At 39.9% G+C, this 72,089-nt stretch overlaps 2 protein-coding genes across 3 annotated transcripts; one reads left to right on the plus strand and one right to left on the minus strand.

Annotated features, from left to right (window-relative positions):
• Positions 1 to 29,164: 29,164 nt before the first annotated feature.
• LOC146641468 (uncharacterized) lies at positions 29,165 to 45,290 on the minus strand. 2 transcript variants are annotated; one of them, XM_085398933.1, is made up of 5 exons: positions 45,179 to 45,290; positions 38,562 to 38,689; positions 37,489 to 37,541; positions 37,292 to 37,369; positions 29,165 to 29,390 (listed from the first exon to the last, which is right to left on the minus strand). In XM_085398933.1, the coding sequence occupies exons 2-5, from the start codon at positions 38,687 to 38,689 to the stop codon at positions 29,335 to 29,337; spliced, it is 315 nt and encodes a 104-aa protein (XP_085255059.1). In that variant the 5' UTR covers positions 45,179 to 45,290; the 3' UTR covers positions 29,165 to 29,334. The 2 variants fall into 2 exon arrangements, with proteins under 2 accessions (XP_085255059.1, XP_085255058.1); XM_085398932.1 differs by lacking the exon at positions 45,179 to 45,290 and adding an exon at positions 42,554 to 43,597.
• On the plus strand, positions 44,201 to 47,973 carry sox14 (SRY-box transcription factor 14). The gene has a single exon (XM_085398931.1). It carries the CDS (start codon positions 44,885 to 44,887, stop codon positions 45,599 to 45,601), a length of 717 nt encoding a protein of 238 aa, XP_085255057.1. The 5' UTR covers positions 44,201 to 44,884; the 3' UTR covers positions 45,602 to 47,973.
• Positions 47,974 to 72,089: the final 24,116 nt, after the last annotated feature.

Consider the following 72,089-nt stretch of genomic DNA (forward strand, 5'->3'; position numbering starts at 1 on the left):
AAAGACTTAAATAGGAGCTACGTGCTACTTTTTGTGTGCAGAGTATGAACTCTTCTTTCATTGATGATGATGCAGGGAGCTGGAGGTCAGTGGCACTGCTTACCAATGTTTTCGTATGAGATCACAACCTGGGTCATTCAACTCAATACAATATTGTAAACCGTTAATAATGAAATTAGCTTACTTGATGATATGTATGTTGGATAGAGTTGATATATTCTAACGAGGTTTGCCTGAGTCCGCTAAGTGTAACTCAGAATAAGTACTTCAGATGAAGCACACTTGAACTGCACATTTTTCCAGTGACAGTGTAGTAGCCCTTAGAAAAATTCTACATTCTGTATTACACTTTGTATTTTTCAGAAAAAAAAATGCAAAACTAGCAGACTCTTTGGAGAAAGTGACAAATTAGGAAGATGGCTAAATCTATAAGAGTTTGTAATTGATGGGTTCAAAGTTGTAAGGAATAAAATCATCAATTAGTTTGTATGTTTTGTGAAAAGAGAAGCAGCCACATTTTTTAATGGATTATTAGTTAATACTCCGTATTTTGTAAAGATAAATAGAGGATCAGTTGTCTTTCAACTGTGTGGACGCACTCCATCTGCACTGTCAAAGACAGCTGGTGATGTTTTTCTGCTGTGCAATGTCGATGAGTTCAGTAAAGCTACACTTAAACTAGTTCTCCACCTGCTGCGGGCTCTGGTTCACAATTGTGGAGCTGAAGTTTGTCCAAGTACAGGTGTCTTTCTGGAGAAGTGAATGGAACTCTACAGCGGTGAAAGTAGAGGGGAACATGACACAGAAAGGACCCAGGCTAGTGAGTTACAACTGACTAAGCTTTCAGAATAAAATGAAGGGGATTGTTCACTAGTAAACTGACTAATTGATGTTGATGTTCTCGGATGGATAAAACAATCAAGAATATGCTAAAATGAGTCACAAATGTACTTGATTTAGATGCTTGACTGCTATTATACTTGGGCTGCCTGCTCAAGTAAAGTGTGCTGTTAAGACACTTTCTAAGAGCTCATAAGTATATGGTGGATACTGTAGATAAACGTGTTTTGCAGTACATGGATGGATTCAGGATGAGTTTGTATTATTATGCTTCAGCATCACTGCTTCGATCTGAGTTTTATTTCTAAATTTCTTGCTCTTAGCCATGAGCCTGCAGCCATCTAAGTCTAAACGTCCCCCTGCAGAACCTCGTTACGGTTGACGGGCGCCTCTGTAAAGATGTAACGTCAGTACTGGCCTGGAAGTGCCTGAGCTGATTATTTCTTTTTTTTAAATTTTAAATTCGAGTCAGCTTTGAAGCATTTGAAAATTAGTCCTGTGTTTTTGTCTCTTTTTTTATTTGGGTATTCACTTGGGACATCAAATATGTATCTTTTAATTGCTTGCTTGCTGTGCTCTGTTGTGCTGTGTGACACAATACTTGGTCTGTTTGTGTTGCTTTTATTATTGTTGTGTTCATATTGTCATTTCAGTGTTCTTTGAATGCCTTTAACCAGGTTTCCTTTGAAAGACAAAAAAAAAGAAAGCCATGCACAAGTCCTCTCAGTGACTCGCAGCACTGTATGATCTCAAAGACTCTCAATGACTGTCAACATTCACTTTAGCATCTTAGTTTTGACTCTAACACTGGTCTTGCTTTTATACAAGTCATTTATGAGGAATACAAGTAAACTAGCTATTAATGTGCTTGTGTTTATCACATTGTGCAGGTTTGTTTTTTAATCATCTGTATTAGCATTTCAGACAGCTTTTTCCAAGCTTCATGCATGTTTTGAATATTGGTCAGAGATCCGGGTTTTAACATTGGGATGAGAGGTTTGAAATGACAGCACACAGATACTCCAATCAGTTAAAACTTAAACATGTAATTTGCCCACAGATACAAATGTGCATATGTATATTTTTAGCAGCATTTATAGGTTTTAGGACACTTCTTCAGAAGTCAAAAGTGTAAATTTGATCAGTTTGATGTCTAATAGCATGCAAACAATTGTATAATGAACAATGTTAATAATAGCTGTATTTCACTTTAGTGTATCATGGCTGGTTATTGCAAAGTCACATGAAGTCAGTGGATTTGCTGTCAGTGGTTATGTGTATTCACACAGGTTTCTTTGTGTTCAGTTCAACTCTGGTGAACTTCCAGAAATTCATTGCACTGACCCACAAAACACTCCTTTATATGATTACAAATGGTCTGCAGACAGTTATTAAACAACAGTCTGTGGTTGTATGACTTGTGTTGATCTGTCTGCAGCCAGCAGTTAGCTCGGAGAGCTTTTCATACCTTTTCAAAAGAAAATCAGAGTGAATTATTAGCTGCATGGATAAAATGAATTGATCCACGATCCAAACATGCCTTTTTTTGGCCCAGTGGGATTGTCAGCACGATTCAGTAGCAGCATCATAAGTGCGTCTCTTAACACATATATACATATAAAAAACATTGTTGGATTCAGATAACGTCATTGTTCAGAAAAAGGAAAATAATTGAGTTGTTTTTGTAGCGTTTTAGCATTTAACTTGTCCACTAGCCCTTCAGGGCTTGTAGAGCACAATTTTCTTTTAATAATTATTAACATTTCTTTCCCTAGAATGAGTTTGGATAAGAGCACAATCAGTACAACGAACCAGCAGAATGAATAAATACGAACAGCATGATAAGAGTGTAATAATGTTGTTAAAAATATGCACATCATCCCTTAATTTGTACTCTAAGTATCTGTATTTTTTATTTTTAATACTGAGCAGAAAAGCACTTTCTTTGCATGACACTGACTATAAGATATAAGCAGTACGAGTTGTTGTTTAAACAGAATAATGACAGACAGCCTCAGGTACACTTCTTAGTAATACCTGTGCTTCATAATGCAGGGCATACAGTATAACCTCTGCAGCGTTTATGGAGTAGTGATGGCATGATGGGACCTTAACTTTCAGCATTCTTATCCATCCAGAACTATTACCACACCAGTCCTCCGCCTCGCCTCTCCACACTAGAGAAAAAAAAATCAAAGAGGGTATTAGGCAGCGGGGTTATTCCCGACACTTTGCTGGAGGCTGGCGTTAATCTGTGCGTTTTGGAGAAACGAGGTTAGTTAAGCATTTTAATGGCCCTAGCCCTGTGATAATTAGGCCTGCCCTGGAGGGAGCTCCAGTTGAGCCACTTGGGCCTTGAAATGGAGCCAGGGAACTAAAGCTCTGCATGCACACAATGATCCTGAACTAATTCCCTGAGTAAATATTTTCTGCTGTTCACTCCACAGCCTCTTTCTCTTCAAAGTTGTAAAAGGCCTGTTTCCTTTTTCTTTCACACTTTCACTTTTTTTTAAATTCCCCCCTCCCTCTGTGGATATTTTTAGTATAGACACTTGGAGCAGTTTTATAGATATTTTAGTCTTTTCTTTCTTTCTTTCTCGCTTTAGTTCTTTCTTTCTTTCCTTCTTTCTTTCTTCATTATGTGGTAAGGCTTTTGCGACATGGTTTTGAACAGTTTTCTAGCGTACATTTTTACACAATCAATGAGCACTTAGAGACGGAGACATTCTGTTGTCTTGTCTGACTGGCATGGCCCTTGACCTCGGGGCCCGTGGAGGGGCCGTCTGACTGACTGATCCGATCGTCCTAAAGGGGATAGGAAGTCTCTGAACATTGTGTATCCTTCCCTTCCTGTGTGTGTCTGGGGCTCCCACAACACCGAGAAGCCCCTGAGCTACAGCTGTTATTGTTTCTCTGCACAAAAGACAGACATCACATTAAAAGTCCTCTGTATCATCTTGAACTCACATTAGTCTTTGTCAACAGAAGAATCAAAAGCATGCATCGGCCCTGACAATTGAGCATAAAAAATTATTCATGAATATCAGAGACGTGCAGTAATAAGTCTATTAACGTGGAATAAAATGCACAGTTCCTGATTTGTAGTTGAATGAAGGCATCAGTTTAGGCGGAACATATCCTGCCATTAAGTTGTCAATCTACAAGTTTGTGCCTGGGTGATAAAGTTGGTCAGCTTTCAGAGTGGCTGTTTGGAGGATGTTTTGAGTGACACGTGGCCCTGGAGCAACAGAAGTCAGCGTCCGGGTTTCCCGGGGACACTACTTGTTTGGCTCAGGGAACCTTTGTGAGAAGTATCTTCATCTCACTGCTGCTCATTCGGCCCATTTCTCCAGGCCACAGTGTCAGGCATCATTTATCTCTGACAGTGAAGCTGTCTAGAGTGTGTGAGCTCAGGCTTGTGTGTTTGTGCGAGCACGCGTCTGCCAGTGTTTCTGCACTGGCTGCGTGTCGCTGCGTGTCATATGGGTGTCCCAAGGACAATCCCCAGCACAGGCCACAGTGGAATGAGAGGGGAAGATGAATGTTTTGTGAACATTGGAAAATACCATTAAAGCTACCTGTGCTGTGCTTGATTGATTTACTGAACCACAGTGGCTGGATGTTAACATAAAACCAGCAAATGGCTTCAATTTAAATATGTTACTTATCAACACTCTACAGTCCATCAATGTAAAAAAAAATCTTTAATTTAGTAGGAAGTGTGTAATTTTTCATTATACAGTAATTAGATGATATTAATTACAAAACATTTGTTAAGTTGGCTGACATGTGATGGCTGCCAGGCTGACTAATGTACATGCTACTTCAACTCCACTAATGCAGAGGGGGAGCTGCAGGAACAGGTGACGGAGGCAAGTGTAACAGGAACTTTTAATTGTAGTTTAGCCCATTTAACCATCTTGTAGGCATAAATGAATGCTAGCAGGAGCAAAGGAAATAAAACCTGTGAAGTCTAAGTAAGGTCAGATACAATGACAAGGTGTGCCATACATGTGTGATTAATATACATATAGATTTTCTTTCTTTGGTATGAAGAGTAATACTCTGGTGTGGTAGTATATTTCTCAGTCATGTAAAGTCATGTATAGGAAAAACACACCTCCTTTAATCATTTTTTTTTTATTATCTTCGGCTTTGTAGTGGATCTATTCAGCTTTTGTTATTTTCTTTAATGTCTTTATGTTGAACATGACCAAAGTTTCTTATACTAAGGTCAGTCTATGCACAAATAACCCCAATCCAAAATCTTAAGTGCTCAATTTCATGCTGTTTTTTTTCTCCTCTTAATTCTGTATGATGTCACAGAGTTTTAAAGGACAGCCAATCAGAATAAAAGTTGGCACTATTTCTTAATACAAGATGAAAAAGAATTATTTTCAACTTTGAATCATGCAGAGCTACTCTAATGGAGTCCAGGCATTAAAATATGGAGCTGGAAATGAGCAGAATAGGTTTCATCTAAACAAATCCGATCGGTTTTATCCACATCTGTTTCAAACAGGAATTAATAGCTAATTCTGTGAGCATTTGATGATTGGCTTTAAAAAATGTAAGAACGTATTTCTTAAAAGCTATTTTTTCCTACGGTGTCAGTCTCTAAGAACCCGTCCTTTAAAACATTCAACACTTTCATAAACAACTTCAGATACTGAAGACAGCTTTTTATGAACATGAGGTACATCTTATCCCAGTGTATTAGCTGAACCCTTGCCATGCACATTCTCCTTTTGTCCTGCACTTCCTCTTCAATCCCTCCTCTTCTCTGGGAGTCCTCTGCACCCCGCCTCTTTGTCCCATCTCAAGGCCGTGGCCAGTCTGGTCTCAGGCCCATGCTCCTAGCAGCTACTGACCCTTTGTGCCACCTTTATCACAGACTTCTTCACCGTGGGCTACTTAACCACAGCGCTAACTGCAGGTCCTGCGGGTCTCTGTGATTGTGCTCTGCATTGAGCAGAGAGATGAGGATTAACACCGACACTCGATAAAGGGGTCAGAGGTGTGCAGTGATTATTTGTGTGTGTGTATTACGGGAACGAGAGAGAGAAAAAGAGAGACGGAGGGAAAGGGAGTGTGCGCAAAAAGGTAAGCCTGTGTGTGTCTGTTTGTGTATGTGTGCAGCTCTCACAGGATAGAGGATGAAGCAGGTGGAAGGGGGTTGGGGACATGGCTGCAAGGTTGAGGTGAAATAGATGGATAAGGTTAGCTGAGTTATCAGACAGGAGCATCACAATCAAGCTGTCAGCTCAATGCCTCCCTCTCTCTGCTCTCTCCCTCTTTTTGATAAACAGAGGAATAGGATTACAATTTGGACTGGTCCCGGGGCAGCGAGGAAGCCTGCCCTGCCTTTCAGCTGCATTCTCTGCTCTATGAAAGGAGCACAAGAAAGGCACAAATCTGCCAAGCAGGGCTTTCTGGGTGGGGAAGCCTAGTGGAAAAAGGAAGAAGGGCATTTTGCCAAAGAACAAGGTGTTAAGGTTAGATCATAATAGAAAAAATCTAAATCCCAAGCATTTCTTTAAAAGTCGTGTTCATTGACATTACACCATCATTTCTCACTCACCTGCAATGAAATGTAGCCACTCGTCCATGTGTCACTTTGATCATTTGAGTTTGTAATGCTTGCACCACTAAACACATAGAAATTTCACTTTTGTGCCAACCAGCGGGCAAACTTTAGACATTACAATTCATTTTAAATTAAATTATCTCCTCTTTTACTCGTTATTTAAATTGCTTAGATATACTGTACTTTAACCTGTTAATATGAAGTTTAATTATGTGATGTTTTATCTCCATTACTGGAGATTTTGAATTTTTTAAAGAAACCAGATGACACCAAGTACTTTATTCTTGCTTGTTTAAATATATTTCTTTAAAATAGAACATCGGATGTAAACACAGTATAAAAAACATGATTTTTTCTTATTATATTATATATAAAAAGAGAGAGAGACAGATAATATTCCATTTTGTAGTGTAAATATCTATTTAATTCTGTAATTGCTAGTGAATTTTTTATTTAACTCTTATTTGAATAGCTCAATCAGCAGTCGTTGCTCAATAATACACATGACATATGCATAGATGAATTACAGAATAAACTACAGGCACATCCCAAATTATTATAACATTAAAGACACATAGGGGTATGCTCACATGTGACTTGCCTGTCTTTTAAAATGACCCCGATTGAATGTAATGAGATGCGTAATGAGCTCCCTAAAATTCAATTGCTCTTTACAGCTGATTCCCAGCAAAGGGTTCAAACCTTATTTGAAGTTCATTTATAAAAATTTAACATGTGATGCCCCAAATAAGAAGAAATTGGTTATTTATTAGTGTTGATAATTCAATCTCAGTGCCCTGAGACGTAGTGAGAGGTAGAGAAAGATCAAAGCCTGAGAATAACATTAACTTACATGAATACTAAATATTGTCATTTCGAACAAGTTAAATATATTTCTATGGCATTTCCTGGTAACTACCGCTGAAACCATTCAACACATTAAATGCTGCAATACATTAATATTAATTGGATGACACTGTCCTTTCTTTTCTAAAAGTAATAAACATTATTCCTGTGATGACAGCACAAAAGCCCACGTTGTGGTTGTTTTGTCTACTTTGTTCGGGACACAAAAGGCTCACTGTTCCTGCGGTCCCATTGCTGACTGATCAGAGAGATTTTTTTAAGCGTTAACTCTGCAGAGAGTGGAGAAATAATGTTGGGACAGCGACCAGAGCAGCAAGGCAATTAAAACAAATTAATTATGGTTGGGGCGCACGAGCAAGACCCGCTAAAGCGTGAACTCGCAGAGGCATCGGAGCCTCGTATCAGAACCCTCCAAGAAAAAGGGCCGGGCATTTGCTATCTCATTATCTACAAGGGAAGAGGACTTCCACCCTGTGACCCAGATGTACAGAGACCCTCAGTCCCCGACTATAGACACAGCGAGAGTGGCCGTCTGCTGTTCTGGCTGGCGAATGCATGGCTGAGCAGGAATTAAACCTGTGCTCCTGCTCCCCCAGCCAGGGTCCATTGCAGTCACTGACCCGTTTTTCTTCTCCTCATCTGCATGTACATAAATTCACTTTTCAGCTAAGAATTACTCATTGAAATATCTATTATTCTTCCCTTGTTCCCTTGCCATTTTACTGGCAGGGGTTGTCCAGGGAGCCAAGTGACCTTCATGTTGTTGCACTCAGTCCTGTCTGCAGTGCAGCAGTAAAATCCCACCTTCTCTTTGTGGGACAATATAATCACTAAAACTTGGAGGTGGCCAAGTCTGGTTACTTCCATATTTACATTTCTTTCTCCCATGCACCGTATTTGTGTCACGCCCAGATTTTGTTGTTTTCAACCGTGGAATCAGATAAATGAATTAGCATTGTATCAGCAGCTGTAGATTTCCACATTTATGTTCCTTTTGTTTCATGGAAGTAAAAACTTGTTTGGCAGCTTTAACTCGGAGCAGCGACAATTGTTTTTGTTCAAATAGGATCAGTAGCAGCAGGAGAATCATGAACATCTCATCATAAGCTCAGGCAACAAGTGAATCGTCCCCCAAAACCTGAACGAGCAGAGACACTGACACAGATCCATGTGCTATTCTTTTGTAAAAACCAAATCCCTCTTTTCCTCCTTTCTCAGCCATAATATGGCTTCCAAGCAAGGTCCAGCCAGAAATCTTGCGGCATGGCCGTGAAATAAAGGAAGTGCTGCCATGCCTGACTATGCCAGTGAATAATGCCAAAGCAAATTGCTTAGGGAGAGTTTGGTCCAATTGGATGCCATCCCTTGGTATGTAATTCCCATGGCACGTCGTTGGCAATAGCGTTGCACGCCTCAATCAGGTGTGGGGGCCTGGAGGAGACCCTGCTCATTTGCATGTCCAAGTATGAGGGGAATTCCTCTTAGGAATGAGCCAGCCTTTGATGTGGGCATTCCCACTTGGATTACTGGACTAAAATAGACAGTAATGGATCAGTGAAGTCATTCATCACCAGTGTGTGGTTTGCCCAGTCCTCCTTCACCTCCTAAACCACACTTGGCTTCAAAGAGAGCCATCAATTGAGCTTCTTTTGCCAGGACACTTGCTGGAGAAGAGACTGATGTTAATGACAAGCGATGACTTTAATTTCAGATCAGTTTGGTGATCGATCGCTGTCATAAGGTGACTTCCAAATAATGTCTGCTTTAGATGCTTTTTTGTTATAAAAATGTTAGATTGTCTAGAATTTGTGTCTTTGTAAGGGTTTCTAACCACAACAGAAATGTACATACACAATACTGCGATAAATTGCTACGTTTTTCATACTTCAGAAGATACACTAGGCAATGCTAGCTTAACAGAGCGAGAGACCGAACTAAGCGGTAAGTTGTGGGTTCTTTTACAGAATTTATAAAATGGCCTTTAAGTCAAAATAGAAGTTGTATTATTTAATAGTATTTTGTTTTCTTTTAGTTTTTTTTCAGATATGTTTTGATATAATCAGGTGGGTGCTATGAATATAACCTGCCTTTAATACAGGGAACAGAGTGGTTGTACATGACATATTCAAACTGTCAAGATAATTTTAGAAAAGAGTGTGTGTGGAACACAGTGTACAAAAGATGGACGTAGCCTCAAGGTTATAAAATAGCATTGTTTCTAAAGACCAGCAGGGGGCGACTATTCCGATACAAAGAAGCTAGACTGTGTAACGTGCTACAGAACTACAGTTAGCATTTTTTTAGCTGCTTATTAACATTTGTTAGCACTCTAAGGAGCTTGGAAAGAAAAGTGTCTGGACTTCTTTAAGTTGCTTGAAGACGTTTCACCTCTCATCCGAGAAGCTTCTTCAGTTCTAGGGTCAAATGGTGGAGAGTCCCAGATTTAAACCCCGTGGGAGTATCCCCCCAAAGAGGGACAAAAGGACCCCCTGATCATCCTCTACTTTATCACATGAGCCAAGGTGTGAAAACGGGTGTGGGTCACAATCAGTCAGGGTTTCGGGTGAGCTCATTGTGAAACCTAGCCCCACCCTATCGTGTGATTTCCTGACGTCAGTGGGTGTTAAGGCGTCTGGGAAGGGATCTCAAAACTGGATTATAGATGGCAGACAGTTTATGTCGTAAACCACCGCCTCTGTTCAAAGATGGTCACTCACAGTGGACATAAATGGCTTCTTTCACTCCTCTTTCAAAGAGGAGTGAAAGAAGCCACTACAATGACCTGGATGACTGAGAACCTTCAGACAGTTGTTAGCACTGTTGCACTGTTTACCAGCTGTTAGCATTTAACAAATGTGACTGCTGAAGTTGATGCGGACATTCAATATCATCACTACAAGCACAGTTGTGTTGCCTGTGTAGATCATTTAAAACTATCGTGACAGCATTTAAAAAACCAGGCTAAAGTCGTAAATGTTCAAGTTTTCCTGTTTTGTTTCCTGACATTGCAAAGCTTCTAGATTAACATGTTCAAAAAAAAGTCTCCTTTTGTCCTTATGATCTCAATATAGAAATAGTCACTCATTGCACATTCATAAACGATTAAACTCTTGATAAAAACTCTACTAAGTTTATTCGAAACTGCTGATCAGTCAAAGCTTGCATAGATTTATCGCCACAGGCTATAGAGGGAGAAGCGCCAGCATCGCTAAGGGGGCGAATTTCTCTGGCTGCCCGGTCAGGTTGCACGGGTGGGTGTGCTGAGATGATTCAATGATTTTTGGTTAAATTGTGCATTGTTTACTTGCAGTTAATACACTTACGAAACTGTTCAATAAACAAATTTTTTAGGACATCGTTTTGAGAGATATTTGAGATATTGTGGAAGTTAAGATAAGAAACAGTCGAACTATTGGATACTTCAGTTGTTCCTGAATGCGTCATTGCTTTGCTGTTATTGTGTTTAGCTGGCATTTTCAGTAACAGGCTTTATACTAAGCACACTCTTACTTCCCTTTGCATTGTGTGCACAGTACAGAATATGTATGCAGGGTCACGAGTGCTGACAGGCGTTTGTTGAACAATGCTCACTCATCCACGGCAGAGCGAATGCCTCTCAGTGGAGCTATTCTCCATGCAATGCTCAGGACACAGAAGGGACAAGCACTCGGGGTGTGATATTTCACTCACTGTTGTTTCAGTGAATTAGGTGACTGACGCTTGAGGGCCCACTTATTTGATAACCTAACATATGCATTAGGATGTTATACTCACTATCAAAGCAGTGGAGTTGGCCTGATATGGATGGCGTGGAGCTTTTTGTTCATTTACTCTTGAATTTGACTGTCACTGCAACTTCCATCATCTGAAGAGTGAAAACTAATTATTTGCTCACCTTGGCTGTAATATATTGGAATAACCCTGCCGGTTTGATCTCTGACTGAATTTCTGTGGCCGTAAACCTGTCTGCTTTCCATACAGTAACAGCTACCAAAAGAGTTTTTTATTGCAGCTGTGTATCTTACCACAACAGGTAAACCGAGAGAGGACAGTTGGAGAAGAATGAAGGAGAGCGAGAGACATGGGAATAAAAAGATAAACAGTTCGACCTTCTGTTTCTGCCAATTTCCAGTGGTCGCCCCCCTCCTTAGCCTTCTCTTTCCCTTTTTCGCCCTCAGCCCTGTGTCGGACGAATCCTTTTTGGAGGGATAAATAGCACTGCTGCGCTTTGATAGCCCCAGTCCCAAACAGCAGCTACCGATAAATAAAAGGAACTTTCTCCATTTATCTCTGTGAGAAAGAAGTTCCTATTAGGGTCCCCATAGCCACAGGGCCTTTCCCTCCTTCACTGCACAGCTTTGTAGATTGCCTGCTTGGTTTAAGGTGCTATTGAGTGCTCACCAGGACAATTACATGCCAGGACCCCCCTCCGGAAATGTCCCTCCCCTCCACTTCCCTCACCCGTCCTGTACCTCTGTGCCAGTGTTGTGGGAGATGCTATCCGTGATAGCGTTGGATGGGAATGGTGTGCGCGGCGCGTTGTGTAATTGCGAGTACGTGTGTGTGTGTGAGTTCCCTGTTGGAAGAGGGGACAGAGGGGGGAGAGTGATAATGGCCTCTCTGAATGGTATGGAATAAAGTATCATTGCTTAGTGCCTGGAGTCAGACAGTGATGCTAATGCAAATGGTTTTTACCCCCACCTTTCTGTCTGGTATAATGATAGCCCCACAAACAGTATGTATGAAGAAACAGAGCAAAGGAGGTATATAAATAAAAATAGCACGCACCTCAGTGAAAATGACTTTTTGTTGCCTTCAGGGAACTTAAGACACACCTTTACACTTTCCCTCTGGGCCTCCTCTATTTCCTTCTCTTGATATTTTTTTTATCATTTGATAACATATAAAGTAGAGATTTCTGCAAGGAGCAATATAGCAGTTAAAAAAAAAATCGTGTTGGGTTTTAGAAAGGCTTGGCCCTAGAACCGGGCATGTCAATCTCATTTCCAACAGCCTCACAAAATCAACGTGTTTTCAACACATAAATTAGATGTGTGTATTGGTTATAGGGTGCACAAGTCCAAGGCTTCACCTTGAGAAGATACTGATATTTTCCAGCATATTGTTAAATCATAAACAGCCAATTGGTTGACACGGGTGTGCTTTTCAAACGGCGCATCTTGCCGGATGAATGTCTGCCGAAGAAAAAGCAAAGAGTCTAAAGCCATTGTCTGTCTTTCAGCCGGAGTCTCGGAGGAAAGTATCGTCACAATTGGAAGTGTGGGCAGTTTGAGCCGGAGCGTATGCAGAGAGCGAGGAAGACAGAGTGGGAAAGCGATGCCATAAATCTCTGACCACAGAGGGGAGAGAGGGAAGGCTGATCCAGGATCGAGCCGAGGATCTTAGATTCTAGAGTACCACAAAAGGCGTCTATCAGAGCAAGGACAGCCTCAGCGCTCATCTCTACAGATGCATCATTGGGATGCAGAGAGTGCCGGCGTGTCGACTGTATCAGCTTCCTACCCTGCAGCACCGCCAGAAGAGGAGTTCACGGACACGGGGAGGAGGGGGGGGCCTGCTGCCAAGAGGTTTCTGAAGACAGCCTGCAAACTGATAGAGAGGGCAGCGCTAATCAAGGAGCCTGCAGGCCCTTGTGCTCATGCTCGGGCCTGTTTCTATATCCCCACTCCTCCGTCTGCTGCGTTCACTCGCTTTTGCTCTCGGAGCCTAAGCTCCTTTTATTTCATGGTGTCAGTTTTCAAAGGCTCGTCTTTTGTCTCATGAAAAGCTGAGTGACTTAGCCATCCATTTGTGGAGTGGACTTATTGTTGAATTGTTGAAATTGTCTCTTGTACAGAAACACTGACTAAATATTGAGTGAAACAAAGCAAATAATGATATAATTCATTATTAGAAATGACTCTGTTCTCTTCTGTATTTATTACAGGCACAATCAAAATTCTCAGTTTTCCTTGGGCTGAAATGATAAAATGTTCACCTCGCTTTTTCTCCAAAATAGTAACTCTGCTTCTTCTGACAGCTGGGGCAGCCTTATATAAATACTATAAATGGTCACTGCCTTACACAATGCCTTTGTAATATATCTTTTGGCTCCACAGTGCCCTAATATCTGGGTAAAGTTTCATAAGGGTGCCTTTTGGCGGCCTGAGCTAAGTGGTCTTAGCTGCCTGTGATAGGCCTGTGTGCTGAGCAGGTTCTGGAGATAGCAGCTCTCTGGTGGCATGGCTTCTCTCACAGGTCCCTCCCTGGCAGAAAGCAAAAGAAAGGGAATAAAGAGGGGCTGGGAGAGAAAGGAAGGAGGCAGGAGGGAATTGACACAGAGCTTGGCGAGGAGCCAGAGCCGGCCTCCTCGCGTCTAATGTACGAACGGGGATTTATTTAAACAGTGAGAAGAGAGGACAGCTTCACAGTGCCAGATTAATTCCGCTTTTTATTCAGAAAATAAAAGAGACTTTGAATTATTAAGAGATAGCGGGATTAGAGGCCTCTCTTTCCAACCCCAATCTACGCTCCTTTTAATTTCCACTTTATTAGAATTCTTTTTGAAGTATTTTAATGTGGACAAAAGGAGAAGAAGAGAGAGAAAGCAGAAAATATTAAATATCAGTTAAACTGCATTAAACATAAGCCCAAGCCTCCATTTTTTTTTCACAGTCATATTGATCCTACTCTTTCACTTCTCAATTATCAACTTTTATTGTAGGTTCAGCCAAGTGCAGAGGCCGATTTTGAAATGAAACGGCTTCTATCTTCTATTCATCCTCGGGGCTGTGGTGGGGTTTCTCGCTCCCTCACACTCTCTCTTCACTTCACTTCCTTAAACCCCACTCAAAATGTGTCAGCGAGGGCGATTGTGTAGCACTCGGAGGAGGAGGAGGAGGAGGTGGAGGAGGCTGCCGGTTCTCACGTCTTTCTCGGCTCGGGTCAGCACAGATGGTCGGCGGTATCAACAGGGGAAGACAGGCCCAGGTCAGATTGTCCCGGTGAAGTGGACCGCAACTGCCATCTTACTTGGGGAAAATAAAAAATTCAAACACCGTTTTCCTGCCACCATTCCCAGCTATAATGCTATATTTTTAGCCACCCCCTGTTTACTTACTATGCACTTTATGCTATATTTGCTTCTTAGCTCTCCATCGAGGGAGAAGCTTGCCCTCACATTACCGGCGAGCCGAGCAGTACAGCATTGTGCCCTCTCCAAATCTCAGCAGCCATAGGAATTTGATTGTGCCGGAGGATTCTCTCTGTCAGACAACCGGTCCATAATCTCTGGCAATTCTTTGTGCAGGAGGATTACCACTGAAAGTGTTACCACATATTTACAACTACTCCACTAACTCTCAACAGGCTCTCCTGCATCCAGCCCAGCCACAGCTAAGCCACAGTTAACATAGGAAATCAAGCTGAGATTTAGGACATCGCCTTCTAAATCTAAGTGTGCGAGCTCTATCTGTACAAATAATAAAACACTGGTTCTTTTTCACTGTTGAGTTTAGCTCAGATTTAACCTCAAGGATTACCTGAGTGTAAAAAAAAAAAAAGGGGGAAAAAAGAAACGGGTTGTGGGAGTGAGGGGTACACATCTGTTTATGTGTAAAGCACTTGACATCGTCCTCCCCAGGGATAGATCAGTTGCCCCACAGTAAACACAGCCATTCATGTGAAAATGATTGCTCTGTAATTAACAATTCAGGTTTACACAAAGCTATATTGGTGGAGAGGATGTAGCTTAAAAATATTTTTAACTTGATATTAATACTATTTTCCTATGTTAATAGATTGAGCTTAAAGGATGAACCAGTTCATGAACCATGAACCAGTTCATTAAACTATATGCCATTTTTACCAGTATTTACCACGTTCATTTGCTCCATGAAAACAAGCAAGGCGAGGGTCAAGGGGCCGTTCCAGCAGTCCTCCTTTTTTAGCATCTGTGTCTTATCGCTCCATCGGAGCCCAAGTGTTTCATTCAAAGTCCAACTAGATAGGCCTTGTGTCTGGCTGTTGTTATTGAAATAAACTGGGCCTGCGCTGCCACCCCGGCCTGCCCCCCTCTTGCCCCCGTCTATTCTGAACAAGTGTATCTTCAGAAACACGCCAGCTTGTTATGGTAATGACCTGCATGCCCCCCCCCCCCCCCCCCCCCCCCCCCCCCCCACCATTCTGTGTGTGCCGTTGGGGGTGAGGCTTTGCTCTTTTTTAGGGGGGGTGTTTAGAGGGGACAACCCAAAAGGATGAACGAGGGCAGGGCTTGTTATGACAAGGTAAAGCTTGAGACATAATAATAAAAAAGAAAAGATGCCCCACTGTACATTATAATTTATGACATGTTTGGGAATTTTAGAAACAGTAATAATTATTATAGAGTTTATTTCATTGCAACACATAAATACATATCTTTTTGTTGTTGCAGTTCAAACATGCAGACATACACACACACTCACACAAGCCAAAACCAAACTATTATGTCAGCTCGACTCATGGCATATGTGAGATCTTATTTCCATCATTACAAAAATGCTGGGCACAAACTGACAAGCATAACCTAAGCACTAAATGGAAATCATCCAATATCTGATGCTAACAACAGCCAACAGTAGGGGGAAAAGTGTCGCTTCTCTGACAAGAGAAATCCCTGGCAAATAATCCGCTGGAATGTTGACTGGATGGGTTTAGGAAGAAGAACTACAACTGCAGTCGGGCAGGAAATATTCCTCACTCAGTCGGTCCTGCTGCACTGAGCGGCTATAATTAAAATAGCAATGAATTCAACCCCTGGACAGGAGCCTCTCTAAAAGCCAATTGTGTGGCTAGATAGCGCAAAAAGAATTGTGTGCAAAGAAAAATAAACAGAGAACAATGTCAAAACTCTGTGTTGAAAGAATGCCGATAAGGATCATCTATTTAAACAAACCTAATGCTTGACTGCTTGTTGTGAGCTACATTTCATACATAAAATATGTTCTGTCACTGATATTGGCCCTTATCTAAAGGGAGAGAGGCAGGCGAAATTTGCAGCCTGTGTGGAAGCAATGGGCTGTTTGTGGAGAGTGATAGAGGCCCAGAGCTGGAGATGCACGCCAGATAGCATCTGTCTGTCTGTCAGGCGTGCAGGCGGGCTGGAGCGGTGGGGAAACACAGGGAGACAGAGACAGAGGAGGGGGCAGGAAACACGCAGCGCGGACCAGCAGACCAAAAGGCCCTGCCTCCCGAGGAAATAGGTGACTCCCAGCGCACTGGGCTGCCGCCTCCCCCTCCTCCTCCCACATCATACAGACCCCCGTCAAATGCCAGTTCACTTGTAGGATGTTCCCCAATGGACCGTGACAACAAAGAGAGGAGAGTAAACAATACGCAGGCTGCCAGCGCTGCGGTGGGTGGTGCACTGTATGTGTAACAGCAACAGGGACATGTTAAGTTAAGTCGCAGAGGTTGAAGGGTAAATGTGAACCTGTAAGGTGGTCGTCTTTGGGCCCTTTGCTGCGATCCAATCAGAGCTTTACCTTTTATCACGCTGACCCGCCTCATTATGAGAGCGACCTTGGTGTTAGCGGCGTGCTCGTGATGAATTAGTCTGGCGAACTGAGAATAGACTAACACAGCAAAGTCAAGGCTGCAGCAGCCCAGGGGCAGATACTGTTAGCTTGTAGGACATTCCATATAACAGAAGCGCGGAGGTCAGGTGGAAGCCGAGCCCCAAATGGAACAGGAAATACAGCAAGCATCCTTTCTGTTTGTTTTCCTATAGGAACTGATCACAAACCAACGTAGATGTGCACTTTTGTTTGTGTTGCATTCATTATATGTAGGTATGTGACAGAAGAAGGTTAAACACGTGCATAAGTATGCATGTCCAAGTGTTTAAAAGCAATTTGCAGATCTTTCCCTACCTGGGCTGTGTAAACCAGGCTGGATATTTAAACAGGATTATCTGTTGGAATAAGGTTTGAGATGCGAGATGCTACCGTGCTGAAAAATTCCATTTGTCAGATCACTGGCTTTCATGAATACTTAAGAATGAAGGAGGGGAAAAAAATCTACTGCTGAGTATCCCAGACTAATTACACTTGTAGAACACAGTGAGGCATATGAACAAATTAATATATGCACTTAATTTAAAGAAAGAGAAGCGTTTTAAAGTCAAAAATCCCATAGATTTGGAGGATTGTCGCCGCTTGTGCTAACCGCAGAGGTGAATGACGGCACGGGAGGGATTACCAGGCAATGTCACGTTGCACATCAGTGACCTGAAGATGAACACTGCTTCAGTTCCTTCAGCCTATTTGCACACAACTATTAAGAGAACTCCACAGTTTACTGAGCCTGATGGTAAATCACAGTTTGATCTGTGAAAAAACAAGTGCAGACCAGTGTGGGGGCGCCTCTTTTGGCTAGTCCGGTTAATTTGAGACTGCTCAGGAAAAAGTCTGTATTGTTTATTTGCCGTATTGACCAAACTGATCAATACTTACCTGCTCTCTTGTATAAATAAGTTTCCCCTAGATGACACTGTTAATCTACAGCAATGTTATTCATGCGCAGTTCAAACATTAAAAGCATACGGCTGCTTATAGAAGTCACTATAGCTGCTGTTCAAGACATCAGTATGCATTGATTAGACCTTGCAATGACATTCATACATTATACACAACGTGACTAAGGACCTTAAACTTGAAGGGGAAAAAACTCCTTTAAGATTATTAGGATCAGATATGACAGTAATGCAAACGACTGCCTTAAAAATCAATAACATACTAAGCTCTGGTGAGTAATTATTTCTGTGATTAGTATTGATCAGCCGCTATGTCGAGTTTCCATTTTATTGGTAGAACATTGGTGAGACAACTGACACTGGAGATGTGTATGTGTGTGTGTGTGTGTGTGAGTCTGCAATAGAAATTCAATCATAAAGTGTCTGCATGCAGTGAATTAGAGGAGAATATTTAATCCACTCAAGTGAAGTTTTGCTTCTTTTCTTCTGCACACTTTTAAAGATACCATTTTTTCTGTTGCCCAAAAATTTTATCTGTATTCTAATTTGCTTGTCCTTTTTTAAGTGGACAAAGTTCTATATTTTCATATGACATGAATTATAGGGTGGAGGTCAGAGTAGATGGTGGGTGTATGAAGCACGACACTGGGAACTGCATCCTGACAGTGAAAGCAGGAAGTTGACAAAGTAGCAGAAGTTTCTGTTTTCTGTGTGTGGACTGAGTGATGATTTCATTTAACTTTATTTCATTTGAGTTTTTAAGTTTTGCATGAACTTCACTGCAGTTTTTATGCAGTTTTATGACCAAGTCGTGGTTTCCATTTGCATGGAAAAATGTTTTTTTGGAAGTTTAATCCATTCAGAGGAGACTGAGACAATCTTGTGTGCCCTATTATGTTTAGGTTGAATCTACAAGTTTTTGCATACTATGACCAAAAAGCCATGATCAACATAAGAGAATGTCACGCAACATCAACAACATGTGGCTGGTGGACCTAAGAGCAGACCACAGCGACCTCACAGAACAAAAACCAGTCAACATCCCAGGTCTCACGAATGAAGAGCTGCACATAACTGGGACCTGACATGATCGGCACTCTTCATGAACACCTGATAGCACAAATAAGGCGGCTGCTAACAGCCAGGCAGTCATCTGGACTGGCTAATACAGTCACGACCATCAAAATACCAGCCTCTCCACAACACGGGAGCTCCTCTCAGGCATCGTATCGACCGAGCTGAGTACGCACATATGTCAACAAATGACAGCAGCTCATAAGGGCATTGCATCTGTGCTGATACGTTGAACGCTTCTTATATAAAACATAATTCAGGCACATTTTCTTTCAGCATCTATAATGTGCATCTGCAAATTATTATAAAAACATTTATTTTTTTCGTATTAAAGTTCTAGTTTAATGGTTTAAGTGTTGCAGTGTTATTTTTTTTTAATTTTTATTTATTATTTGTACAGCTTTAGCATATTATTTCAGAGCTGAAACGCACATTTTTCTCCATCACGTTTCCGTGGTTATGCTAAAGGGAGAAGAGGCTGAGATCAGTAAGACAAGTGAGTGATCTATAGTTTTTTTCCTGAGACAGATTGTGCGGAAGGTTGCAGAGATTAGTCACATCTGGGGCTTTTAAGAATGCTGCAAATTGTGGCCTTTCTTTAACGCAGCCGATAAGGCATTAAATGAAGGGAGCTGCCTTATCAGCCCGCTGCTACCCATAAATCACAATTGCCTGCTCCCCTTCTGTACCCCTGGTGGTTTCTATCTGCATCCTGGGGCTGGCAAGATCCCACCATCACCGCCACTACCACTACCACATCACACAATAATCACACCATTTGCCTCCTAATTCACCCTCTACAGACAGTGCATTAGAAGCATTCTTCCATTATATTTCCCACTCATCTGTTCTCACTCAGTCTCTCTTTCTGTCTGTTCTCCTCTGCCTCTCACTGTCTGTCTTGCCTTGTGTGTATTCACAAGTCTTCAAACGGGGGGAATCATTCTTCCTGTGAGTGCTATCAGACTTTAATCCACAGAAAAACACTGACACTTCACTACCAATTCAAATGAATAGGATGTGGAAACAGCCTTTAATGGGATATTGTTCTCTCTTTGTCTCATTCAAACCAAAAGGAAAATAGAGTGGATACCATAAGCTTTAATGAGCTTGTGTAACTGACTCACATTTAATTATTTCTTTATTTTCTTCTCAATAATTATATGGCACTGACAGTGATTTTGTTGTGCTTGCCTGACACTTTAAATTGCCTGAGCTCAAGAGTGACTGAAACAGAAATATTACCGATCAAACACAGGAGGAATTCGAGTCCGGTGAAGAGTGTTTGGCTTTTTCTGGATATGAGAGATAAACCGACTAGAGGAACAACAGTTTTATTCAACATACAAAAAAATAGATTAGCATATTGTTTGTAAATGTATGGCTAACCTGATATTAGCAGGATAGAGAAACAGTAAACACAAGTCAGTAGTTGGAGATGCCGCTTGGCTCATTGTTAGTATGGAGTCAGGCTGTCTGTTTGTATGATAAGCTACCCTTGCCCAGCCTTTACACATAATACACAGACATGAAAGTGGTATGGAGCTCTGGGTAAAATATTTTAGTTAATTGATATAATTACTTGGTCACCGTGATTAGATAATTGACACATTTTAACCACAAATATACCACGGCACATTTTCTTTATCTTTCCCTCATAACATTAACTTATCTAAGAGTCAGGTTAAGGGGTTTACCTTAAGTTTTCCTTGTTGTAAGTTGATGTTAATGTTGAAAATTAAATACCAGTGAAAATAATTGCAAATATTTGTATAGATACTTTTATGTCATAATGTTTTTTTTAATATACTTGTTCTTGAAACTATCTTGTCACCTGACTCTCACTTTCTTTTCTTGGGCTGCAGGACTAATTAATCGTTTTTTGTTTGGTGGTATCGGGAGACATCCACGATTGTGTTATGCAGCTTTAATATGTACAATTTTGAATCTTTAAATCTTTATTAACATGTCTTTTACCCTTAACCCGTGGAATAATGTATAGGTTTTAGTGTACATGAAACGAAAACATCAAATCTGCACCACTGACAGACTGAAATGATGTTTGGCAATTTTTTAAATAACTATTTGATGAAGCTAAATCAACTAAGTGATTAGTGTTTTAACTCAGTGTTTGGATCAAATAATCTTAGTTTTATTCATCCAGATGATATTTCTAGAGAAAGAAACTCCAAAGCAAGTCTTCAGCAGTGCTAAAATAATGGCTTTTCACAAAAGCTGTCAAATTTAAAATTCATCCTAATTACTGGGAGAGATTTCTGTGGCTGTGTGCGCTTATCACCCGGTACCTGTGTGGCAGGTGATAGAGGTGAGAGTGGAGGCAGCCTACGTGGCAGCAGCAGGGATGATGGAGCAGCTAAGCCTGAGGAGGAGTGAAAGGCGTGGGCCTGGCCTGTGTTGTGTTGCTGAAGCCCTAACTGGAGACAGATTAAGGACTGTGCATTTATCTTTGCTTGTAAATGAGTGACTGGCCAGTGTTGTTACTGCCAGGCCAGGGTATTGGAACAAGAGGCTTAAGATGTTATCAGCGAATGCTGTGCCTGCAGGCACTCTGAAGATTATAAGGCATGGAAAAAGACAGTGGGAAAAGTGTTGACAAACAACCAGGGGTTATTAAGCATTAATTATATGCTAAGCTAACGCTCTCTCTGACCCATCAACACAAAGCTTATGAGACCTTAGGGGTTCAGCGTCCCTTTTATCAAGGTCAAAAGTCATCAGTTGAGTTTGATTGGCTCTGAGCGTCGTGTGTAAAACAGACAAAGAGTATCAAGGTCCTCCGCTTGTCTTCTTCTGTTTCCAACTGAGAAAAGTCAACAACCCCTTTTTTTGGATTTTGTCGATATGATCAAGATCTTGTCACATTGCGCTGTGACATTAAAAATAAGTACCACAAATATTTAACCAAGTAAGTACAGTTGTTGGCCTTGAATCATATTTCACAAACAACAAAAAAATTTATTCTGCAACTAGAAATGGTAGCCACATGTTGTTGTACAAGTTCTGTATTTTGTCATTATTTTTTTGTATTATGTAAGTAAATTGGCACCTGTTTTATCCTTCAAGTCATCTGACCTGAAAAGTCATATAGGTCACAGTCCCTATCGCCTGATAGGACCCATGGGAGCTCTTGCTGAATAAGCTTCCTGGTCTGGAAGATATACAGCACAGATATTATTCCTTGTCTGTTCACTTTAAAGGATTAAGTGGGTAAAAACTCAGTTTAAAGAAAGACTGGAGGTCTGGTTGAAAGCTCCATAGCTGAAGTCACCTGCCTGTCAGTGGCAGAGTATCCCTAGTAGTTGCTATTTTTTCCACAAATGTTAGATTAATGTTCAGTATGATTGCTTTGACCATGGATTACAGTGCTGGGTCATCCTGCAAATAAATCTTCTACATAGCATTAGCTAGCGGTATGTTATAAATTAACATTACATTAGGTAACCATGTCTGCAGCTATTAGGATGAAGTAACAAAAAGTAAATATAATGTCAATATGACTTTAATACAGTTCCTTATTAGTGAACATCGTAACAGCTTGAGTAATGCTAGATAATAGTATGTAATATCATGATCTCATCCTATTGTACCTCACGACAATCGTTGGTTACATTTTGATTGAGAGAACTGTACAGGCACTGAAATTTGTTGCTGTGGGTTTAGAGTTTTGTTTATTTTCTTGTAGAAAGATTGATTTTCACATTGGAGACAAACAAAAATACTTTGATGTCAAGGTTACAGCAATAGACGGTTAAGATTTTGGAGTGGTTAAGGTTGAAAGTAGCGTTAACTTTCTGTTTGAAACAAAAAACAAACAAACAAGCAAAACCATCTTTTGTAGAAGGCTGAAGCTTGTTCAATCCACACATCCACCCAGATAACCTCCCTTTGTGAATCTTCCAGGTCAGAGGAAACACCTCACATCATCCACAACAACACATAGCTGTGTGGCAAAGGCACTTCACAAACAACAGATGAGATTACTTATTTATGGGCACACAGCCTCGATTTTAGAGACTCGTTCTATTGAGTTAGTTAGTCCAGGCTGGAACCGTGGAGTATTTTAAAACTAGACCTGGCCTCTGGGTCTTAAAAGTGATGCTGATAAACCTTAAGTTTGTGTCTTTTTTAATAGTCAGCAGGGAGTCAATGAGATTGAGATCCCTCAGCTCAGCCCCATCCAGAGGTGCAATAGAAGGACGTAATATTTATCCTTTTGACGTGTTAAATGATACAGAGTGCTATAATAAAGTTGATCTGTATGTGCATTGCTAATAGTAAATCGTCTTTTTTTAACCAAAGTGAAATGAAATGGTTGTAATACCTGACCTTCTGACCTTTTACTGTGATTTGGTGTGTGTGTGTGTGTGTGTGTGTGTGTGTGTGTGTGTGTGTGTGTGTGTGTGTGTGTGTGTGTGTGTGGGCTTGTTTTGCACCAGCAGGGAATGTAAACATGGCTCATAGCCATAAACGAGCTCGTCTGAGGTCTGCAGTGCTTGGTGTGAATGACTAAGCAAATATTCAGAGAAAGTTTGGTTTTAACATTTAACATGATTTAATAAGAGAAATGCAAACGTTTTATGTGAGAAAAAGTATTAATGTTACTGAATTAACGAGATGTCGTGTCGTAATGAAGTGATTTTAAAGTTTCGATTTTGTGCTAAGTCATGTTGAAGTGAGCCCACAGGAAGACAGAGAGGGTGTGGAGAGAGGGGATGATAAGGTGTGGCGGATATCGGGTGACTGGATGTCAGGAACGTGATTGGATAAACCTGGAAATAGAAAAAGAAGTTTGACTGTTGATTTGGGAAAACGACTCTTCTCTCAATAAATGCTTTCCTGGTGGGTTTATTGCCTTAATCAATAGTTTAAAGACTTTTTGAATACAACTTGATGGATGAAAACTGGAGATTGTTTTATGCTGGGCCTACCTTGTTATTATCCAACATATTCAGCTTGTAGCTTCAAGTTGGAATCACACTAAATTTTATTTTATTTAAAAACAGTATTACTATTACGGAAGAGGACTAGTGCCACTGGGGGAAAACGTGGGCACGTTTTTCTCTTTTCCAGAATTCTGAAATAATTCTGACTTTATTCTGAGATTAAAGTCAGAATTATCTCAGAATTCTGGTGTGTATAAAATGGTACAGACAAACATGCAGTCACTTATTACAAGAACACATAATGCATAAATTAAGCATAAATTAAGGGAGGTAAACATAATAAAAATGATCGACACATAAAAATGTTTTTTGTTATGTATAACAAAGCCTCTTCCCTGGCTTTGGATATGATCTTTTCTGATGTTACTTCTTATGGGGCTTATTTACACGTGTTTTTTTTCAATACTCTTAAACTCCATAAGTCTAATATTGTGGCAAAAGCATTATAGACTGCTTCAGGTTTCTCATTAACTGATGTAAAATCGCTCCATATGGCCCAGACTCAGAAATTAGAGGACTTCATACTCGACTCCTCAAATTTAATCAGACTTGCGACTCTACTTTAATTTCAATGCCTGTGACTCATGACTCACTTTGGGCTTGACAGCAGCTGTGACACCTTGACACCTGTTCTGACAATCTCTCTTTAGCTGGCAGATAAATAAAATACTGTGGTTTTTTCTCTCTCTTCAGTTTCACATCCCCTCTGAACCAAAGCCACCAGCAGCCATTCAGAATAGAGCACGAGTGGAGATTACCTCCTGAAATCTCCTGTATCCCTTCTAGACACCACCCAGCTGCAGAGACAGTTACAAATTGGTATTTGGAAGACATGCTTCTGAAGATAATTAGCTTTACTTTCAAGGATTACACTGTCGACAACAAAACAAGAACTGCAATTTGCAAGACCTGAGGGTGGCAGATTGCAGGCAGAAATACTACAACTTCAAAGTTTGTACTATTTGAGATTTCACAAAGAGAGGTTAGACTGAAGGGTTGGTTAGAAAAGCTTTGTGTTACAAGGTAACTATTAAATCTGTACTTGCACGTGCCCGAAACTGCATTCATACTAAAATAATGCATGAGCAATGGTCCTGACACAACAACACAGACAATGGAGATAGTCAGTGCTAAAAGTATGAGCAAAATACACTTTACAGTCTTCGCCATGTGTGGTGCTTCAAAAACAGTGCAGCCTACCTATGAGCTTATCTGCTTTATTATATATCAGATAACAGATTTGATATGATTTCACACTGGTACTTTGCAGTGTAAAGTGCAATTACACGTTCCCAATGTTCCAAAATGAATACTGCCTGTACACAGTAGCACTGCATCCAGGATCCGTATAGCTGGAACATACCGTTGCATCACAACATTGAGCCTTGAACTTTGACCTCACTATTTGTGGCATAAAATTGTAAGTAAAAAAAATGGTCTGGCTACATCCTTTAAATCATCTGTTTGTGTTCTCTTGCAACATATACAACATACTGTGCTGTGGAGAGGGATGTGGGTCAAAATGGCTAGAAAAGCATGCTGGCTGAAACCATCAGGGCATCCTGCTATTCATAACATACCAGCATGCCAGAAAATCTTTTTCATGTACACATAGCATAGAAGTATAGCTATATTCTTAAATAGCACATGCTCTTATATAAAACATAATTGAAATGGCAAAGAAAGAATTTTATCATTGATACTCCAGCAGAATTGAACAGAACAGAACAGAATAGAATAGAACAGAATAGAACAGACCTCTATTGTCTATTCTGTTGATCGATTGCTGTTTATTCTGGCAATGGAGACAAAAAGGAATACTTACTTTATTATACCATGCAATAATATGATCACTCATTGATTTAGAGTGCATTTCCCTTCTTGGGGAACAAGTAGACTCAACCTATGCCATTAATAAAATGCCCACACAGCAACAATCAGTGTTTCCTTTCTCTGTAGGAATCAAGAGTTGAGATTTTTCTATAATATTCGCACATCTGCACATCCTTTATACGAGCACAAAGCAATAACAGCTAATCAAATTTAATAACAAACAAGAAAAACTTCAAGGAGATGATTTATTGTAACATGTTAATTTTAACAACAATCCTGTCTGGACTCAGCCCATACATAGACTAGACAGACAGATAGAAAGATATAGATAAAGGTATAAATATAGATAGATAGATAGACTGTATCTCATAGATGGATGTAGCTTCCAGGTCTAAGGGACGCTGATCTGGAAATGCCTATCTATCACATGCTCACATCCTGAGTAAAGCATCAAAGGATTCAGTATCTCTCCCAAGGACACTTCGGCATACAGACTGCAGGAACTGGGTTGCCACAGTTGCCCATAGAAACCTATGGAAGAATTCAAAATTCCTACAGATAGTTGATGATTCACATTCTTAAGTGCTGCTGCTCCTGATCTTAGTCCAGTTTATTGCTGCCACTGGTAACCGGTTCAAGTTCAAGGCTTGGAGATAAGAGTATTTTACCCAGTTTATTTGTGTTAGCTTCAGCGTAGCCTGTTATAGATTTATTACAGCAGCGTACGTTTCATATCAGTCTTTCTCAATCTGCCTCCCAGGGCAATCCAGGGAATCCCAAAGTAAACTTCTCACATGAGGATAGATGGAGCATATAATAAAAATGTACACAGGATCATTTCGTTTACTTTGTTGAAACAAGCTTAGGGGGATAATAACTATACTTCTAGCAACATATGTCAACGCATATGTGAAGAACACTAAACCTATAATGTGTGACCGCAGGTCATACATTCACATTTATTTTGAGGGTCCACAAGCTAATGGCAATGACTTACCATGTAACAAGCAAACAGAATACCAAAAGCACTGTGGAGCTCTGCAGAGGCACATTTTGAGAGACACGTTGAAGGTGGAGGAGTATGGAGTGGTAACAGAGAAGGCCCCGTGCTTCTGTCATGACACCAGCTGACCTCATACTGTAGGTAAGGACTCGGAGAATACGGATTCAAGAGATGAAAGAAGCGACAGATGTAAAACCCGGGCTTTTGGGCATTCTGAGCAAGATTATGCTTGCCCTTCTCCCTGTGCCCTCCCCAATGCACTGTACTTCAAATAATCCTGTAGCAGTCTGCGGACTGTGTCTTACTTGTTAACTTCACTGCTACTAGTCCTTTAAAAAGGTTATAGACTCATAGAATGGATGCCAGGAGTACAGCCTGAATAAACGTGGCTGACACCCCGAGGCGGGTTTTGAATTTTTCATTACAGGTCACAGGAAAGCAGGAGAATTCGGATGTCAAAGGTCATGTTTTGGTGTCAGGCCTGCAGAGTCTAAGTGCAAGGACTTCTTCATACACTCGCTGCTGTCACACAGGGAGGAAGACAAACCAGTTCCTGCACAGACTTCAATAGCTCACCGCAACCCAACCTCAAGACACATTCAGTGTTTCGTGAGAGTCTTAGCTGTGAATGGATACACACCCCAGAGAATGCAAGCTTGCAGGCCGTGTGTAAGAGCTCCTAAAACACAGTATGTGACTAGTGAAAAATGACATTACTTTGCATAAATAAACTCTACAAGAAATACAATTTCAGAAATGTGAACAAGCCAGTCCCTTATTGCTCAGTCACGCTACCGGCCAGCAACCTCCTTGCAACTAGGAAAAACTGGTGGTCAACATGGTGTTTCCTTCAAAACTATTTAGCCTCAAAGTTAACAGTGTAACAGTATCTGCCTCAAACTGTTTAGTACAGAATCTTGACTTTAGTTTAAGGCTTTCTTGGTGATCCGAACAGCTACTTTCAGACACCTGCTCATGCTGCCGTACTTGCGTAGCTGTAGATCGACTGATCTTTTTGCCCTTGCATTATGAGAGATGACTTGATCGAAGTTATTTTTGGGTGTCAGTGAATCAGGCTCTTTGTTATGTTACTTATGCTGCACCTGATCAGGTTATTATGTAGGGTGGGACGTATTGTTGGGGAAACAGTTGCTGTTAGGGAGTGTCAGTGCCTTCAGGGCTGAGTGCTTGTTCTGCTAAGAATCCAAATGAATCCCAGGACCCAAGGTTTCCCAGCATAACCTTTAAATTTATTGATATGATGAGTGTTCTTCACCGCTCATCATTCATCACTAGTTTTATTGTTTCGATCGATCGAGGCGAACAACTAAGCAAAGTAGCCGTTCCACTTTTATCTGGAACATATGGGATCGATGTGCCATGTTGGTTTTCATGTCGCTCTCAATCTCTTTCTATTTGATGAATTTCCATACTTTCCCCAAAGCCTACCTGCACTTTCATAACATAATTGAAATGAGAACATGTGCTTCATCACATGGGTTTGATGAAGCCTTTGACAGATTGTGATGAATAAGCTATATTTTCTCAACATTAGGTTAATTACTGTCATTTGTAACAAATGGAATTTAAGTGGTGCCAAAGCAAATACTGGATTCTGACTAAATATGAGTAATCTGTCACTCTGAACGATTTCAAATTTCATTTATGTCACAGAGCATCATGTAGTCACCACTATAGCTTGAAGGAAATTAAAGATTATGGCTGTGAGGATTACATTCAAGAGAACCTATCCTGAGTTCATACCCTGTTTGTCTTGTCTTTAATTTTAGTCATTCGTACTATACGACTACTGCAGACAGGTGGGAAGGCAAAAGAAATATTTAATTGAGAGTATCTTTATTGATTTTAAATGATAATAATAATAATAATTACAAACAAACAAATAAAAAGAAACAAACAAACCAAAACAACAACTCTCTCCTTCTTTTCAATCCGCGGCAATTTACGTCTACAAATAAAGTCTTCTTCAGAACACAAAAGGACAAGTAAAGGAAACAAAATGTTCCAATTCACCCAGTAAATCCTTCTCATCAGTTACAAATACTGCAGGGTTATTAACTGGGCCACTAAATCATTTTAATCAAATTTTCACATGAATTAAAACCTCAAGTATATCTTTCATTCTCTGTTGAACCTCTTGAAAGAGTTCTCCACCGGGTTTTCATTTTTCTTTCAACTACATTTTAATAACATTAGTTTATAACACATTTCTTCTTTAAAACCGTTTTTCACGACAAATTGCACAGTGGAATAACCTTTTCGCCTTCTGTTTCACAAGGTCTCCTGTAAACTTGTAAAGGTCGGCTGGATGTTTATCAGGCTCCTTCCTTCCGTGCTCTATGCCAACACAAAACTCACCCCAGCATTTTGCAACTCTCAGCGACACCCAGCTGCCTTTTCCTCACCTTTTTTTCTCAGAGCAACATGAAACAAACCAGAGAGCAAGCAATTTTATTGTTCAGTGGTATCTTTAATTGTGATGAAAAAGGATTATGCAGATTTCTGTAAGCCTCCCTGACAAGACATATTTCAAAGTGAATAGGCCATAGAACAGGAATATGTGTCAGTGGTGGAGGCTTAGTGGAACGTCTTCTCAATAATAGGGTAATCCTGGAGTCTAGGGATCCCTCATTTACCCTCTCAGCCGAGAGATGATGTGCAATGGTCTCCAATTATAGCCCATGGTGTCTTTAAAGACAAAGAAAAGGACTCAGACTGTGTGACTAAATGTCATAAAGATATTGCTTTTATCTTAATTACTCTGACCAGAAGTATAGGGTAGCATTACCGAAAGAAACAAAATAAGTCAGTTGTCTGTAATAAAGACAGACAAACATGTGACAGTGTTCAGTTACCTGATTGAGAAATCAAAAATGGCAAATAAACCTCATAAACAAAACTTTTTTTGTATCATGTTCATCAAGGTCCTGTCAATAATGGGAGGGTAGAAACCTTGTTATTACAATGTAATGACAGTATAAATGATAGATATAAAAGAAATATATTTAAATACATACATAAAATAATAATGCTATATATTTTTTCCTCACATTTGATAAAATAACACCTATATTTGACAAATTATTGCCATGATAAATTATTTCCTTCTTTTTCTTCTTCTTGTTATTGCCAAAGATGTTTACTAAATGCATTCAGAGACATCAGACAGCGAACACAGGCGAAATGAGGAAGGAATGTATCTGACTGACAAACAGCCTTGCTTGCTACCATAAACTAATCAAAAAAATATTTGCTGAAATCACAGTTTAAGCGAGCTAAGCGAGTTGTGTTCCTGATACAGTTCTGTATAATTGGACTTCTTTTTGATTACATTTTAAGTAAGACCTTATTTACAGCAAATAAAGTCATCATGGAAATTGTAATTAAAGCCAATAATGAAGTAGATAGTAAGGTCTTTTTTAAACAGTGTGACCTTTTTGGAGCCAGAGGAGTTGCTCCCCTGATGGCCATTAGAAAAAATGCCTGATTAAGCTGCTGTTACAGCAAAGCTACATCCATCTTTAATATACAGTCTTCGATCGATGCTGTTGCCGATCACGTGTTGTGTTTTGGGAAAAACATGAAATTTCAAATATCTGATTAAACAATTTTTTTTTTACAGTCATTAGTGTTGCTTTTGAAAGCTCTTCTTACTGCTCGAAGCATTCTTATAACTGTTTACCTTTTGAATGTAAAGTTGGTGTGTGTGTGTGTAAGGAAAAGAACTGACTAGCTGTTGTCTGTGGGCGCAGGCTGATTCAGTCATTTAATGCTAACAAAGAGAGTAAAATGAAGAGTGAAAAGTGCTGTGTGATTTCTGAAAAGGATAAACAAAAACTAAGACTAATTGCTGCTGGAGGTCAGCATTTCAAATGCATGTTCAAAGTGTTGGGTGTTGCCATAAATTTATAGCAGTCACAGTTATTTATTAACCTGAATGGGCAATTTCGCAGTGAATCTGCAGAGAAAGGGGACATGAAAAGTTGTGAAGAATTGATGATGGACTCTTTGAAAGTGAGCGAGATAAAATTGGCCATGAAATCTGAAGCTTGGAATTAAATTGGCTGGAAGAAGAGGAGGGGGAAAGGTGCGATGTGTGATCACAAAAACATAAGTGTCTTTGTGAAAAAGCCAAGTTTAATTTGCACATCAGTTAAATGCATAATTAAAGAGGAGATCTGTCTGGCTGAAGGAAAGCCTAATCAGGAGAAATGTAGCAAAAAGCTGAGATGCTGATAGCAATTTGTGTTTGCTTTGCTGTTTGTCTCTCAGTGTTCGTCCTCATTCAAATTCACCCACAGTTTTCCACAGTCGTTAGCATAGTTCACATTTAATAGCAATAAGCTCTATTTTGTTATTTGTGTTTTTTCAACTTGAGGGAATACTTTTTTATTTTTATGGTGGGGCAAAAGAAGAAGAAAGGCTGAGAGGAATGGCTGTAAATGGTTGTGAAAGAGTTGTGCTGGATCAGTGCACATTTTTCAGGTATGTCAGAAAACCATACAAACATGTGCTGGACATGATACAGAAACAACAGTTGGCGCATGCACACGTTTTAGATCAACATTCAGGAGTCCACCACGTGATTCAGTGGCTTGCGGAACCACATTTAGTAACATAACTTGAAGTAATAATTTTCTTTATCAGCCTCTCACATTGTTACGCAAACATTTTGGCCCAGTCTTCTTTACGTTTTTGCGTCTTTTCATTGATTTATTGAGGTTTTTGTTTATGCACAGCTCTCTTAAGGTCCAATTACAGCATTTCAGTCAGGGTAAGGTCTGGACTTTGACTGAATCATTGCAGCACCTTGATTCTTTTATTTTTCAGCCTTATCCTGTGTTTGGTATTCTCCAAGCGTGCCGCTGTGCAAACATGTCCTCTTTGATCTTGTTTGTCCAAAGGACATTTTGTCAAAGTACAAAAGTGGTTTGTTCAGATGAAACTTTGCAAGCCTGTCCCACCACCAGTTCTAGAGGCTTTCTTATGGCTACCCTTCCAAACGAGCCATATTAATTTTCACGATTTTAACGTTTAACATGATAGCCGAGGCCTGTTGAGTTTGAGCTGTTGCTCTTGGGTTTTTTCCAGTTTCTTTCAGCATTGCACAGTCTGGCCTGGAGGTGCTTTTGCTGGGATGTCCACTCCTGGGAGGATTGTTGCGTTGTGCTAACACAGACATGAAGGCTCAGCTGTCCAAACCTTTGATTTTTTACGACTGTTAAAAATGATGATGAAGCATTGTTATTAAAGATCTTCCAAGTTTTATCTGCCAGTAACAAACTTTGACACGATGACAATTACAAAGCAAAATAAATTAATACAAATCATCAAAATTGTATTATAAATTTATTTATTATTGTATTATAATACAGTAATAAAGAAGCTTTTATATTGGATTGTTCCAAACACAATATATTTTCTATAGTTCAAGTTACACTGCATCAGGCAGTTATAGCCACATTAAGATTTTTATTTTAAGTGTATTTTTCAAAATTTAGATGTTAAGAGTAATATTGAAATATTGTTTTGAAGAAAAGTCAAAAGGGTGAAACTTCAAAAGCTAAAAGAGAAGTCATTTCCTGCTTTATGATAACATGGAAAATGAACTTTTCATGTTATTTCTATGTAACTTCATTATATCAAAAATCATACAATAATAGTACAAAGTAGGACTAATAGAACTTGCTGAAAATGTTTTTATTTTTCATTGAACAGGTGAGAAATGCATGCAGAATACAAGAGAAGTTTTGAAAAATATAGGATATATATTTTTAAAAATCTATTTTTGTTCCTTAAATAATTCTCTTAATATAAAAGTTCTGGTTTTTTTTGCATCTTTTAGGCAACGATGGGTTTTCATTGCAGGTTGCATTCAAGTTTTTAAAAATTGTGCTTTGTTTAGTATTTAGGGGATCTGATACAAAACGCTTTCAACATCTTAAAAAATCTGTGGAATACTTTGAGAAAGAACAGATCATTCTGATTGTTGTTTAGTCGCTATGTTGCACAGGTGAAAGTCTAGTTAAGTGTCTGATGTCAGAGGTATATTACCCCTTATCTGTGTGTTTTACCATTGTTTACTTAAAACATTTTAAACTGCTAAAGTTTTCTGTACTTGATAATTTACTTTAAGTACTTAATGTTAATGTAAATGTTCAGGAATGTCATTTAATATTAAAACCATTAAAATGTTCAGTACAGCTATAGATCTTTGGTTATTATAAGGAAGGGTCTGCTCAACATTTGCATTTAAAGGTGAATGTAAGTTTAATCCCGAACATTCCAAGGCGTTCACATGCAGGCCGTCAAATGCAGCTGGCCTGTCAGGCACGGCTGGATTCGCAGAGATACAGAGATCGTACGAGGTGTTCTTTGTCACTGTTGCCCGCCATGGCAGTACTGGATGCCCAGAGATAACAACCCCATTTTAAAGAGCTACAGTCCACATTAGGAGGTTGAAGGGATGGCAGTGGAGCCGATCACAAGTGTGTCAGCCAGGAGACTAGATTCAGCTTTGCACTTCAGAGCTCATTTTGGTTGTTGTTAGGTTTGCAGTTAAACTTGCACTTTCACATTGTTAACTCTGTGTCTTGAAAAATTAGACTTACTCGATGAGTTTAAACATGATACCAAGACAACCTTAACAAGAATCCATACTAAAAAGATCAGAAGCATTTTGTTTCTTGAACTTTTTAGGCTTTTAGGCGATTCAGTATCTGTGCATCCCTGCAGATGGCGGAAAGCTAACACAACATGTGTTTTCTGTATATGCATTGTTATTCCACAGAACAGAACTCATGTTGCATTGAAATGGGGTAGCTGCAGCTCATGAGGTAGAGCAGCCCTTCAGAAGGTTAGCAGTTCAGTCCCTGGCTGCTGCTCCAGTCTGCACGAGCAAGATACTGAACCTCAAGGTGCTCTCCAATGCTCCAGGTTTGTCAAATTTTATTTTGAATTGTCAGATTCAAATTGAAAAACCAGCACAATCATTTTTACTTTTTTATTTTTGGGCCGGTTAGTGCTCAGCTGGAAGTTGACAAAGATGCAAAGACTGCCTCTTTTCTCCTTTTGTTGGTCATAGACCATTATTCAGGTGTAGTGTGTGGTCAAGGTCAGGCCCATGGAGCTGGATCACTAACCCAGCAAAGCAGTTCCACAACCCCAGGAATCAGTTTACGGTGTGGCTGTTGTTTTGCGCTCATTCCCTTATACATTTGTTTTTAAAAATGGGAATACATAGAATTAAATGATGATAGTGATTTTTCCAACACCAGTAGGCGGTAGGTGAAGTGTCTTGCACAACGACCGAGACTGTCCGAGCCGGGGCTCGAACCGGCAACCTTCCAATTACAAGGCGAACTCCCAACTCTTGAGCCACAATCGCCCTGCTTCTAATTGCTTCTGATGTGGGCAGATCTTTAAGACACACTTTAAAGCCTTAACTTAAGGGTGAATGTTTCAAAATCTAATTATAATTTAATTACTGTTTGCTTCAAATTCATTTGCATACAGCACACTGCAAACAATATACAAATGAAAGGGTCTGGGTTACAGCAGCCACGTCCTTTTATCTCACTGATTACTTACAGTTTGTACTTCAAATCATTTTATTGGTTTGACTTGAATTGTGCTGAGTAATTCTGTGATTGGACAATAAAAGGTCAAGGAAATGTGTCCTGTAGCGAGATCACTTTGTTCCAGAAATGCTGGGATGTTCTTTAAAATGTTAATAAAAAAATAGTTTCACTGAAACTTGTGAAAAGCCACAGTTGAATCAGAAATTTTATTTGGTCCGGGTTTTTTTTAGCTACAAGTTGGGACAAGGCCATGTTTCCCATTGTGTTGTTTTACCACCTGTTTTAACAACACTCTGTAAGCCCCGTGGAAGCGAGACAAATGTGGCAGTTTTGAAAGAAAAGTCTTCTTCCATTCCTCCTTGTTTTAGGATTTCATCAACACTTCACAGCCTTCTTTGTTGGGTATTTTGTTCCATATTCCACCAAATGCCTTTAACAAGGCACAGCTCTGACCTGCAGATAGGCTACATTGTCAGCCGCGCTTGCAACTGAGCCTGGCAGCTATAATGAAGATTACAGTTTGATGTTTTCTCTACAGATTTACAAGTTTAAACACATTTTGGAATGATTACAAATCACCATTGTTTATGTATGTTTCCATTTTACTTAGCAAAACAACTTCTTTGGACACGCTGCAGCCTCACTCCTTTAAAATCATATTTATTAGCTATACATTAAAGATCATTGATGGTAAGAAGAAGAATAGCAGTAAAAAGAGAATACAGAAAATGAAACCACTAAAAATAGAAAGAATGGTTGGCAGCAAACGATTAAAACAACTGCCTACTTTGGTTTTCTTTAGTCTTTGAAGCTTTATATGAAACTGCAGTGCACATACAGTTCTTATAGTAACAGTCTGTCTGAGCTATCGAATCATTTTGTTCAGTTGTATTCATTCTGTGCTGGAACTCTGTGACTGAGTGGCTCTCCAGTAGCTGCGGTTTGTTGCGCTCAGATGGGACGGAGACCGAGATGGGTGATATCAACCAACTTATCCAAGATTGCTCGATTCAAAGGGGTGCGTTCAATTGAGAATCAAATCAACCTTCTTATTAACACGAGACATCATCTACATCAAAGTCCCTTCCTCAAGTCTGTCACTTGAAAGAGTCTGGTTAGGACCAGGGTGCAATCCGCTGCCCGGGGAGGTCCTTTGTGCATCATGGTAATAGAGAACAAAGAAGGCCAAAACCTTATGCTATTAAAATAGATTCACCAAAACCAATTGTAGTATATTAGCTCGGAAATGACACGGAGGAACTGATGAGGGTTTTTCGTGGCAGATGGAGTTTCCCCATACCATGAAATTTGTATACTTGGCTACTAAGAAAACAATTCTTGCTGGTACATTGAGCAGCCTTCCTGTTTTCACAGGGAAAGTGACACTGGCAGAGTGAGAGAGTGTGAAGCCTCTTTAATTGCCTTCGGTCACCCACAACGTTGAACCGAAGTGCCACGCAGCTTAGCAAAGGAACCGGGCAGAGGGCCTGATAGATATTTTATCGCCCAAGTTAACGGTTAATGAATTCCCAAAGTGAAATCTGTCACTTCAAAAATAAAGAGGAAGGCAAATTAAAGGGAGATAGAGAGAGACAGGGGAAGAAAGGGACTGGAGAGGGTGACACAGTTTTAGAATGCCCTATCTTTTGGCCATCCCCGTTTTTCAATGGAATAAAGAAAACTCAGCCTCTTTCTTCTCCTCTTTTCTTCCTCCACTTCTTTTTTCTCCCTCCCATCCTCCTATCTCTCAGACCGCTTTTCTCTGAAAAAATTCTCATGAATGATTTATATGTGTCTTGTTATCAGCAACGATTTCTATAGACCCCAACGCATTCACCAAGACATTTGTGGCGTAATTGTTAATTTTAATGCCATAATGGCTTCAGATGGGAGCTCTGATTAGACATTTATTACACAATTAAATGAAACATACTCAAGAATCACAAAAGCCTTCCGTAATTATTTCAGGCCATTAATAAAATGGGCATTAAATTATATTGGACACAAAAGAGAAGTGAAATAGATTTCCATTAGAGCAATAGAGGCAGAGAGGGGTAATAGATCCTGCCTGAATTCACTCTGAAATTAATTGTTGCCCAGCCTATTTCCACACACAGTGGAATAAATGAATGAGAAAAGAGAGGAAGAGAAGAACGAGTTGGTGGCCAAGAGAGCGAGGGGAGGGGTTACATTAAGAGCCTCTGATAAAACCCTTTTGTTTGACGTACTACAATGGCCCCTCAATTCGAAAAAGAGAGGGAGAGTCAGACCAATTTCAATCTTAGTCCACCCCTCCAGAGTTCTGACTCGAGGTTATATCCTCTTTTCAAGTTCAGTTTGCTTTTGAATAAACAGCTATCACCTACCTGCAAATGCGTATATCGAAATGCGCCGCTTATTAGAAAATAATGTGTGGGGCAGCACCAGCCAAACCAGCCAAAGACAACCGCTAGTTTCAAAAAAAAGTGGAATAAATGACAGGAAATCAATCTTTCCTTTGATTAATAAATGACCCGCCTTTGACATCAGGCTGCCTTCCTGCTGCAGTCTGATGTAGGTCAGGAGATAGCTGTGATTCAATCAAAATAGAGACAGAAATGTCAGGAAAGATGTAGCTCAAGTATTAAAAAAAAAGAGAGCGTTTACAATGGACCGCATTTATTTTCCCCATTTCTGAACACTGAGATTATGACAGTTAAAACACATCAAAGCCCGATGTATGGCAAAGACTTTTTGAAGCCGTTTCCAATGGGAGCTCTAAATTGAACCTCCTTTTGAACTACCAGTCTCTTGAGATCTTCTGCAAAAGTGTAAAAGAAATGGAAACTGATATCTCATAAGACTAGGACAGATCATTCAACAAAAATTAATTAATCATCCACTGATACAGATTTGGAGAATTGTATTACTCTCTCGCTCTGTCACTCTTCCTGGCTTCAAAAGCTCTTGGATTCTTCAGCTGTCTCTTCTACGTTATTGCACATTTGATTTTTTTTCATGTTACATTACCTACAGTGCAGCTTACTGGCTGTGCTTTTCTTTCCCCCAATAAAGCCTTTTTGGAATCATAATTCAGGACGCAAAAGTCTGTAAACAAAGCAGAGAGAAAACATACCAGCAGAGGCTGATTGATATGTAGAATTTGGTGGTGTTAAAGAGTCACGACGTGGAATATTAATTTTTAATTTCAGTTTTGAATTCATCACCTGACTCCCAGCAGCCTTGCAGCACATCTTGAGGTTCAGGTCCCAGATCAGTCCTGTGGTGAAAGATAAAAAACGACAGGCCCTAGGTGAACAGGAATCTATGAATATGGCTATAGGATGTAAAGGATGATCTGGCCTTTACTTGACTCTTTATATGTTGGGCCAGACACTTTTACAGCGCAGTCGACCAGCAAAATGTGCTCGCTTGCCTTTGCTTTACCCCTGGCAGTCTACATTATAACCGGCAAATCCAATTAATCAAAACATTATATTTCATAAAGTGCCATATTAAAAAGCATTTTTTCAATAATTAAAAAGGTCTGACAGAGCCTGAATGCCAATGCTGGGCGTGCACTCCAACAGACAAATTACATCCACTGATGAGATATGGCTCGTGGCTATAATGAGAGGTAATAAATGTGTCCGAGGTGTTATCGCGAATATTTTACTTAAAAGGTTGTAAAGCAGCTGTTAATTTGAAAACGTCCCCAAATACAAAATGTCGTCGTGTGACTAAAAAAAGCTGTGATTTGGGAGCTCTTGTCAGAAATGAGTTCTGTACATCATCATCTTGTTAACCATGTTGGTATTTAGTAATTAATTTTACCTCAAGCTTTGAAGCAATAAGTGAACAACTGAATGTGAAATGATGCAAGCTCACTGGAACTCAACATGGAATGAAAGCTATGTTGGAGCTATAAAGAACTCCATCTTCATTTTATGGTGAAGGTTTTTCTGGTATCGTAGGATGAAGTTTTTTTCTTTCTGAAGTTCTGCACCTGTTCCCAAAAGATTGGGAAGGACAGATGAGGACTTGACAGTGAATATTTTGTAAAGGTATTTCATACATGGTCCTAAAGCTGAATATCAGTTTCTTAAGATCCACAATTAAAGTATCTATACTTGGACTTTTGCTTTGTTTTGATTTTGAAAACTCTTTATCCTGTTGATGGAGAAAAGATTATTTGTTGTATTAAAACTTTATCGCAAGTTTCTCTTATCAATATAAAGTTGTGGCATTTGGTCATTTTTGTAGTAGAAATCTAAATTGTAAATAAAAAATCGGGGCTTACTGGGTCAAAAGGAAGAATTCTAGACGTGGTACAGTTGTGACAGATCTGTTTTTCACATGCAGTTTGATATCTGTAGTTTCCTCGTGATGAATCCAGCACAAGTCTGTTGTGGCATCTGCATCCGCCATCTGCAAGAAAGGATCGGCAGACATGATCCCATAAACTCACTCCCAAGTCCTTAGAAGTTGTTTGGTAACCCAGGGAACACAAAAGAAATTCCCTTGGTGATTTGTCTGATATGTGTGGAAGTGAGGACAGATGGTAGAAGATCTAACCTCACAGAATCAAAACATGTCGTAGGAGAACTGTATGTCAGGAATTTAGAAGTTGTGATTGTAAAAGCCTTCTTCTAGCAGAATTTCTATATACATGTATTTTATTGTTGCTCATTGCCCATTGCAGGAAGGTCAGATCAATGGTTTACAGGATTCATTTCCATAAGCAATTCTCTTCACCTCATACGTTACTCAGCGGTATTCTTTACCACTGATTGTTTCTTTTAATCACACACCTGAAGGTTAGTGTAACTCAGCCATTTCTATAAGTTGCAAATTTCACTAACATTCCATAGTCTGGTCACTGTGTTGCTGTTACTCGTTTTCTGTGTGCGCTTTAAGTTGAACTCCATCATTGGCAAGAAGACAATCACAGTACCAGGCAAAATAAGCAGATGTCAGGGAGATGATGATCATGAATGTCAGTGGAGATGCTTGGCCATCGGGCAGAGACTGACGATGTCTGGACACTATAGTTGCTGCATAGAGCGGAAAGCTGAGGGTAAGGTGAGGGGGCATGTTGAAAGACTAAAGCTCTAACTCTAGGGCCTTGTAGAGTTGTTTAACAAGTGAGAACTCAGATCAGTTCTTTAATTCTTGAACATTGTTGAGTTGGTCAACAGGCTACCATAAACTGATTTATTTGGGTCTTTGCCTGAAGGCTAGGTTCTTATCATCTGTCCTTATAACTTTAGTACCTTCAACCAGGTCAGTAGTTAACAGTTTCTATTTAATTTCTATCCTCTATTGTTTTGAAATGACAAGAAAAACATCTGGACCTGGATAGAAATTCTAAAGACTAATATGAGCGTTGTGCGTCAGAGGTTCTGATACTACTGAAGACATGCTGAATAACTATGGCATCTTGCAACATGGCAGCTTCCCAAACAAAGCTCTTTTGGTTAGTTCTTCCCACTGACTCTGGATATATTTTTTAGTACCCCCGGGCATCATGTGACCATTTCAGAGTTACCTGATAGGTCTGGCATACCCAGTAAACATACTCATCAGTTAACCTGATCTGAGTGACGAAGATGTCTAAGGTTGAGCGTCTTTTGGTTTTACCTGAACTCCGCATAGACTTGTATTCTGGATGTGTTTAAGCTCTTAGAAAACCCCGGAACACCACGTTAACAGCCAGCAGTGTCAACGTGTCTGCTTATTGAAATATTTTAGATTATTAAATAAACTGTTTAGCGTCAAAATAATAAGGTTTGCATAACACCAGTTAACCCTGCTTTGAAATGGATGTATTTGTTGTTTAAATCGTATATACATATGCATCACTACTTATTGAATTTTTTTCTGAATATGCATCTTATATTATTGTTTGGTAGCAGTTCAGATTCTCATTTATGCTGGTTAAATCTTATCTACTGAGTCACAGTCTCATGTGAAAGGCTGAAATCCCCCTGCAAGGAAGGCCAGCTCTAAATGAGTTTTTTTTTCTCTTAATGAAGGTCAGGAGAGAGTCACATCTTTCCTTTTGTGATAATTTATCCCTATCTCCTGTTATCTCTGTTTTGCCCCTTTAATCCTAATTGTATTGTATAATTGTGTGATGTGGACCTCTTGGTCTTTGAAGTATTGGCCCTATCCTTTCATTATTACCTGATGCCTTGAACCTCCGTTAATTTTTTTTCAGCTCCGTTCTGCATTATCCAGTGTTGGAGAATAAAGGAGAGAGCAGCTTAAGTTCAGTCATTTTCAAATTTTATTTAAGTCTGATTTCTCTATCTTCCTGAGAAATAATTTCACCACAAAGATATATATTGAGCTTAGTAATATAGTCTGCATGTTGGCAGTACATCTCAAATGCGGCTCATTGCTGTTTTGATTGCTTCTCAGTGTTAGTGAATGGTACTTGTAAAGGAATAATGTAAAAAGATCTGCCCTATTGTATGCAGAATTTGAGTTTTAGAATTGCTTCTATATGAGTGAAAGAAAGCCCGTTTTGTGTCTTTAACATTGCACGTATAATTATCAACAGCCAAAGTCTGAATATGCATTTTTTTGTGCCATTGCTGGGGATAAACAGCTTGACCATGAACACTCAGTTTTCAATATATGAGGCTATAAATGAAGCTGATAGAACATTTTGTCTATACATGGTTAAAAAGACATTCTACTTTGTGCTTTAACTGTTAAATGCTTTTACATTCAGACTGAACATTTCATAGAGATGTGTGCATATAAGGTTCTGCAAAATTAAAGCGAAAGAACAACTTTCAAGGAGAGCTCACTATTATCTGTGCAAACTACTGAATAAGTATTGAAGCAAAACTGTAAATGGCATTGTCTAATTGCTGGTACTGTGCACTGTATGGTTCTACTTTTATATTAGCAGATCGTCACCACCTATGAGCCATTCATCTTGAGAACAATGATTCAATATAATAACATAATAGATGATGCTGTAATACATGCTGTATCCAACATGCACTGGCCGAGTTAGACTTAACCCTGCACTGATGCTACAGTACAGGACACGCAGACATATTCTGACAACATAAAAATGTTTGTGTGCCTAAGATAATTTCTGTTGCCACAATTTATTAGTTCCAAATATGGTTCAGCAGTAGTTCTTCCACACTGTGGAAAAAATAGGCTTAAAAACATTCTGCTGGGAAGAAGGAAAAAAGTTAGGAAAGTTGTAGACCATGTGAGTTGTCTCGGTTTCTAATATTTTATTTTTACAGAGAACCATCACTAAATAGGATGGAAATACAATAAAAGGCATTGAAATGTCAACCCTAGCTTTTAAGAGTTTTTGAGGGGAGGACGCAAGTGTGCAGTAAAGAAAACCTCTTACCGCTTCAGCACCATGGACAGTTACGGTAGGGGAGCTTACCTCAATGCTCTCCACGGGAACCCAAGTTGGCTAATAGGCTCTCCGTGTGTCAGGCCGCTCCCCATTCACTTTTTAAGGCGAGATGGATGGACATGTGTCCTCAGATAATCCTAGTTTATGTGTGTGCGCACGCATGTGTGCTGTGTTTGTCTCGCGCGCTCCTCTATGTTTGGGTGTGATTTAAATTTATTAGACTCAAAATTTAAATTTTGTTCTATTTCCATAAAAGCCAACATTAAACTTCCCAGTAGGCTGATTTTCAGTGTACAATACTGATAGTGTGTTTCATTTTGGGAGTCATTTCTAAGCCAAATATATTCCGTTACAGGCATTTTTTTTTTCACTTTTTAAAATTCTGTTTATATGTTGTTATCAGATCTTTTGGCATTTCCAAATAACTTAGGTTTGGACATCTTTTTACATTCAGGTGTAAAACCCAAACCCCCAAATTTCTTTACTGCATTTTTTATTATTATCTCAGAGCAAAAATGTACCGCGGCTGCATGTAATAAAACTAAAGATGGAAATAATAATCATCATCTGAGTCCTTGACGAATCAAACCCTATTGCATTTCTCATTATCCCGGTAAATTGTCGAGGGAACTTTCAGGCGTGCATTTATTAGACAATCAGTTTTTGAATAAGAAACATAGCCGACTTCTCCCTCGTGAGTATAGGAGGCTCAGCCCCTAAAATAATTTCCTCTTATCTAATTCATTGATCATAAAATGAAGCCGGTGTGAGCATGCAGCAGCAGCAGCAGCCTACATGTTAAATTGCATGCGCTGTTCTGCGATAGATAGCATAGCACAATTTAAAACTTCAATGCAAGCCGAAATATACAGTGCAAACATGCGGCATACTACCTCGCGGTTGCAGATGAGCGTCATATAGCCTGCCGATTGGGAGGATTGTGTAGGAGCTGTTTCTTTCTCTTTTTTCTACCTCTTTCCCCCCTTTTTTCCTGCCATCCTGCCATCGCGGATGTACTGGGAGGGGGAAGAAAAAAAAAGTCGGAGACGTTCTCAACTGATTGTTCTCTGGGTCGGGGTGAGGAGGATCTTTCTCCCAAAACGATCATATTTTAGACGATATATTCAAGTTGTTTTTTTTTTGGTTTGTTTTTTGTAAAGACAGATGTGATGGAAATCTTCTTGTTCCAAGCTGCCGATTGACGCATGCGTGTGCGAGGAGACAGGGAGCGTAGAGAGAGCGTGAAAAAGAGACAGAGATGGGGATGAAATGTGGGAAAATCAGACAGAAAAACGAACTACGCTTTGCTTTATTTTGGGTCTCGAAATAAAACGAGGTTTGGGTCACGATAGTCAATGTATTGCCCGCGGACGTGTGCAAAGATCTGCGGGTTTTTTAGACGGGTCATTCTGTATAAGAAACACGCGTGTGAGTGTGATGTGATGACATGTTAAAGAACCGAAAACCATCTTTAGAGTATCTGTTTACATTAAGCCACACAAAGAAGAGAGGAAGATGAGATGATAATACGCAGCCCGCAAAATACACATATGTACAGAGAGAGAGAGAGAGAGAGAGAGAGAGATGGAGGCCAAAGACAACCTTAAATAAATCTGCTTAGCAGTGTAACTAACCGGGGTTGTATCTCCACTTACAGCATTTTGACGGTGTGTGTAGAGGGGGGAAAAAATCATCCGCCTGCCTTTCGCTTAATAATCACAGCTGAAAGTATCATATATCAAGCACATTAGCCCGAGGGCTATTAGGCAGTGGTCCTGGTTGACATTTGCATTTTAAAACGATCACTCTGCGCCTCTTTAAAAAGAACAATCTGTCAAATCGATGTGAACTAATGCAGCAATTACAGACGCACAATGACGGCTCCTCTTAACGTTTGTAGTTATTGCTATATGTAATATTTCCTCGCTGTTTGTAATTCTGCCGATGCCTAGTTTTAGTTTTACACATTGGCACGCGTGGGCCCAAACCGTGTGCGCGCCCGTGTTTATCATCATATGTGCGTGCTCGTGGGAGTTAGGTGGTTTAAGGGAATGCTAACAAAAAAATGGACTTGTAAGAGGTTTTTGTGACCCCGTCCACACCCCCCAGCTACCCCACCAGCAGCGGGATAACAGAGGTTAAAACCGGCTGAAGTGTCATTGAGCAACAGTGGAAGACCTCTCGGTTGCAAATGAACTGTCGTGCTTTTATTATTATAATGACTATTTTTAATGTTATTTATTTATTTTTATTATGTGAAAATGCGAATAAAACCGGGTTCCGCTGTATTAAAGGCCCACAGATACGTGTGCATTTTTGGGGGACTTTACATCCAGAGTGCTCCCCGGCGTCCGTGCGTAAAGCTGTACAGTAAATTGGTTGCACGGTATAGTCACCTCTCTGGATTGAAGTCAGGTTTTAACTGGAAAAGAGGTTGAAGGTCCATGTTTGTTGCGATTCATTACATTAAATGGAATCGGGAAGGGATCCTGGGTATTACCCCCCCTCCACACACACCACACACACCACACACACACACACACACACACACACACACACACACACACACCCCTTTCCTTATTTTTCTTCTTTTTTTTTCTACTACTACCTCCCGCTCTTTGTTTATGTTGTAATGTACATATTTTTTCGTGAAGGTATTATAATAGCCGCTCTCCGTGCTGATTGGGCGCTCAGGTTGGTGAGTGAACGCCCTGCAGATTATGTCAGATTGCGTGCAGAAACCAAACCAGCCCAGCCTTTGAACTTCACCGCTTTTGGCTCGTATTCACGCTCTTCCGCTCATTTCCAAGCCAGGTGCTTGACGACAAACCTCAGAGAGAGAGAGAGCGCGCGTGTGTGGCAGAAAAAAAACCACCTAATACTTTTACGACTCCAGCAAACTGACTGCGGAACATCGCTTTCACCTTTGTGGATTTTTTTTTACGTGTGTGCGTCTCGCATGTGTTTTTTCCCGTATTGCCTGGCGCAGGTCTGACAGAGTTGTTACTGGACTTAAACGAAGGCGCACCAGTGTTTAAACTCGGGGAAAACGCACCGGGCGCTGGATTTTTCTTTTCTTTTCTTTTGCTTTTGTTTTCCAGAATCTGAAGATCCCAGGCGGGGCATGACTGGTATCGGGCATCTAGACAGGTGAATAGTTTGCCTTCTTTCCGATCAGAACTTTTCCTCGTCATTAAAATTGGGGATAAAAGTATAGTCTTAAGATGTCAAAGCCTGCTGATCATATCAAGAGACCCATGAACGCGTTCATGGTTTGGTCCCGGGGCCAGAGGAGGAAAATGGCACAGGATAATCCCAAAATGCACAACTCGGAGATCAGCAAAAGACTGGGCGCTGAGTGGAAGCTGCTGTCAGAGTCTGAGAAGAGACCTTACATCGATGAGGCCAAGAGGCTGCGGGCTCAGCACATGAAGGAGCACCCCGACTACAAGTACAGACCCAGGCGCAAACCCAAAAACCTGCTCAAGAAGGACCGGTACGTTTTTCCGCTGCCTTACCTCGGGGACACCGATCACTTGAAGGGACTTCCTGTGTCGGCCGCGGACTCTCTTTTGGGCTCTTCAGAGAAAGCCAGAGCGTTTCTGCCGCCGACATCCGCCCCATACTCCTTCCTCGACCCGAGTCAGTTCAGCTCCAGCGCCATCCAGAAGATGACCGAGATGCCCCACACGTTGAGCACCAGCACTTTGCCGTACGCATCCTCACTGGGATACCAAAACGGCGCGTTCGGCACCCTTGGGTGCCCCAGTCAGCACACCCACACCCACCCGTCGCCCACAAACCCGGGCTATGTCGTCCCGTGTAACTGCACAGCCTGGTCAACGTCAAGTTTACAGCCCCCGGTGGCCTACATACTTTTTCCAGGTATGACCAAGACTGGGATAGACCCATATTCATCCGCACATGCCACTGCCATGTAACCCTCAAGACTCATTTGCTCTTTATAATTCACTTGAATACTGAAATGCATGTAAATATATTATGGACAGCGCGCCCTATTAAAAAGGCATGAACAGTGTTAACTGCCTTGGACTTGTTATGGCACAAAAAAGAGGAAAAAACAAACTTTTGCAGAAATCCACCAAGTTCCTGCCTGAGCAAAGGAGCTGGAGTTTGGTGTAAAGGACGGAACCCTGTGAACTGTAAGAAATGTAAATGTTATAACGTTTATGGCAACCAGAAAAGGAGGCCTTTAACTTTATTTATTGTGTACATTTCAATGCTGATATGCTGATTTGTGTTGATTATTGATAGGCTTCACTTTTATTTTGAAAAATTGGCTTGCACAATTAGCGTTCATATTTCCTGTATCAGCCTAAGGAGTCCACATTTTTGGCAATTTTATGACGATGTTCTGGACATAGGGTCAAAATCAGGACATGTAGGCTGGATTACATACGGGTTATATTGTTATATTTATCACAAAAAAAGAGGAAAGAAAAAAGAAAACTGGCACATAAAACTATACGGTCTATTTAAGAAGACACAAATGAGGAAAAAAAAAATCATTTACATCCAGATGTTTCATTTTGCATTTTTACCTGTGGTTCAGTGCTAATATAGTCACACGCGTCATTTTAGTTTGTTTTTTGTTTTTTAAGGATAACTTCTATTTGAATTCAAGGAGTTCTATGTGTATTTTCTATCTAAGATGGTAATTTAAAACCTGTCATGTTATGGAAAGGATAATGTATCTAGAAGGTTGATACCTCCTGCTCTTTGTTCAAGTGCCGAGCAAAGACATTTTCAATAAAGACAATCTGTCTTCAACCAGATCAATTTCCTGTATTTGTAGGTTATTGAGACCACAGAGATAGCGTTATAATGTGCACGTGCTGCGGGGGCGTTTAAACCGCCAAAATAAAAGTTCGATTAAATAGATATAAAAGGTTTAATGATCACAAACTAATAATTATTTTAAAATTTAAATTAAAATAAATATACAAAATTGAAGTTATAAATTAAGAAAATACTTTAATCTTTTTAAAGATTAAAAAAAATACACCCGAGCTAATCAATACTGTTGATAGTCTGCACATTAGAACAATAACATCAAATCAATCCTCTTTTCCCTCATCGATTCCCTCTCCCGTGTGCGGTAGTTAAAGCTGTCAGTTCCCGGCCCTTTGATCATTCCACAAAGCTTTATTCCTTAACTGCTTCTTTTTCTTTCTTTCTTTCTTTCTTTCTTTCTTTCTTTCTTTCTTTCTTTCTTTCTTTCTTTCTTTCTTTCTTTCTTTCTTTCTTTCTTTCTTTCTTTCTTCTTCTTCTTTTTTTATTTTTATTATGATGATTGCTCTGCTTCGTGTTGCAGAAGCAGGGTTCAGGCATGTTCAGCGGTGCAGCATGATGAAGGTGTGTTTGTGACACCGGGATGAACCGGTTTTTGATGTTTGACAGTTCAGGAGAGGCCTCCCTGGAGGGATTCCGCCCGTCCGACTCGTCTGACTGCTTAATCACTTCAAGAAGCTGCTTAATTATAGGTTTAACTAATGGCGAATACTGATTTTTTTTCTCTCTCTCGCTCCATTTTTTTTTCACCCAATCTGCGACTTTTTGGTTGGTTGTACAGCAGCCTACCACTCGACTGTGATGCAGTTTAAAAAATCTCTGCGTGTGCGATTTCTGCTGCAGCCAAAAAACTTCGTTAAAACCTCTATCAGCGCCGAGTCATCTGCACGTGTTTAAACCTGCAGCGACCTGTGAATGAAAAAGGCCCCGGCTCTCATTAAGACAGCAGAGAGTGAGCACAGCTCTACAACTCACCCAAAAACAAGCAGGAAAGAAAGAAAACTTCGACCCAGCGCCGGGTGCAAGGGGGTCTGTTTCTTCTTCTATTCTTCTTAATGGAGACTGATGGATTTGCGTACCGCGCGCGCGCACGTGTGTGAGTGTGTGTAGCTTGCCCATATTAATACTGTAGTAATAATTAAAAAAATCATTCCACATCCAAATTGTTTACTTATCTGCCAGGAACATATGTGGGGAGAAGTTACCATTCTGCACTATTGCCCAAGGTGCAATTCCATCCTGGGGAGGAAGAGGAGGGAGGGCAGGGGAAAGGAGGAGAGGGGGGCAGATTTTTATGACAGACTTGCTTCTTATCTGGAGCTGTAAATTAGGGTGATACTTCATTGAACCGAATGTGAAGTTTTACATCAAAACCCTAAAGCGCTCTAATTCAACTTTGAAATGAGACAATTATAATTACTTTCAGGAGTAGCTGGATAAAGGCCCGTCTGTGTGTGTGTGTGTGTGTGTGTATATATATATATATATATATATATATATATATATATATATATATATATATATATATATATATATATATATCATTCATTTTTAAAAATATATTTAAGACAGTATTGTTTGCAGTCTCTTTTATTTTTAAGTTTTACATCACAGAGACTGATTCACTCACTACCTGTAATTATCCAACTTAGTCACGGAAATTGAGTGCGGTTACAACGCCCTGAAATAAATAACGATAAACGGCATGTGAGAGGTATAATGGGAGGGAAATTATGATTTGGAATTATAGAGGGAAAGGGTGTGTGTGTGTGTGTGTGTTTAAATCTCTCTTCCCCCCCTTGACGTTTTTATTGGAGCACAACAGAGAGAATTCAATCTGCCTTATCTCTCCAGGACTCCTTTTCAGCGCGAGATCAGAGGAAAAAGGAGAGGATAATTGTTCTTTATTTTATTTAATTTAACGCGACAGCCAGCGCTTTCAGGTCATTTATATGCTTCATTTGGTGATAAAAGTCAATGAGGAGGGGAAACACCGAGTAAAGCAGGCGCTTTGACTTCTTTTCATTATTATTTTATTTCTCTCAGCAACATAAAGTATATAAAAAAAGAAGTAAAACAGACGAAACAATAATTGGATGAGGAAGTGAGGAGGTGGACATTTTTAATTAAAAGTCATGGGTCATTTACATTATTGTGTTTTAATGTCACCCTGAAATCATCAGCAGGAAATGGACTTTGATAAGTGGCTTTGAGGATGTGGTTTTGTATTTAGGCGTGCTAATTTTCTAAAACAGAGGTCGAAGATTATGATGATGAAGATGATGATGGTAGTGTCATTGTTGTTGCTTCTCTGATGGTGATGATGACGATGATGATGATAGAAGAAGGGGAAAATATGCCAAGACACAGATCGGCTTATCACAGCTGAATTCATTTTTATTTCAACGCGAGATTTCACATTTTATAAAAAAAAAAAAAAAAGCATTTTTGTGAGTGAGTGTGTGTGTCTGTGTAAAAGCTGATCTCATTTCAGCATATTAAATATTGTCTAAAAAAATAAAAAAGGAAGAAGTCATCACTGGCTAAATCCTGGTCTATCTAAAATTGAATCTGGGATACCATTTTGACGGGAGAAAAAGTAAAACCGTACAGTTTTGTTGTTTGAAGACGCGGGGGCTTGAATTTGGGGGTCCCTGAATTCTCATTTGAAAGAAATGAAATGGTGAACGAGCTGATAAAGAAAAAAATGGGAGGGGGCGGCTGAGCTGAGAGAAAAGGAATCATGGCACGGTTGTTTAATGCGCTGCACCAGTCGGAAAAGTGATTTACACCAAGACTTTATTCCCCCCGACTGATGGAGAGACAGCGCGAGCGTTCTTCTTCTTCTTCTTCTTCTTTTGCATTATTGTTTACATATACACATGCAGGCGCGCACACGTGCACGTGGGCCTGTGCGGTCAGTTTTCTGGAGATGATCGGATACAGATTGCTTGGATACGGACGCTATGCTTCACCCACAGAAGCGAACTGCATCCATCAGGTTCAGTCTGTGCAGCGGACAGTTTGCGCGAAAGTTTATTCTGCGCTCAGTTAACCCCTTCATTTTCGGATAGTTTTCATTTTTATTTTGTACGTCCTGTAATTTCTGCAACATCTGGAACCCTCAAAAGCCACAACTTCATTTTTGCCTGTCTTATTTTTTTTTAAATTTCTTAAATTATTTTTAAATAAATGAAGTTAAAATAAACGAATGAAATAAATTTCGTGCTTATTTTACGTTAAAATGATTTGTGTGCAAAAAATATTTCCTGTATTTATTTGAATACTGCTCAATAATTTTTTCCACATATTAAATCAAATCATAATTTAAACTCCTCAACTCAAAGATGCCCCCAGACATGGATCGCACACTTTTGCCACCAAATGAGAGCATTAAAAAATCTCATTCATGCCAGTGTATAAATCTTTTAATTTGACTTATTAAAAGTTATCACGTTTGACCACCGTTTCATGCTGCATATGTCAATGAGTGAGACACACAATGAGGTAAAATTCATGATCTCAGATCAGATAAAGATCTCAGATCAGAAAAAAATAATAAAAATTTTGTCTGCCTGGATTTACATTTCCCTCTTTCCTACCTTGTTACCTCTCAGATTTAATGGTTGCAATCCACTGTTTCAGGTTCATTTCTACATCAAACGTTTTTCTGTCTTTTATTTTGTTTCTCTGATTTTCTTCTTTTTCTCTCTTTATTTATCTGCATGATTTATAGACTGTTTAGCTGAGACGAGCTGTTGTTTTAGAGCCATGTGACCTGCTTTATTTTAGTTATTCATCCTTGTTATCATTATATTATAATGATGACGATGCATATGCTCAGATACCTTACATATACACTGATGTCGTGATGTACAATGAGACATCACACACCTCCACAGTTGTGTGTATGCTTCTTGTGATACTTTTAAGCCATTGTGTTGTCTTTGTCCTGAATGTTCATGCCATATAAACTTTCCAGTCATGCATGTGAGCTTTTTAATATTTGAGATGACTTTTCAGACATCACACTTTAAATCAATAAGAAAAATATAACATTAATTACAAAATGCAGAGTCTGGAGTGTTAAAGCTAACTTATACTTAAATGACACAATTTTGAAATATTCTGATATTTGATATAAACCTTTGCTTTTGCAAAACTGCAAATTCTTGGTAAAACTCAGTTTCTATATAATGTAATTTTTATGTTTTTTATTTTTAAAGACTCTTGAAGGTCTTTTTAGAAGGAAAAGGTTGTAAGTTTGTTACATATATGGAAGCATAGTTGATAAAAAAAACTCTGATATGACCAATGAGCATTCTTCATTCCTTCATTATTTATAAATAAAGTTGCGTTTTTCAGTGAAATTACTGCATTTATTTGTTTCATTTTTAACAGTTATTCTTGTATGTTGCGTTACATTGGATTTATTTTTCAATTCGCGTAAGCTGTGCACGGTTCAGTGGAGGCCTCTATACTGTTATGAGCTCATGTGACTCTTTTCTTTAATCACGGTTACTTCTTTAACCAAACAATCTCCTCAGCTAATCTTTACAAAATACCCTTTTGGAAACATGCCACACCACCGGATGATACGTCATACCAGAGAACAATTCCCGCTATAATGAAAAGTGATGAGTGTTGAATATAGAAAGATGAATATGCTGTACATGTATGGCCAAAGCAGCTGATTACAGTTTAAAGCATGAAGTGGTCTGTATTTGTCCCACTGCACAGGGTGTAGCTCACTGAGGATTTACTGAGTTCATAAGTATCTCAAAAGATTTTTTTCCAACCAAGCCGAATTGCAGAGACAAAAACAACACATTTAAAAAAGGAAAGATGGGGTAAATCCCCTGATATATATATATATATATATATATATATATATATATATATATATATATATATATATATATATATATATATATATATATATATATATATATATTTTTTTTTTTTTTTTGGCTGGTCTCTAGTGCAGCCTGATTGTTGCCTCATTCATGACACAAAATAAAGGAGAGTATTGCTGCTCACTGACTACAAAGCAAGTAAACAGAAGAAAGTCAGCTTCTGACATCAAGTTGTGAAGGTTGGATGCAAATGCATACACACTCTGTCTCTCTCACACACACACAGAACTACCTGGCTGTTTTAGTGCCTTCAGCGACTCAGGTCGAGGGCAGCACTGGCAGTCCGAGCCAATGGAATCCCTCGGTAAAGAGGATGCTAATCGTAGCTTCTTGTGCCTGAGCATGTCTTCCTGGGCCAAATGAGATTAGAGGGATGTGGGATATGGCGAAACGATGTGCGTGGGGTTCTGGAGGTGAAAGGTAAAGGCACTTATCAGGAGGGTTCCCCTCGGGGTCCTCGACGGCTGACTCAATCAAAACCCTGCACGCACTTCTCACTGGATTAGACTAATCAGGAAGGAGCAGGGGATGTATAGACCACTTATCTGAAAAAAAAACATTGGGCTCTCTTTCCCTTTAAAAAGACCCTACAGAAATGTTTGTTAATTTTATTTATTACAGGAATGCTTGTCGATGTGGCAATCTTCCATGGAATCATTAAAAAGGGCTCTTCCACTCACTGAAGGCATGCACTGTTTACATGCTGCAAAGATAGAGGAGCCTTTGATGTTCCAAATTTCCCTCCTCGTTCACTCATTGTCTTTATTATTTATATATTTACTTAGATTTTTTTTCTTAATTTATTTCCACCATTTGTTTCTCGTGCCACAGCAGATCAGACTGATGGAAGGTAGTCAACATAACAAAGACCCTGAAAGGTATATGAATATTTATTACCGGGATGACTTCAGAGCCAGACAGGCCGTTAGCAGTCAAAGGAATAGTGAGAAGATAACAGCAATTTTCACACTTATGATTACCTTCAAATTAATCTCTATTTCTTGAAGGGATGTGGGATAGTTGACTAGTCTATCTTCCGCTTCTCGATTAAAAAAAGTTATTTAATCCAAGTTTGAGTTGCTTGTTTGACAAAATAATTCCAAACAATTGAAAATCCTAATGACAGCACATGTAGAAAAGGGTAAAATGCTACTGAAAAATTATTAGGATAGTACTGGAAAACAGCTTTTAACGTATAATTCTGGTACAGGATAGCAGCAGGTCCTACGTGGCAGCTAAAGCAGATCAGTGCAAACTGAAAGTCTTCTATCAAATTAAAAGTTGAATTCATGGTCTGACCAGAAACTGAGGCTAACAAACACCAGATGCCGCAGACGCTGAGCTAGCATTAGTCACTTCAGTGACTCTATCACGCTTCTCCACTGTTCCCACTGTCAAACCGCTAATCTTTATAAACAGATGCGCACATGAATGTGTAGAACCAGACTTTTGTTTCTGGTAGTTTTCTGATTTACAGTTGTAGTCCACTCCAGTATCTTTTGAATAATCACATCTAGTTAAGTAGTTCATCCAACAAAAGACAGATGCCGTTCAATAAAATGAAACACTATCAGCTATCGTCTGACAAAAATTGATCTTTTTATTATCTTTTAATAATGTATCTGTTTTGAACCAGATATCTTGACCACACCAGAAGCCGGGCTTGTAACATGTGACGATGATGTAATGTTTGAAGTTTGCAGATTAGCTGATCAGTTGCCAGATTGTTAAACCTTATACTACACAGTTTACATATTTGTATTTAGCATCATGTTATTGACATTTTTGCCAAAGTCAACATAGCCTTGTTTTAAAAGTTGTGGTACATATTTTAAACAAAGGATTTGAAATTGGTTTTTGTTGCTCACTTTCGCATTGACAGCTCGGAGATGCTTGAAGTCAGGAAATTTACTTTGTCTGCAGGCAATTAGAATTTTCAGCATGTGTGCGCTGCAAATGTAACGTCTGAAAACGTTTTTTATATGACATTTGGAGCTGATTAACCATCTTCTCTTCTTCTCAATCCATCAAGGGGTTCAGAGGCTTCAGTCAGCTGCTGATCTGAACGCACGCAGACATTTAGGCCCGTCACATAATCTGCTAAAGATGACCAAATAGGGTTAAATGCTTTCCTCTTATATACATTGTATGTTTTACGAATAGCAGCTCCTCAACCCAGCATTCGAACAAGAGTGTGATTTCCATTGAAGGCGTATGACTTTTTGTGTCAGTAATCCTGTGGCATTTACCTCGGTTTACCTATGACTTGATTCTGATTTTGGGGAAAGCCAAAAAAAGAGAAAAAAGGATGCTCAGATAGGCTCCAGATGTATGTGCAAAGGTCACAAAAATCTGTGCCAAAATCATCTTAAAGAGCTTCTGTACCGGCAGGCATGTGTTGCACTATGAAGGCATTTTTTTGTATTCTGGGTTGGTGTTAGTAAAAGTACTTTTCACTTGAGTAATGCAGGCGATGATATGTTTTATGTCATACATGGGTCATCGGGACATTTTGTTTTGTGCATGGTGTTTCAAAGGGAACGTGTTCCCCACTTAACAGGATTGTGTTGTGTTTGGAAACAGATCGTGGTTATTTTTTTGCAGGAATCTGCTTGAATAGTCCAGACTAATATTTTTCCTTAACTGAAACTGGGATCTTCAACATCTTGATTTCCTGGAAAATATTTTATTTTGATTTAGCATCTCTAATTCATATATTTTATAAGAGGTTTCATGCAGGAAATCCAACACAGGCTTAAATTATGTGACCCCACCCCACCCCTCTCTCGCCAACCTCCAGCTAAACGTCATATGCTTGCCCATCATTCACCTCAGTAAATCAGTCTAGATGATGGATCAGTTTCTGTTAGCTCATTAATAGGATCACCGTAGATGTTCTATAACATTAAGCTAACTTTGAGGAGACGGGATCTTTTACCGGCTTGTGACATTTGCCAGTCGTTGAGTTACTTGAGGCTGATGCAGAATATTAAACATTCAGTCTGTTGTTATTTACCCTGACCATGCTGCTCTACTGTACCTCGTGTTTGTCCTTGCCTATTCATGCTGTTAACTTCCAGTGAATGCAAGCAGTCACGGCCTGACACACCCTGAACTGAGCAGCCACGGCATCCGATGAAACCAAAAGAACGGCCTTGAGTGCCTTACAGCTGTGATTTATAATCACATTGATTGCTTCAAAGTCCTCCAGTGTACCAGGATGGAATCGGCATGCCATTTAAATCGTTTGCAGGAAGTCTTATATGTGAATAATACGATAATCTTTTTGTCCGCTGTACTGATTTACCTTGGCTCAGGAATGGAATAAGAGTCTGTATGAGAGGTGCCCCCTTTACATTCATTCACCATAAAATGATGTGCACTGTACAACACTGTTATCACCACAAAGCTGTACAGGGTTGATTATGCCAACTAATTATGCCAGCAAATACTTGAGGTAGCACAGAGCAGCAGATGAATAAGATATCAGCCTTGTAGAGAGGCTTGATTTTCCGTATTGTTGAATAATGTAAGATTCAGGTGCCTCCCAGTACATGACATGATAGGGGGCTTCATACAAGATGCACGGTTAATTTCACATTGTTTCAATTGTTACATTGTTGCTAGGGACGACCTCATGAAGAAAAAGAGTCCAAATCATCATATTACAACCTTCAGAGCTCAAGTGTCATGTTAAATACGAATTAAATTGCACCATGTGATGTACTGAAATAGGTATTATCTTATTTAATATGTCACTGAATGCAGTTATGCTGTTGCCCTGGATGACTCACGCTATCTGATTCTCTGTAGTGTCTTCAGGTAATTTGCTTCCCCAGTCACGTTTATTTTACCAGCAATATTACATGAGAGGAGAATGTCACTCGAAGAAATCTGTGTGAGAACTAAGTAATGCTAAAGATAGTGCTAGAAGTATAGTAAATTTGGATGATTTACATTACTTTACCATTACTTGGTAACATGACCTGAAATTCCTTGTCACATAATTAGCAGTACACCACAAAAACCTGTGAAATGTAGGAGCTTCACGATAACTAGCCAAATGAATGCTGAGCGCAGTGACCTGCTTCTAGAAGGACTTTCACTTTAAATATTTAATGTTATTTAACCAATAAATTGTACTTGAAATGACAAAAAACAAACTAAAAACTATTTTTTTTATTCATTATTGTTGTTTCTAATAGTAAACTTGTTTCTCCCCTTAAATAAATGAGCTCTTTTTTGACTGTCAAAATGGGATGAAAGTGTGTCAAGAATATTGTGCATGACAAATGAATGAATGAGAAAAATATGCAGTACAGTGTGGCGTTAAGAGACCAGTGAATACATGTAACAAACATGCAAATGAAAGCCATGGGCAAATGCACGTAACCAACAGAGATCCAAAGAAACGGAAGCTGTGAGAGCTGTCCTGCTAAAGAATCTATCGAGTGTGGCGCTCCACGTGTGACGTGAACATACCAACAGGAGGATGGAAACCAGGTATAAAGACACACCAAATTAATACAGAGTCATCTTTTCCCCCTTGTGTTATTTAATGGTGGCTCATGTCTAGTTTAAGTTTGCGGTTTTCTCCTGCTAAGAGGTGGAGGATGGCCTTATGAGCAAATGGCCAGCATAATGAGGTAGTCTTGTTTTGATCCAAAAAAAAAAGCACCATTCACGCCATTTCAGCATCATAAAGATGCCCCATGGCCAAAGATGATACTAAATTTATGAAAAAAATTACACCACAGTTCTTAAATGTCATTTGGTTGTAGCTGGAGGAGACACCGAGGCAACATTTTACAAGCAAGAAAAGAAACAGTGTTGTACTTGTGTTGTAAGTGGTTATCCACCAACAGGCAAAGGTTGTAACATTTGGATTTTCATGGATGATGTGGTGTCATGACCTGACAGCATATTAGCCAGAGATTATGAACAATGTTACGCCCTCTGACAGTGGACTCTGGTAGGTATCAAAGGTACTGTGCTGTATGTAATACAATTCAGTTTCTTCTAAGGTTAATTATGAAGTTCCACAGGGTTCTGCGCTTGGACCAATTTTATTTATATTACATGCATCCTTCAGGCAGCAATATTAGAAGGCATAGCATATTATTTTCGTTGCAATGCAGATGATACCCAGGTTTATCTATCCTTGAAGACAGATGACACATCAGTTAGTTAAACTACAGGAATGTCTTGGGCAACTCCAGGCCTCGAGGGCTGGTGTCCCGCAGGTTTTAGATCTCACCCTGGGTCTACACACCTGAATCAAATGATTAGGTCATTACCAGGTGTCTGGAGAACTTCAAGACATGTTGGATCAAGGACACATCTAAAACCTGCAGGACACCGTCTTCGAGGCCTGGGTTTGGACACCACTGTGAGGAATCTTGAAGCCATTTTTGACCAGGATATGTTCTTCAATGTGCAAATATGTAGAACTGTGCACAAATGCAAGCAGTTTATCTTTTGGGTGTTTGGTAGCACTGCTGCCCATAAGTGTAAATGTGGGTGCAAATGGTTGTCTGTTTCTCTTTATTAGCCCTGTGACAGCCTGGTGACCTGTCCAGAGTGTACCCCGTAACCTGCCTATTGCGCTATAGCGGCTGGGATAGGGTGCAGCCTCCCTGAGACCCTGATAAGGAGAGAAGCGGAAGAGAATGGATGAATAACTGTTCCATACAGTGAAGTGCAGGTTCCTCACTACATGAAAAACATTTTGTCAAGATGAACTTGCGGTGACTTAGGGCTTTGTAGGTCGGAGATGAGCAACTTGCTGTGAGAATGTAATGAATGGAAAAACATCTTTCTGTGTGCATAAAGCTTCAAACTTCCTCTTCAAAATGGAATATGCCAAATCTTCTGGATTCACTGGCAGGTCAGATACATTTCATGTTTTAGCGGGAAATGAAATCATGCTGTGATGTCGCCACATTTGTTATAGATTTTGATAGTTGAGAAAATCTTTGAGGATATTTATTATGTAAAATGAATTAATGTTGCATACATTTTTACATAGTAGCCACAGCCCCACCCTCTTGTGTTATTATACAAGCCTCTTTTGTCTCCCTGGAAAATGTCAAGGCGTAATTGATATTTCTCAGTGGGCTCTTTATCTGTGTGCCATGTTTCAGGTTCTATGATCTGGGTTCACGCTGACCTTTACCAGTGCACTCTTTTCTCTCGCTTTTTTGGGGCCTCTCACTGAAAATAGCTCAATAGGATTTCAATGGAGTGTCTTTCATTTGAGACAATCTTCCCTTCCTCTTCCTACCCGCTGGCTCTTTGACGGTGGCTCTTTATTTTGGGACCCAACTTTTCAGCATGTTGTTTGATCTGAGATTTACTGCGGATGCTTTGTCCACTGAGATCTGAAAAATCACCCTGTTCCTCAGCTGTGACAGAGGAAATGTGCTGCTGCTGCTGTCCTTGGATGCTCATCGAGGTAAATGTGCTCAATATTATAATACTCACAGCACAAAGATGAGGCTGGATTAAATAAGGTTTTGTGCTTTCAGTAATTCATTGAACAAGTTTCATAAGAGGTGATGCTTTAGAAAAAATTGAAGTTCAAAATGTGAGAATGTATTTTTTGTGATTGGGTCTGATGCTGGCCATGCTGTATTTACCTTGAAATGTCTTTTTAATTCACCGCTGTCTCTTTCTCTCTGCCTCTGTGGCTAGAACTGAAACTATATTTTCTCTTTATGATGAATGCTGCCATTGTTCCACAGAATTTACACTGAAAATTGCCCGTTTTTATGACCCCAATTGCATCTTTCTTCACTTCACTGGAGCGTTTTCTGTCTAATTCAGCAGTGGCTTCGAAAAAGGAAAAACTCAATTACTATTTCATAACCGTAAGAAGATCTTTAACCCTCAAATATAAAGCTGGTTTCAGACACTGTTACATATATTAGGTTGCCACAACCTGCCATCAACTCTGTCTGAGGTAAACTAGGCCAGTTATTGAAATCATGTCTGAGGTAAACTAGGCCAGTTATTGAAATCATATAGTTTTTCCATTTGTCAAGGTGTGACATTATCAAAATGCCAATGTGGAATTCATATAATAAAATAAGTCACAAAAAGAGAGCATGTTTTTTTTTTCTTGACCTGAGTTCAAACACAACTCAACATGTTGAATCTAAAGCTTATTTTACACTCCTACATTGAATCATAGAGGAGCCTATCATGTAGCCTGTGCAAACCACCAATGCCTAGTATTTATACTTGGTGTTTCTCTGCAAGGTTGCTGCCAAAACAATAGCTTGCAGTGTAGTTTTTCTTTTTCGATCCATTTTCTTCTAGTACATATAAAAAATTAAAATGTCCAGAGAAGCAGGAATGACGACACTGAACGGGGCAATCACAGTAACCGTTTCAGTGTGACACAGTTTCACTTCATGGGACGTCCACATCAGGTTACAGCAGTATAAGTTACAGCATTGGGTTTCAGGAGGTTTTTTCTTTTCTTATGTACCTACAGTATATATTTAATACAGAAGCATAAATCTGCTCTAAGATCTGAAAATAAGATAATTAAAGTTGTTTTAAAAGAAAGGGCGATTAGAAATCACCAATTAACTCCATGTCTTTGTGAGGAAGGCAGAATACCTGGAGAGAACCCACACAGACGAAGGAAGAACATGCAAAACATGCACCTACAGAATGGTGGATTTGAACCCAGGACTGTCTTTCTGTGAGGCAGCAGTCCTAACCACTGCACTGCATTAACTGACAGTGAAAGTACAATAAAATGCAACCTATGTACACCCCAAAAGGTTGATTCTGTTCATCTGGACGTAGGTGGACCTATTTATCACTCTATCTGTATGACAGTGGATTGATTACCATTTCTCATCACTCATACTATGTACAGCCTTATGGAACATGCTGTGACAAACCAGCCAAAAAATACCAGACAAATGCAACTGAGAAGCACAAATGTGTTATACCTGTATCGATACTGTATATAAATGTGGATCTTTTCTAAGAAAAAGTGGACACGTTTATGTAAAACTGAACGTTTTCAGTACCATTAATCTTAGCCGTCGCTATCTCAGATGTTCAGCCCCTCTCCTTGACCGGCCGCTGCTATCTTCAGTGCTCTTAGTAACACGATAGAAGGAAACTGGGAAGCTTCCAGTTCTCGCCTGTGAGGCGCTTGTGCCACCAACAAGCCTGTGATGCATTGCTCACTGACTCCTTGTCCTCTCCGCTTTCTCCTCCGCTCCTTATCTCTGGGTGATCCGCACAGATTTCAGACCCTGGATTCCCTCTACTGCAGCATTTCTTCTGCACTGGTGACCTTTAACTCGGGTCAAGAGAAATCCCTTATTCAGGCAGTTGATGGGGAGCTTCAGCTCGCTTTTCTGTTTGTGCTAAGAAATCTACAGAGGTGGTGGCTGTTATACCAGTAAGTCGATGATATCATTCAATAAGCATATTGTCAGCAGAGCAAGGTGAAGACATGTTACTGTATATTCAAATCCAATGTGCTGTTTAGGCATCAAGATGTGTGTGTAAAAATACCTGATGTGTAGGTTTTGTTACGAGATCTTTGAAATGTTGCAAAGGCCGAGATATTTTAACTGTCAAAGCATTTAAATAAAGTTTCGTATTTAAAAAAGTGGTTTATAATCATCACAAAACATGTAATTGAATTACTTGTATTATTTATCCCTTATAATAAAGTTGAACTTACAATGGAACAAATGTCTAAAGTAATGTTTTAGAAACAACGTCACTCTACATTCTTCTCCAGTTTTTTCCAAAACACTTTCTTTTTACCCACAATGCAACTTGTCTGTAGTATAGTCAGGTATTTGTTACACAACTACCTGCCAGTGTGACCTCAGTATGGCATTAAGAGAGCTAAACACCATGGTCTGTATATAAAAGATGGATGTGTGTGGGCTCAAATTGTGGTCATAAATATTTTTTACTTGTAAATCAGTTTTGTAGTTGTAAATTAGGATTTGTATGTGTAAAAAGAATTTGTGTGTGCGTAAAAAAGATTTGTGTGTGGACTTACAGTTTGAATTCAATACAGTTTGAAGCTGGAGGATCTTTATATAAATATCCGATAGCAGCTAGGTCCCCTAACTTTCAGCAGCTGTTGAAAGGATAAAGTTGTGGTATATCAGTGGTTAGAAATACCATTATTACTTTAGGATTAGTTTAACACAAGGTCAGGGCTGCCCCGGGACCATTGCTGTGAGTCACAGTGCGCAGCATAAAGGTCCTTTCACATCCGACGCAGCGTGTGCTGCTAATGCTAACTGCTAACTAAAAGCCAAGGATCCAGAATTTGTCGCGCTGGCTGCTGAGCTCTGTGGGTTTTTGCAGCAGCTCTACCTGTACTAGATGCACCTGCTCCTTGTCGTTTCTATCTCTGACTTGATGTCCTCTACAAGAGTTTCTGTTTTTTTTATCTTCAAATGTTCAATAAAAACATGTATCGCTAATTCATAACGAAGAAAGCTTTGTAACTATCTCCACTAGTGAAGACTGTGGGGACTATCCCCACAGTCACACAGACTTGCCCAGCTTGTCTGCAAAAGTTGCTGAGACCTTAAGTATTTATATAATGTTCCAAATATGCTTCTCTTTATTGGCTTCCTGTTAAATGCAGAATTGAATTCAAAATCCTGCTTCTCACATACAAGGTCTTAAATAATCAGGCCCCATCTTATGTTAATGACCTCGTAGTACCATATCACCCCGTTAGAGCACTTCGCTCTCACACTGCAGGCCTACTTGTTGTTCCTGGAGTATTTAAAAGTAGAATGGGGGGCAGAGCCCTCAGTTTTCAGGCCCCTCTTCTATGGAACCAGCTTCGAGTTTAGATTCGAGAGACAGACACTATCTCTACTAAAGCATATAGTTAGGGCTGGATCAGGTGACCCTGAATCCTCCATTAGTTTTGCTGCATTAGGTGTAGGCTGCTGGGGGATTCCCATGATGCATTGATTGTTTCTTCTTCAGTCTCCTTTCTCACTCACTATGCATTAATAGGACCTCTCTGCATTGAATCATACTTGTTATTAATCTCTGTCTCTCTTCCACAGCATGTCTTTTACTCTGTCTTCCTTCTCTCTCCCCAACCAGTCGAGGCAGATGGCCGCCCGTCCCTGAGCCTGGTTCTTTCTTCCTTCCCACTGTCGCCAAAGTGCTTGCTCATAGGGGGTGATATGATTGTTGGGTTTTTCTTGGTATGTATTATTGTAGGGTCTACCTTACAATATAAAGCTCTGATAAAACAGAAACTCTAATTATTGCTCCTGACCATATGAATCCAGAAATTAGTCAGCATATCAGCTTCTTAGACCCTTATGTAAAATCGAGCCTTAGAAACCTCGGTGTCACATTTGACAGCTCGATGTTGCTCGAGCAGCGGCTGGTCCGAAGCTGTTTTTATCATTTAAGGAATATTTCAAAACTCAGACTAATGGTGTCAAAGGCTGAACTTGAGATGATTATTCATGCTTTTATTTCTTCACGTTTAGACTACTGTAATGGTCTTTTTACTTGTTTTAACTAATCATCTTTAAATTGTCTTCAGACTGTGCAGAACGCCGCAGCACGACTTTTAACAGGCAACAAGTGAAGATCTCATATCTCTCCAGTTTTGGCCTCCCTTCACTGGTTGCCTGTAAGTTTTAGGTTTCATTTTAAAATTTCAGTTTTAACCTTTAGGGCCCTACATGGTCAAGCCCCACAGTACATATCTGACCTGCTGAAACTGCTCTAAGGTCATCAGATCAGAGACTGTTGATGGCCCCACGCACTTGATTCAAAACTCGTGGTGATCAGGCCTTTCAGGCAGTGGCGCCAAGGTTGTGGAATTCTCTCCACTGGTTTTATGCTGTACAGACTCCATTGATTCTTTAAAAAAGCAGCTGAAGACATTTTTATATAGGCAAGCTTTTAATTAATTTGTTGTATTTTACTGTTTTACATTATTATTTGTTGTATTTCCATTCTTTTCATTTTCTTTGTTGTAAAGAACTTTGATTTTTATCTGTGAAAAGCGTTTTATAAATACATTTTACTTACTTACTTGAAGCGCCTTGAGGCGACTGCTGTTGTGATTTGGTGCTGTATAAATAAAATTTAATTAAATTGACTTGAATTGCATTAACCCCTCCAAATATTTTGGCCTATGGTTGATAGCAATGCCAGTTATCTCACAGAAAAATTATTTAGGTGTGCTTAAGGATAAAAATGCAAAGTACTTTCATACTCAACTCTCACTGCTTTTCTTGTTAATAAGTCAGGCCGAAGCTGTCACAGCAGCTGCCCTAGTCACAGTCTTCTATGTGTAGTTTTTTCCTGTAGTTGTTGGGGTTCTATTTCTTCTTCACGATGTAAGGCTAGATTACAACACGTGCTAGTCAGTCTATGTTGCCCCTGTCAGTTCCAGAACCCCAAACAAACCAAAAACAATTACCATTCATTTTCAGATTTTTCTTATGGCAAGGTATCAAAAACGTTGGTTCTGGTAACATCCCTAAATAACACCATGTGACAAAAAAACAACAACAACCTTCCAACTGCAATCAAGGCTTAAATTATTCTCTCTAGTGTGATTTTTGTCTCTTTTATATTGCTGAAACCTCTGTAGCATCTGGAAAAGTAAGTTGTATTTTCAGAATTTCAGAAGAAACTGTGGTGGATAAGTGAAATATTAATGCACACGGGGAAAAATATGTTTGTCCTTGCTGGGTGAAGAACTTTCTTTCAAGAAAAAGGGCACCATCTTGTACCCAGTTCTCCTTACATGGCTTCAGGTATAAAGACTAAAAATATAACTCCAAGCTTTATTTGATTTAAGTGAATCAAGTGATCAATGTTAATTTGAGTAAATCGAAACTTGACTTTGTTCATTGCAACACTTTGATTCTTGAATTTTTCAGCCATTTTGTTATAGATTTAAATTGTTTGTGTTGATATGTTGTGTTTGGTGTGTTCTGCATTATGGCCAGAGATCTCCATTTCTGTCCAGAGGACATTGTTCCAGGAGTTTTGCTGTTTGTTCAGATGCAACTTTGCAAACCTAAGCCATGCTGCCACATCCTTTTACAAAGAAGAGGCATTGCACAGTCTGACCTTGTAGTGAATTTACTGGGACATGCTCTCCTGCGAAGATTGTGGTTTTGTGTTAACACACACCACACTGGCAAACTGCTAAAACGTCTACTGTTATAGAGATAGTCACAGTGGCTGATGATCAGTACAAGTGCATTACATACATTTGATTAGCAGCACTTGACTACTACTTACTCTCTTAATTCCTATGAAAACAGTAAGAGTGGAATTAGTTTACCACATGATTGCAACTGCGTTTTAGGATTACTAGGGAAAAAATGAGAAGCCCTTTTCATATTATTTATAAATATTTATTAAAGTAAAAAGTATCTGATTGACCTGTTTGTTTACTAACATCCAGTTTACTTCCTGGATTAGCATATGTATTTAAAGTATTAGTTAATACCAACACTACCAAACAGAAGGGAGAAACCAGGTACTGAAACTTAAGCATGGTTGTGTGGGCTTGATCTAAAACAACATTTAGGCTGGGGATACATGCTGTAACAGCCACGTGAATGCCAGGATCTGAGATTTCTCAGCAGGACATTGCAATGTAACGACTTAACACGCACAAGTTTCAGTCTTTGCAGTGTAGTTGCATCACTGCTGTTTGTTTGGATATTGATTTTCCAGCCACAAAAATGAGTATCAGCTCAATGAAATTAGATTCAATGAGGAACACTGGCAAATACTTGTTCTGAGGCATTCACGACTGTTGTCATTTCCACATGCACTCTTTGTGTAGCTGAATTTGTAATCCCTTTTGAAATGCAAAAATGTGCTTTATATATGATATGGTTGAATGCATCCAATTATGGCCTTTAATTTTTAAATGATTTGCTCTTGAAACATATTCCAGGCAAGTGTTCCTCACTAAAATTTTAGTACTCTTTAATCTCGCACTGAGCAAAGGAGAAGCTACGTCGACCAAAATGGGCTTTCGTAACTTAAGTGAAAATCAGCCAACCTCACACAAGTGTTAGGCTGATGGCCTTGCAGTAGTGTGTCATTAGCATTCATTATAGTCCTATAAGCCAGAGTAATTACAGGCCCAAGTGCAGGGAGGAATAGCAGTTTACACTGCTAGTAATTTGATTTGCATCTACGCTAATAACTTCTTTTGTGTGTGTTTATGTGCCGTGTCAGAACACAAGTGCCATTTGGCTGCAGGCTGTATGAGGCAAAAAAAAAAAAAGCCTTTTAAATTCTAAGATTGAGTTGCCTTTGCTTTCAGCACTCGAAGCTCTCAATCTGCTAAAGCGTTCAGATTAGCGTGATCACAGAACAAGTGATACTGCATTTTTCTGAAAGTCGTTTTGATGGGCTTTGAAGGAAATGTGGGGCTGTAAAGGAACAAGAAATCAGATGGATGCAGCTCAAAGTTTTTGAGTGCAGATTTTTCTTTGCAGCCCGCACATTGTTCCTCTTTAAACTGGTGATATATGACAGAGAAATACCATTACCACATCAAGGAATTAACCTTTCCATAAATGCATGTTCTTCAATAATAGGTGAGGTGTCTTAACGGCTTCCTTTTTGGAACCATTAAAGTAAAAGCTCGTGTTGCCACAAGTTGCTGTGTTTGTATCCCATTCTACAAGTGTACCAGTGGGCCCTCGGGGTACTAATACCTGTGGTATCTGGGCAGTGTCTTGAAAAGAGCCAAGCTCCCTCTTCTGATGACTGACTGAGAATAGAGAAGCATTCCCCAAAGCTGATGAGGTCACAGGGTTAAGACTATGCTTTTGTTATGGCACAATAACGTCCTATTTACCTGGTGGAATCCGGCTTTCTTCTCCATGCAACTGTGACCTCAGCGTGAAAACCAGACTTTTGTCTCCTTGACAAATAGAGGCTCAACGTTCAGATTCGCTTGGTTGCACCTCAGTGGCCTCTAGCTGCGAGACCTGCGGGCTCCTGTAGTCACAATGTCTGTCTGTGCTGAAGATATTGCAGCAACAACTTTTTTAAACAGTGAAACAGAGCTGTTTCAAACACTTAGAGCAAGCCCACCATAAGTTGACTCCTCTGCACCCAGCCTTTGAACTAGATGATGAACACATAACACAGGATATAAAGAGCTTTCATGAGTTTTAACAAACCACAGCTAAAAATTGCTAAAATATCTGCTTAGATTAGGCTTCAAAACTTTTGGCCTTTCCATCTCTAAAGTTGCCTCCAAACCACTAAAACCTGAGCAGTCCCTGTGATGTATTCTTTCTAATCTTGTCCAGTCTGGTCACTCCCAACGAAAATCTTAACATCTCCAGCACTGCCACCTTCAATTCAGCCTCCTTTTTTTTAGTGCCACTGTCTTCAGATGTGGAAAAAATAACTAAATGAACCTTCTAAAGTCTCTGCACTCAGTGCCAACACAAACACAATCAGTGTTAGTTCATCAGATCAACAGATCACTGACCAGATGTCACGCAAATTCATGTTACGCATGAAGCAAAAAAAAAAAAAAGGAAACGTATGCTTACATCTTTATTCCAAACATGACTGCACATAGTTACAAGTACTCAGTTGAACTCTACTGTTCAGAGTCCCAACATAATTGGATCACATGTTTCCCGATTCATCTGTCGATTGGCTCATTTGGGGGTAGTGACAGGACACGTACCATCTTTTGGTCTTTTCTAGATTTTTATTCACTATACTTTTAGTGCCATGTCTCGGCTAAATAAAGTCTCTGACTGCCTCCCATCACCTTATTTGCCTCCTCCAAGAGCACGATTCCTTCTTCTTTCCAAAGTTGTTCCAGCATAAGTCATTTCATCTGGGAAATGCTAAAGCTAAAGGGGAAAGCAGAAGCTTTATTGTTTTGGTTGCTCATTTCAACTTTAATTTTCCTAGGGGTCAATATTCTACCTCTACTACGTTGCACAAAAAGCATTTACTTCATAATGATAAAAAGAATTGCTTAAACATTGCTCTCACACCTTAAAAGAAACAATGAAATAAAAAGCTCCAACTACCGCTTCACTGCTACTTACTTTTAAGGTCTTTGCGACGATTTGTGCTTTCTTTTTTTTTGAAGGTTCCTTCAATATTTGAAGTCAGTCTTTATCATTTTCTCTGTCCCAACTGATTTCTTTCAAAAAGCTTTAAGTTATTCAGTCTCTTGATTAAAAGTCTGAGAAGAACTTGAGTTATATCGGGTTGTTTACCAGTCGCTAGTGATAAAATCTTATGGCTCTGTCTCAACTGCTTTTTTATTAAGACGAAGCCAAGTGTCAGTAAGCCAGTGAAGACTCTTTACTTGTTAAATGGGGCGATACCATGACCATCAATTGCCACCCACTTTGCTTTTATGCTCTGCTAATGTATTGACACTGTCAAGGATAGGAGTAAAATGCTGAGTGGAAAGGCAGACTGCAAGAGTAAAGCTGCTCACTTTCACCCTGAGGAGTGTTGTTTTTTTAGCTGTACACCTCGAATTGATACAGCTTTATTTGCAAGTTTAAACCCGAAGCCCTGACTGGTCATCTGAGGAAGTCGGTTATGAAAGCCACCTGATAGCTAGCCCCCGGGGCCCTTCTTTTTCCGTTTACCCGCTCTCCTAATCCAGCGCTAATGGTTAGCAATGGAGGCCCAGAGGAAGATTCAACCGTTGGTGTGTGGAAATCCCTGCTGGAGTGGGAGTGTCGCGCTTGAGGAAGTACTCAGCGAAGCGCGCCACAGACAGCGACGGGACCCTCATGCCATGTGCACCGCAATGCTAAAGGTGACCCGGCAAGACAAATTTACCAGCCGCTCACACAGTCACACAGCACAGCGGACACACTTTTGATTGTGATCGCAGAGGAAAGCTATAAAAAAGGGATATTCCTTTTGGAACATCTTCTAAATCTGTCAGTTGGTGAATTTAATTTGTTGTGTCTCCACAGTTGTTGTAATAGTTGCGGCTTCTGTGGTATTTTCAGACAAGGATATCTGAGTCTTGACAATGGGACAGAGGCAGAACCCAGACGCCAGCAGAAACAAAAGACTTGAAAGAAGTGTTCAATATCAAACCTGCTGCAAACTGCTCCAGGCATTTAGGGTGATTGTAGAGAAGTGGTGGCAGAGATGTGATACAGCTAGATAGTACATAAACTGCTAATTAAATGTTTCAGGGTCGCAGCCGTGTAATTTCCTTCATCGGCTGATAAGAGACTTAAAGGTTTGTTCTCGCTGTCTTCTTTGCAGCGTTTTGGCCTCAGCTTTGTTAGCCTTTGATGGATGACTTTATGCATTATTTCACAGGTCTAACTTTTCATACATGAGAATTGTTACACAGAAGAAACCATGTTGTTTCACCTCATTGTTTAGCCTTGGGGCCCAGGGTCACGTTTAAATGCCATTTGTTAGTGTCTGCACAAGTGTTTGGAGGTCTGAACTTTGACCCTGCTTGTGTCTGAGTGGGATGCTGCTGTCGGTATTGAACAATGGCAGTGCGACAGGGCGGACTGATATGGTGTGGTCGAGGCCGATGCCGCAGGCCTTTGGTCAAATCTTTGTGCTGTCAGTAAAGAAAAAACACCAATCAGAATACTCAAATCGGGCTTAAAACTGAAACTGCTGATGAACTGTGTATTTATTCCTAACATTGCTTCAACTGATGGCTGCAAGAAGAAATATGAATCTTCTGTGTGTTCGTGTGTGGGAGAAGAGTTAATCTGCATACTCGTGTAGCCTCACCAAAATACCAATTTAGGATTTTATTCTTCCAGAGCAAAGTACGTTTCACAGTGTCCCTATTAGACCAAAATGAGTGTCAGAAAGGGGGAGAAAAAAGGGAGAGGTACTAATCTCAATGAAGAAAAGTGTTAAAAGAAGATTGATATTAATATCAAATCAGGGCATGTGTGGGAGAGGCAGCGTAGCGCGAAATGCTTAATCTAAACTGCACGGACGCCCATCGAGGAAGCACTAAATGTGGACTGACCTCCTTAACCCATCCACCAGGATCCTTTTTGCTGTAATGAATAATAGAGGATCGGTTGGGTCAAGCAAAGCACCGAAGGGTCCGCTTGCCGATCGCCCCTGAACGACACAATGTGCAATGTGTCCCAGAAGCCTCAATCAATTATTGATGCCTGATGAGAGAGGCGCCAAGACAATCTCTCAACTTCTAACTTCTTGGTGATATGAAAGTGAGATTGAATAGTCCTGGTGTACACGGCACACCCTTCAGGTTAATTGTGGTTAAGCATCATTTGTGTGCGTGAAGCATGATTGCTGCCCAGCACAGCTGAGATGAGGCTGACCCTGAAATGGGCGCTTTGAAATTGGTTCTGCGCACAGATTTTGTCTGGAGTCCTATTAAACAGTGAATTTATTTGAGCTCAATCGACCAAATATGCATGCTCACTTTAAAATCACCCACTTCAGCTTGTTTGCAAGTTCTAGTTTTCCTTCCCACCCACCCCCTCTCCTAGTCTCTCTGGCCAGTGCGCCTTAATACCAGTCGCTGTCTGATAGAGATGCTGAACAAACATGTGCAGATCAAAAACAGTCTCACATTTCAGCCTAAATACATGTAGTGTCCTAAACAGAGATTATCTGGCCGGCCGATCTTGATTGTCTTCCCTTTTTTTGCGCTCCCAGGTGGCAGAGCGAGGTCCACATGTTTGCACAGGCACAGCAGCAGTCCCTCGGGGGCGATGCTACTTGCAGCTAAACCCTCTGATGCTTCTGATCACACATCACACTGCGTGTCTGTGTGTTTGTGTTTATCTGTCTATGCATACAACGCGCGAACACATCGGCACACTGCGAAGGTGCAGTTGATGTACTATATCGCATGCTATTATGCCACCAAAAAAAGAAAAAAAAACCCAGATTGAGATAGCAGCGGGTTTGCGAGATGCAAATCTCCTTCGTGGAAATGTAGTTTTATGAGAAACTCGCGAGATAATCAAACACGAGACTTCTTAATCTGGCTGCTAGATATAATATTATGATAAAGTAATGAACAATAAAATTGCATTAGTGGCTTTGTGCAGTGAGAGCTGACTGATTTGCCTTCACTTGGATCCATGACAGTTGTTTATTGATGCCTTGGGGCCAGACGACAAAATGATGAATAGGGAGGAAGTAATCAGAAGCACTCTTGAGATGCACCACAGATACGCTTTCTCCACAGGGCCTGCTACAGTGCCTTATAACAATTAGGTTTTATTAATAGTATTATTCTCATTAAAATGTATCATGTCAAGCAAAAGAAATTCAAATTGACCTGGATTCTTCTTCTCAGATAATCAAAATTAAAATCAGAAGATGTTTCCAAAGTAGAAAAAAACCCATTTTTTTATGTATTTCCAGTTTCTCTATCTTTCATCTTAAGGTGTGGAGCAGTTCTGGTTTATGTGGGGATATCGCTGCCCAAGGTTAAACACTCTGTGTCAGGCAGCAGTTTTTGTTTGAGCTTTACACAATTAAAGAGAATTAAAGTCTGTTTTCTCCCCAACATAATTACAGGGTATGAAATGAGTCACAGCGGAGCGTTTGAGGCTCAACAATGGTGGAGGAAAAAACTTGTTCATCCGATTGTGACTGCCAGAACATTGCCCCGTGGAGACAGGAGGGAAACAAACACGCGGGAAGGAAAAATAAATCCAAATTCATCTCCTTATTTCTTTCATTCTTTTATTTGAATACAGATGCATTCAGTCCTGTGTCAGTCACTCTTTTTAAAAAATACCCGTCTTGAATTTTTTTGTACAGTAAAGCTGTACTTACTGTTTGGGGATGCTGAATGGCAAAGATTTCGCTCTCATTGTGACAAATTTCCCGCTTCTGCTCGGAGACAGTGACAGACTAAACTTTCTTTTACACACCCAACTCCTCTTTTTCTTTTCTAAATAGAAGGACACAAAGTGTTGTGTTGGGGGAGGTGATGTGCTTTTTTTTTCTTTTATCAGAGGGGGTGGAGGGGGGACGTGAACGAGAGGTTGCTCACCCTGTGGGAGGATTTGACATATTTTGCAATCAGGAATGAATCAAACAGATAACAAATGTTTAAGAATCTCTGAACCCTATGGAGTGCGTTCCCTTCCCCTTTTATCTGATGCAACTATCGGTTGTCTTTCCTTTATCAGCTTACAGTAAGGGATGCCACACAGCAGCAGCAGCAGCAGCAGCAAAAAGAGCAGACGTCAGAGGGAAAAATGCTTGGCTGCAGTGCCCTCTTGTGGTGGCTGGTGGCATTTCAGTTGCTGAAACTTCCTTGAGGTCTTCAGATAGATTCTCCAGTCAGTAGAAAGAGCAATGACTAAAGTTGTTTTCAACCAGTTATTTAAAAAATGTCTTTAACTCTCCTTTTGTACTCAACTAAGACACTAAAACACATTTTTAAAGAGTAAAATGTTGGTAATCTCTCTGAAGTACAGTTTTAAAGGCCCGCAAAGCAGCAGAACTACCAAGAAATGAATGTTCTGACAAAGTTTGAAGAGTCGAAGTCACCCTCTCCGAACCAAATCCTCGGCCCTTGTTTGGATTTTTTTGTCCGTCGCTTGCCCAAATAAGCCTCTCTCCTTGCTGTGGGGATGAGAGGACAGGAGATAGGATTATGCGATGACTTGTGTTTGTTCGATGATGAACAAGCCCTCGTTAGCGAGCACTTTAATGTGTGGACAGATAGCGCGCTCATTAGCTCTAGTAATGACCACTTCACAGTGTACTGCTGCTCTAATTGCATGTTTTGTTCTCTGTGAGGCTGCGGCGCTGCACAGTGGAAGGCATCTCTCCCCTTCCCTTCCAAGAAACTCGCTCGTCCTTTCTTCTTCCTCCTCCATCTATCACAGTTTGAGGATGCAGCATATTTTGTGGTCACCGTTCTGTCTGAATGAGGCATGGCGGATTAGAAGCTCCCAAAATCATGTCGACTAAATGGAACAGATGAGACTGGATGAAAAGCCCCGGTATTGTCCCTGTAGCTAGGGCAACTGAGGTTCCGACTCAATTGTACTTCTGTCGATTAATTCAGTTATGCGGCAGTAATAATTTTTGAAGATATTGAACGATATGATGGGGGACTAGAAATATGGAAAACTTATGATCTCACCTTTTGATGCCGAAAAAAAATACGAGTAGCTTCCAGCATCAAAAGCCCTAATCATATCATATTTTCGGAACATAAAAGGCTCTCTCCTTTCCCCATTTTACTTCCTCAGCTGTAGATATGTCATGTCAATCGTTACATTATGCACAAGTGCTGTCTTTTTTATTGTGAATTCCACATCGGGTGGGACATTTGATATGGAAGCTCAGAGGATTCTGATGCCCTTCTATTTTCCTTGATTTCGTTACCAGTGGGACATTTTTGCCTCCGTATTCTTTCATGTTCCTCCCTTCTCTGAAAGTAAGTTGTTTATTCTCCATGATGACTATCTCCAGCTCAAAAAAAAAATATCTTCTGAAAAGACTTCTGAGCAAATCTGTCCAGGCTTGGTCCCTTTTTAAATCTAAGGCTTGGGTAGAAGCCTACAATGGCTTAGACTCCTTGGAGGAGGCAGCTTTCTTTTACTCTCTTTCTCCATTCCCAGTCATCTTTGTGATACTTGTGAACACACAGCTTTATGACAAGGAGCTAACTTAAATCAATTTAAAA

The sequence above is a fragment of the Rhamphochromis longiceps genome, linkage group LG23, assembly GCF_057381845.1.
Source record: "Rhamphochromis longiceps isolate RC_006_pf linkage group LG23, R_longiceps_female_GT1.1, whole genome shotgun sequence".
Classification (NCBI taxonomy): Eukaryota; Metazoa; Chordata; class Actinopteri; order Cichliformes; family Cichlidae; genus Rhamphochromis; species Rhamphochromis longiceps.

Coding starts and splice junctions, on each gene's coding strand:
- LOC146641468 (XM_085398932.1), bottom strand. CDS start 42,577: ATGACGCTCATCTGCAACCGCGAG. Junction 38,690..42,553: donor CGCTCATCTGCAACCGCGAG/GTAGTATGCCGC, acceptor CCTTTCTTGCAG/ATGGCGGATGCAGATGCCAC. Junction 37,542..38,561: donor GAATTCTTCCTTTTGACCCA/GTAAGCCCCGAT, acceptor CTTTCACCACAG/GACTGATCTGGGACCTGAAC.
- sox14 (XM_085398931.1), top strand. CDS start 44,885: ATGTCAAAGCCTGCTGATCATATCAAGAGACCCATGAACGCGTTCATG.